This window comes from Arachis hypogaea, chromosome 11 (genome assembly GCF_003086295.3).
Source record: "Arachis hypogaea cultivar Tifrunner chromosome 11, arahy.Tifrunner.gnm2.J5K5, whole genome shotgun sequence".
Lineage (NCBI taxonomy): Eukaryota > Viridiplantae > Streptophyta > Magnoliopsida > Fabales > Fabaceae > Arachis > Arachis hypogaea.
The window spans coordinates 53,868,881-53,940,969 of NC_092046.1; the positions used below are offsets into that span (position 1 = coordinate 53,868,881).

A 72,089-nucleotide genomic window follows, 5' to 3' on the forward strand; every position below is an offset into this window, starting at 1 on the left:
GGACTGGCCAAGAACAACTTGAAGATCATGAAGAATGCAATGCATGAAATTTTCGAAAATAATTTTTAGAAAATTAAAAAGATGCAATTGACACCAAACTTAAAACTTGACTCTAGACTCAAACAAGAAACACAAAAAATATTTTTGATTTTATGATTTTGTAAATTTTTTTTTTGTATTTTTCGAAAATAAGAAATAAAAAGCTTAAAATTAAAATAAAATTACCTAATCTGAGCAACAAGATGAACCGTCAGTTGTCCAAACTCGAACAATCCCCGGCAACGGCGCCAAAAACTTGGTGTGCGAAATCGTGATCGTTCCTTCCTTGGTAACGGCGCTAAAAACTCAATACGCACGTTCATGTTCTTAATTCTGTTTCACAACTTCGTACAACTAACCAGCAAGTGCATTGGGTCGTCCAAGTAATAAACCTTACGTGAGTAAGGGTCGATCCCACGGAGATTGTCGGCTTGAAGCAAGCTATGGTTACCTTGTAAATCTCAGTCATGCGGATTAAACTGATTTTTTAAATTGATAAGTAAAAGATAAATAAAATATAAAATAGGATAGTGGTACTTATGTAATTCATTGGTGAAAAATTCAGATAAGCGTATAGAGATGCTTTCGTCCCTCTGAACCTCTGCTTTCTTGTTGTCTTCATCCAATCCTTCCTACTCCTTTCCATGGCAAGCTGTATGTTGGGCATCACCGTTGTCAATGGCTACTTCCCGTCCTCTCAGTGAAAATGGTCCAAGATGCTCTATCACGGCACGGCTATTCATCTGTCGGTTCTCGATCATACTGGAATAGGATCCATTGATCCTTTTGCGTCTGTCACTACGCCTAGCACTCGCGAGTTTTAAGCTCGTCACAGCCATCCCTTCCCAGATCCTACTCGGAATACCACAGACAAGGTTTAGACTTTCCGGATCTCAGGAATGGCCATCCATGGGTTCTAACTTATACCACAAAGACTCTAATATCTCGGACTCGGTCCCCTGTATTAGATATCCAAGAGATATCCATTCAATCTAAGGTAGAACGGAAGTGGTTGTCAGGCACGCGTTCATAAGTTGAGAATGATGATGACTGTCATGATCATCACATCCATCATATTGAAGTGCGAATGAATATCTTAGAAGTGGAATAAGTTGAATTGAATAGAAAAATAGTAGTACTTTGCATTAATCTTTGAAGAACAGCAGAGCTCCACACCTTAATCTATGGTGTGTAGAAACTCTACCGTTGAAAATACATAAGTGATGAAGGTCCAGGCATGGCCGAGAGGCCAGCCCCCAAACGTGATCTAAAGACCAAAAGGTAATCCAAAAAATGTAAATACAATAGTAAAAAGTCCTATTTATACTAAACTAGTTACTAGGGTTTACAAAAATAAGTAAATGATGCAGAAATCCACTTCCAGGGCCCACTTGGTGTGTGCTTGGGCTGAGCATTGAGATTTACACGTGTAGAGGTCTTTCTTGGAGTTGAACGCCAGTTTGTAACCTGTTTCTGGCGTTTAACTCCACTTTGCAACCTGTTTCTGGCGTTTGACTCCAGAATACAGCATGGAACTGGCGTTCAACGCTAGTTTACGTTGTCTATCCTTAACCAAAGTACGGACTATTATATATTGCTGAAAAGCCCTGAATGTCTACTTTCCAACGCAATTGAGAACGGGCCATTTGGAGTTTTGTAGCTCCAGAAAATCCACTTGAGTGCAGGGAGGTCAGAATCCAACAGCATCTGCAATCCTTCTTCAACCTCTGATCTGATTTTTGCTCAAGTCCCTCAATTTCAGCCAGAATTTACCTGAAATCACAGAAAAACACACAAACTCATAGTAAAGTCCAGAAATGTGAATTTTAATTAAAAACTAATAAAAATATACTAAAAACTAACTAATTCATGCTGAAAAGTATATAAAAACAATGCCAAAAAGCGTATAAATTATCCGCTCATCACACCACTGTCTGGAAGAAAAATCAAGGAAAAATTCGAACCCAAAAGGTTCCCCAGTTAAGTGCTTGTGGTGTTTATGTATCAAGTTAAACTTGAAAACAAAACACTTAGAGTCACGACTAGGATCAAAGGTGCAAAGTACCAAGAAAAAGAAAAATCTATGTTCAAGAATTAATTAGAGCTTAAACAAGAGAATCTATAATATCATCAAAATTCTAGTTCCAAGGGATGCCGATATTTCTAAGCTTCAGTGGATAATGAGATGCCAAAGCTATTCAAAAATAGAGTGTCATAAGCCCCATTCAGTAACTAGACCTGAGCTTCATTGACAACTCAAAGTCTTAAGCATTTTCTATTCTTTGGTCCTATATTGTTTTGGTTGCTTGAGGACAAGCAACGGTTTAAGTTTGGTGTTGTGATAAGTGAATATTTTATACCCTTTTTCATAGCATTTTCTAGTTGTTTTTAGTTAAAAATTATTAAGTTTTATTATATTTTAGTGCAAAAATATTCTTTTGATGCTACTTTGAGTTGTTTTGGTGTTTTTATAATTTCAGGTGAAATTCGGGCGAATTTGGCAGAATTTTGTGCAAAGACAAAGAACGGATAGTAGATGTTGTCAACTCCCTTGCATTCCAACGAGTATAACTTGAGCTATAGAGGTCGAATTGATGCGGTTCTAATGGCGTTAGAAATCCAACTTCCACAGCTTTCTAACGATATATAATAGTCTATACTTTTCTTCTGGAATCACTACCAAATCTGGCGCTAAATGCCGAGCCTGGTGTTTAGCACCCAAGAGGGACAAAACCAGCACCAGAAATTTTCCCCTGCCGGTGCTGAACGCCCACCCGGCGTTTCACGCCAGCAGGGGACCTCAGCATACATGAATTTTAATGCCCATTATTGGCGTTAAATGCCAGCAGCAGCCCGAATCACTCCTCTTTGGGCCTCTCAAGTGGATTTAGCACTTCTTAGCATATTTTATTTTCTTTTTACAACTTTTAATTACAAATAATATCTTTTATGTCTAGCATTTATTATTAGGTTATTATTTAAAGGAAAAAATCAATTAGGTTTAGGATCTTCTTCCTTTTGCACTTTTCAGAACCCTATTTTCTCTGTAAGTTATGAGCAACTAAACCTTCTGGTTAAGGTTAGGAGCTCTGTTTATTTCTATGATTTAGGATTATTATTCTTCTATTTTAATATATGTTTGATTCAATTCTAAGGTATTGTTTTCGTTCTTAATCTTATGAAACTGGGTGGAACGGGAGTATGACCCTTTTTCTATATGAGTTCTTGTGATTCTCGATAGAGTTATCTCGCTTAAACTACAGCTTGAGAATACGCCTCCTAGACGGCTAATCACACAACCTGATAGGATATGCAACATCTATTCAGCCGGGATTGGGGTGATTAGGTCCTTTGTGGTATAAATCAGTTTTCTGAACTTCACCCTCCGGTCCGAGTTAAATGACCACGGGGAGTGACGTTTGATGAAGATTAGAGGAGATTAAATCACTAAGGGATTAGGGTTTAATCACTTACAGTTTATCATAGAATGAATCATTCATTATTAAAATAGTTAGTAAGAAGTTTTAATCCAGAAAGATAAACATCTCTGATACCTTAATTGTTTTCTTATATTGTTTTTACATCAAACCTTTAATTACCTCCTTTATTTTCTTTATTTATGCGTTTACAACAACAACCACTTTTACTGTTTACCTGACTAAGTCCAACAGGATAACCATTGCTTGCTTAGTCCGACATTTCTCGTGGGATCGACCCTCACTCACTTGAGGTATTACTTGGACGACCCGGTGCACTTGCCAGTTAAGTTGTGCGAGTTCTAATTTCGCGCACCAGAAGACCTTAAAGACCGGTTCATAATATTGTCCACAAGTATATTATTTCTCTCTTCCACGGAATTCTCTCTACTTTGTTTGTCTCCAATTTCTAAAAATTTTCTCGTAGGATGTTGTGCTATTTTGGCTTGATTACTTCCTTTAACATGTTTGGATATAAAATTTCGGATTAGTTTCGCTGCAAAAGATACTTCCTTCATTTCAATTGCTTTAATTTCCCCGGAATGCCTTAACTTCCTATGCTTTTTGCGTTCCTCATCATCTTACCTCATGCTTGTAGTTGTTGTTGAGTACATGAATAGTCTTTGAAGCCTGGGAATTAAAAGAAAGTGTCACAACATCTTCGCAGGAACATTGTGAGATTTTTTTAAAGGTAGAACATCAGCTTCAACTATAGGATTCACAATCCAACGAGAGGCGCCACATTCATGACAAGATGTGTCCTTCTCGTGCTCTTTCCAATATAGCATTCAATCGTTTGGACATGCGTTAATCTTTTTATAGTCAAGACCTACTCATTATAGTCTTGGCTTTATTAAAAGAAGTAGGAATATTCAAGTCAGGAATAGCCTCTTTTAGCAAATCCAAGAGAGAAGTAAAAGAGGCATTACTCCATCCATGTTGACACTTTAACAAGTATAGTCGGATGGCGAAAGACAACATAGAAAATTTCTTGCAACTGAGATATAGTTCTTTGCTAGCCTCTTCAACCAAGTTATAGAATTTCTTTGCATCTTCATTCATACATTCTTTTATTCCTCACTACAACAAATATGGCCTTTAGCAACGCCAAATTTTGCAACGCCTTAAAACCGTTCTCTTAGATAGTTTTAGACAACGGTTTTTTGTAGTGTTACTATTAAATTCAATTTTTCATTATTTTATAGCAACAAATTAAAACCGTTCTCTTTGACTATTTTAAAGAACGGTTTTATAACCGTTACCATGATTTATTTTTAAGCAACGGTTTTTTATTGTTGTTTAAATAATTGTACAAAAAGAACGCATAAAAACCGTTGCTAAAATGCTACACTTTAAAACCGTTCTATTAGATGGTCTTAGACAATGGTTTTTACAGTGTTGCTGTTGAAGTTCAATTTTTCATTACGTTATAGCAACAAAATAAAACCGTTCTCTTTGACTATTTTAAAGAACGGTTTTATAACCATTACAACAATTGTTTATCAAACAACAATTTTTTAATATTATTTAAATAATTATACAAATTAAAAGATACATATAAAAATAATTATAAATAATCATACAAATTTAAATAATTTTTTCTATAAATACTAAATTTATAAAATACTCAAAAACTATTGTTATAAATATATAACAAATATTATTTTTAGAAAAAATAAAATTAAAATAAATTTATAATAAATATTATATATTTTTGAAAATCTAAAATATGAATAAATTGTGATTTTATCTTATTAAGTTTAAACTTTATAATTTAAAAAATTATTCTATTAGAAAATAATTAAAGAGATTAGGTGATAAATTCATTTTGAATAAATTAATATTCTTAAGTAATTTTATTATAATGGAATATTTTGTATAATTTTAGTAATTGAAAAATAAGAAAGAATTGTACAATTTAATTTAAGTAACTTTTATTTTGAAAAAGTGATGACTTATTATTAATTTGAACTCCTTATTTTATAAACTAATCTATTGAGAGTAATTAAATTAGTTTTATTAATATTTGGAGTTTATTTAATTAATATTCTTGTGTAATTTTTATAATTGGTTATTTCATATAATTTGAAATTAAAGTTCTGGTGACAGAAAATGATAAAAAATTATATCATTTAATTTAAATAATTAATATTTTTGAGTTTAAAAATGTATTTTATAAAATGTGATTAATATATTTATTTATAATTTAAATTATAAATAATTATTTTAGCTCATTGATAAATTAATGAATAAAATTTTATACATTTTAAAGTAATCTTTACAGTATTAAATTTAAATTCTATATTATTATTTTATCTCAAATATTTTCTAAAATTCTTATATTACTAGTATATATTTTATCCTAATTCTAGAATTATCAAATAAAGTCCCAATTTCACAAAATTCCTAACTTTGTTATCTTAAATCCCTAGACACACATACAGAAAAGGAAACAGAAGGAAAAGGGGAAAAGAAAGAAAGGGAAAAGAGAGGAGAAGGGGGAATCGGGGAAGAAGAAGGGAAGGAAAGGGAGAAGAGCGCGCCGTCACTGCACCCTGCCCGCCTGCCGCCGCCGTTCCATGGAGCCGCCGCCATTGTCGCGCGAACCGGAGGGTGTGGAGACGGAGAAGAGTGTGCACGAGAGAGGAGTAGCCACCATCGTCGAGGACTCCATCACCACCGCTGAAGGTCCTGACCGTCGAGCTCGTCGTCGCCGTCGCACCTCCCATCACTGCTGCCACTAAAGAGCTCGAAGAGAAAGAAAGGGTTCGCGCGGAGAAAGAAACACGATGTGGGAGGAGGAGGTTGCCTCTGTTGCTGCCAAGCCGTCGCTGGCGGGGTTGGGTTCGCCGTCGCTGTTGAGCTGTGCGCCGCCGTTGGTATTTGGATCGCCACTCTGTTTCAGCTGCAACTCGCCACTGTACTGGTGAGCTTTACCCTGTTTCTGATTTCTCTTTGCTCACCTAAGTTATCCCGTTGTTGCTGTGAGGGTTATTGTTAAAGTGTTTATGTTAACCGAAGCTGTTGCTGCAAGTTACTTTGCTGTCGCCTAATATTGATTTTAATGTTGATTTGGTATAATGTTGTTCTGATGTTGATTTGGTAACTGGTAATTTGGAAATGCTGTTGTGATTTTATTTTGATTTTAATATTGATTTAGTATGTAACTGGTTCTCTGGAAATGCTGCTTTGATTTTGTTTTGATTTTAATATTAATTTGTTATAATACTGTTATGATTTTGATTTGCTAACTAGATCTCTGAAAGAACTTATAAGTGGTATCGAATTAACCATGAAAATTTTGTAGCCATCAGACATGGATGTACGTATTGATCTCTGAATTAAAGCTTACTTGTGTATATAAGGTAAGATTGGGCTTTCTCAACCCAAGTGCTGCATATAGGATTGCATTAACTTTAATACTTTCTAGCATTTGTGTAGTTTTGATTAAATTATCAAAGTTTGGTATTTGCTTTACTCTGATTGCTTTCTTGTATTCTTGATTATTTTGTAAAGATTCTTGAAATGGACACCTATAGATACCACGGGCACTCTATGTCTGATCCTGGCAGCACATACCGTACATGTGACAAGATTTCCAATGAGAGACAAGTTTGTCACACTACTGAGCAAACCATATAATGTGCTGTTATTTTAATATCATGGAGTTCTTTCTCAAATTTTTCTCTTGGTTAATATGATTATAGGAGCGTGATCCAATTGAGAGAGTGAGGAAGCTATTATTGGCTCATGACATTGCTTCTGAGAAGGAGCTGAAGGTAATCAAAAGAAACTAGACTTCTTACTTTGTTCTTCCGATGTGAAGTATGATAATTTTAAGGCTTGGTTATGTATAATACTATGACTTCTATATTGATGAAATCTTTGCCAAATTTACCATGCCTTTTTTATTTTTATTTCTTTGAAGATAGTTCATGGATTAAACTTTTCTTTATTATGATGTAAGGTATCAGACTTGACTTAAAGAATTATGGGCTACGTTATATTTTTTGTGGCTTCCACTTTGGAGTTTGTAAATGGATTCGAGTCCTCTCATAGGGATTATAGATCTTATTATAGTAAGTACTGTTAAATTGAGTTATATTCTGCCTATAACTATTTCTGCTATGTGTAAAAGGTGCCTATTTTGTGAATTACTAGTAGTATTCATTGTTTTCTTTTAAGTTTCCAATTCAACTAGAGTTTAAGAAGATTTGTAGTTGGAATGTGCAAGTATATATTTTGATATTCTAGGGGTCAGATAAAACATTTTATTTTAAGCACTATGCTGAACATATTCAATTGATCTTCTCCTTTTAGGACATTGATGAAAGAGTATGAAAGGGCTGCGCTTCATCTTGATAAAGTTAAGCTGGTTTGTAGTTTATTCTTAAAAGCTTTTTACTGCTGTTTGGAACCAAATGCATGATTCTTTTTAAGGATATCATTTAGCTTTTCTAGTTATTTGATTTTAGCTTAACTAATTACAAAGGAATTACTTTGAGAATTTTTTGAATGTGCTATTGTTTCAAACTTCAAATTAGAGCAGGTATTGTTATGATACTTCTAAGTACATAGTAAAGGTTATAAATTAGAAACATTTACTTGATAATTTAATAGTCTATCATGTTAAATCTTTCATGTAGATATATGGCATTTTGATATGGATTTACGTGTACTGATAGGTCTTACGGAGATTAATTGATGTTCAAAAAGCAAAGGCTTATGCATCAAAAGATGACCCTTTGGAGTTATGCTCACCTGTGACAAAAGTTACTCTTGTGGCTGAGGTGATGCTTTCTCTGCTCTAGTCAAATGTTGATGGCTACATGAAAATAAGATACATGAATATAGCATGTTAACAAAAAAATCCAGTTATTTTATCCCCAAAAACAAAATGCAGTTAGTATTGATGGTTCACTTTATTTTATTTTGGATATTTTATACATTTCCTACCATTATGATTTGCAACTTGGTCTGTGCGATGGTTCGCTTTAGTTTGCCTATGTCTTTGGTATGAACTACAGTGGCTGTAGAATTCCTATGTTAATCTTGATGTGATATTAAAACCATTATGTACTCCCAAGTCTCCAACATTTCTTTCAATTCATGAAAAGAGGGTTGGGTTAGGTTAGGTATGTTAAATCCTGTCATTTGCAATTGAGAACAAAACAGGTAGACCTTGTTTTGTCATTAGTTACTTTGTTGATTGATTTTTACTCTTTAATGAGATTTTGTTCTAAGCAATGTTAGGAGAAAATAGTTCCGTGTCGTCATCGGTTACTGCTTTGTAATCCATTGTTGTTCCATGCTCTCCTCTCCGCTTGCGTCTGCTACGATGTCCCCCACTTGGTCTGCTGAGGTTCGGTTACGGTATTCGTTTGGATTAAGCTTATTTTCTATTATAAATCAAAGAGTCATTTAGATGAATATGTTCTCTGTGTAAAAAGTTAAGCATAGAACTTTTGTTTTAATTCAATTTAGTTTGAAATTAAAAGAGTCATTTAGTTGAACATGTTCTCTCTGTGTAAAAAGTTAAGTTAGAAGTTTTGTTTTAATTCAATTTAGTTTGAAATTAAGCTAAGTTGTTTTATTGAGCATATGTTAATGTTAATGGTTATTTCTTAATTGCTAGTTGGTTTATTTTGTTTCTTAATTGCTAGTTGGTTTAATTTCTAGTTGGTTGATTATCTCAATGGATGTCTTAGTGTTTCACAAAATGAGTATTTAAATCATGGTAAATATTTAGGGACAAAATTTGTTTGATGACTTAGCTGAGGACATTCTCGGTGGCAGCAGACTTGGAAACAAATTCTGCGACTCTTCTAAGAGCCAAGTCCTTAGGAGTTCCTCAATAGATAAAGAGAGAGCAAACGATGTTGCTGAATATCAAAGTTGTGGTATGCTTTGTGTTGCATGTTTCTCTTCTTTGCTTCTTATAGTTTGCATTTTGTTTGATGCTAATCAATGTTCTTTTAATTACTTTTGCAGTTACATGTTGATTGAGAATGCTACTTGCTGCAGCAGGTTCTTAGTCGGTAATGGCTTAGCTAGTGTCAACGTGTATAGATTTTAAACTTTTAAGTTTTTTGAGTGTGCAAATAATGAATTAATTGATTCTAATTTGGATTTGAATTTAGTTTGGTGCATTTTAAGTTGTAAAATGATGCAAAGCAATGAGTATTACTTTTTTTTATTATGTATATTTTTCTTTAATCAAACTTCAGTGACACAAAAATTTGTCTGTAAATCAAATTTAATGGTAAATGTTCAATTAGTTTTTTTAGTGATTTGATTCAAATAGTTAAACTTATTTATCGACACTAAATTAAAATAGTTGGAACTAATTTCAATGCAACATGACAAAACTATTGTAAATAAAGAATTATATAATTACAAAAAACCGTTGTGAAAAGTCACAAAAGACAATGGTGTTAAAACTGTTGTCAAAGACAACTACAAAATGGCATGCAATTAAAACTGTTGCAAAAAGAAACACCAAAGGCAACGCTTTTAAACCATTGTCTTTGTGAATAACAAAACTACAACAGCTTAAAACCGTTGCCTATTCAGTTATGGTTTTAAACCGTTACATCATAAAAGACAACGGTTTTAAACCGTTGCCTATTCAGTAACGGTTCTAAACCGTTCTTTAAAAATTGTTGTTAAAACCGTTGTCTATGCTAGTAACTATGGCAACAATTTTTTAGTTGCCGTTGCTTTAGATAAAAAACCGTTGCCTTTGAGCATTAGTAACGGCCGCATATACCACAGGTGAAAAACCTTTGCCAAAGCATTGCCTAAAGTTTTAGGAATGGTTTTCCGATCTATGGCAAAGGTTTTTGACCGTTGCGAAAGCCCTTATTTGTTGTAGTGCCTTCTGCTTGTGCCACATCCCTAAATCTATCGTTCAACAAGGCCTCCATGTTGTCATACTAGTTAGTCTCACTCTCACTATCACTATCACTATCACTATCGCTATCACTATCAACACCCATGCCAACTACGCTTTTCCCATGATAAATCCATCTTGTATAACCATTAACAAATCCAAAGGCAATGAAATAGATATGATTTTTTGCCTTTGATGCCACAAAAAATTATAACACTTTGCACAAGGGTATAAGATTTTCCCTCCTTGTAGATTTCCAATAGAGTAAGCAAAGTTTAAAAAATCATTGACACTGTCACTAAACTCAACTTTATTTCTCGCTAAACTCATCTAATATTTTTCTAAGTCTTGAAAAAACCTAATTATTCATATATTGTTACTACTATTTAACTAAGCATGTAAATAATAATATTCATGTATATTAAGTATATAAATTCATTAAGTGGCACACAATAATATTATTATTAAAATTAAGAAAGAATTATATTAGTTATCCAAAAGTAGAGTAAAAATCAAAAGACTTTCAATATGAAAAAAACTGCACAAAGGTACATAATATATGTATGAAAGCATTCAAGTATAAGCAAGATAAAAAAAACTTACGGGGTCATGGCTCAACAAATTGCAATCTTCAAGTCTTAGAATGTGCACCAATCACTACAAGAAAAACATTGAGTACCATCGGAATTACCGTCGGATTTAGCGTCAATTTGTATCGGCAGATTTACTGTCAGATTTTTTGACGAAAAGGAGGATAAATTCGTCACCATAAAAGTTTACCATCAGAAGAGATTTTTCGTCTCTAAAGCCGATGGTAATTATTGGTGCAAAAATATAACTCACCAGTGCCAATTTTACCGTCAGATTTTCTGTCGGTATATTCCACCGGTATAACAATTTAATGAAACGCATCATTTTGGTAATTTAACATTGAAAAAATCCGACAATAAATCTGACAGTAAAATTGGATTAAAATTCAAATGCAGAACCCTTCTCCCTTTCTTGTCCAAACTCTCTCTCTCTTTTCTCTCTTTCTCTCTCCTCGTCTTCTCTCTCCCTCGCCATCGAACTATGATCATTGCCACCGCTGAAAGTTTGTTGGGAGCTTGTCATCATCGTCGCCGTCGATTCTACTGCTGCTATTGTCCCTGCCACATCCTCTGACGTGGTTGCTATTTGTAACACCCTACCACACAGCACTTTACGCTTAAGTCATAAAACAGAGGTGATGCGGTATTACGACCTCTAAAATAAAAGAAAGTGATATATGAGGAGCCTTGAAGGAATAGTTAAAGCAAAACTGCAAAAGTAAAAGCGCAAAGCTCAGGAATAACGTTTACTTGCGTACGAAGAAAGAATAGGAACACAAACATAAATATATAAACGAGGAAAGTAGAGAGTCAAGGTTACAAAATACTCAAGCCCCAAACTCAGCCTGCAAAGCTAAGGCTAGCTGGAGAATATTTACATACATACATATAAAATCCATAACCCAAAATACACAAAAGAAACCCTAGTTCTCTATAAACCTCTAGGAGGTGCAAGAGCAAAATATATATATATATATATATATATATATATATATATATATATATATATATATATATATATATAGACATAAGGAGAGTTCTATACATATATACATGCCTAAATAGAATAAAACATAATATCCCAAAAGCCACTTCGCTGCAGAGAACTCTAGACGCCTAGCAAGGTGTCTCTCGACCTGCATCTGAAAACACAAATATCCATATGGAATGAGAACCAGGAGTTATCAGCATGGTAATGGTGCCGCATACATAAGATATAAGGTCCCGGGAAAGCCAGAGGCAATCTTAGAACTCTGACACTTTCAATAATCAACATTTTCAATTATACTAATACAATAATCAACATTCATATATCCACATCAAATGTAATCATATATCACCATCAACATCATCATTCATGAACTAATCTCACTAAACCAACTACATTCATATCATAATTTATTCAATTTATCATGCCTCATCAACGCAACACACATCATCAACTATACTACCAATCAAGTTCCAAATTCATAATTCAACTTATCCTAGGTCGTCTAGCCTAAGTTTTCACAAGACATTATATATTAAATACAAGAAACCAAAACCATACGTTGGCCGATTTCTCTCCTAAGTCAAGGACACCACAAGTTGGCACAAAACCCAGCCCCAAGGTTCTCAATCCTCAAGCTAACAGCACCCAAGGCTCTACGCCAAGCATCCAACATTCACAATTAAGCTCCATTTCACATATATACACTACCTAATTCACATTCCCACATTCAAATATACCAATCTTAATATTCAAGTACTATTAGTCAAGAAATTTACTAGGGTTCAAGAATCTTCACTTTACCCAAGCACCAATGGGACAATTAAACGGTTTTCTCAAGATAGCATGACCCTAAACACCAAAATCATCAAATTTCAATACTCCAATGGCTCAAATTTTAAAAATTAGGGGAAGAATAAACTGAAAGTGAGATTGAGAGTTCCTCACCTAATTAAGCATTGGGCTTTGTAGAGCTCAACGTCACGGATGCGTGGCCATAAACGGTGCGGCGATTGGACCTCGGAGCGAGAAGTTATGGAAGATTAAATGAAATCCAAGGGTTTGAGTTTCTTTCCCTTGTTCTTCCCCCCAGCAACGTGCTTCTCTTAATTTGGGGAGGAATGAGCTAAAGCTCATTGTGTTAGTGGAGTGTGGATTGGGCCTTGGGCCCAAATTCTTTAAAATTAGTGTTAAAATTTTTATTTTAATTATCTCTATCTCATTAAACTATAAAATTCATATTTCTAATTTTTTATTAAAAATTAATTTATTGACTAATTATTCGTTAATTTTATGGGGTTTACACCGTTCACGTCGCCGTCATTATTGCCTTTGTCACCACCACATTAAAGAGACCTTGCAGCCACTATCATTAGATCTATTGTTTGTATGCTTATTTTATTTTTATATATTAATTTCTGACTTTATCATTTTGTTAGGGTTTTGGTTAAATTTATTTAATGAAGTGTGTGATTAGGATTTGCCATGTTAATTTAATGGATATAAAAATTAAATAATGTTAGAGTAGGTTAAGTAAGGTGAGATTAAGAGTGCCTGAGTTATTGGAAGATTTTAGTTGAGTTTAGTGAATGAGTTTCTTTCAATTGCATTAAACTTATGTCGCTTATTTTTGTGATGCTTGTTGTTAGTTTGAAGAAATTAGAATTAAGTTTTAGTTAATTAGAATAATGAGTTTTACTTATTCTTTTGAATTAGTTTTTGAATCAGTTTTAACTTGTGAATTTAATATGTTGTCCTTTTTATTAGGACAGTGCTATTTTCCCTGATGTTAGTTGGAGTTTGCTTTTTCTGTTGTTTGTGCAGTAATATTCTAGGTTGGTTTTCTATCTCTGAATATAATGAATTATTTAAATTTTATGTTGGACTTACTTTTCCTAGGATAGAATTTTATGACGGAAGTGAGAGAAGGTCGCGTAGTGGTGCCTTCTCGAAATCCTTGATTGCTGGAAAATTGTGGAGTTATAAGGGATTGCGCACTAGAATGGTTAGGATTTAATATTTTATTTAATGTGTGTATGTTATGATTTATGCCTGTAGCTATTTTCTCTGTGAAAATTGTTTTATTTATTTAATGGATGTCTTTGGATTAAGGAGAAGTTCTGCCGAATTATCATTTTAATTGTCTAAAACATGTTTGGTTTGTCAGAAAATGATAATTATATTTGGCAGGAGATTCTAAATATAGGATACACTCTGTCGAATTTTCTAAAAAATTTAATAATTTGTGTTGTTCGTTGAATTCTAGGTTGTACAATACAATATGATTCCAAGTCATCGTCTATGAATGTATGAAAAGGATAACGGTGGTCGGGGGTTAAAAACCTGAATTCTTTTAGGGGGGAGTCAACGTGTTTGTTGTGTATGTCTTCATCATGGAACCATTTAGGTCTGAAGGGGTATCTAGGTGTCCGTGTCAAAAATGACAGCTGACTAAGTTAAGACCTGTAGATATAATGATTCACCTCTACTGTAACGAGTTCAAGGATGGATATTGGATGTGGACAAAAAATAGAGAAGTGGACGAGCAAGAAATTAACTGACCTGTCTCTAATTTGAATAGATCTGATTGTCGATCAACGAAGGTTCGGGTGGTGAGAGAACTAAACATGGAAGAAATGACTTGGGAGGGTAACTAAAAGAGATGCAACGAGATGGTGTTTGATGCAATAGGTGTTACGGAATTTGATGAGGTTGAACAAGAGTCTAACCCAGGGGCAAAGAGATTTTAACATCTACTAGAATCTGCTACAAAACCTTTGTTCGAGGGGTGCATTCATTCAAAGTTGTCTGTATGTGCTAGAATGATGAGTATTAAGTCTGAGTCAAATCATACCCAAGAGTCTTTTGAAAAGTGGGCCACCCTTTGTAACGAACTGGTACTTGTCAAGTCCACTGTTATCCCTTGAAACCACTACGAAGCAAAAAAGCTAGATTCAAAATTGGGTCTAAATTCAGTGAAAATTGATTGTTATTTGAATGGTTGTATTCTGTATTACAAAAGGGATGCAAACCTAACTGAATGCAGATTTTGTAGATCACCGAGGTTCCAAGTCAAGAGTGAACAGATTGCTAAATGCCAGTAAAAGAGAATTTCAATGAAATGGATGCACTACTTTTCCTTAATCCCTAGGCTGAAATGATTGTATGCATGAGTTCGGACCCTCACATGACCTGGAATAGTAACAACAAGAGAGATGATGGAATCATGATGCATCCGTCACTCGGAAAAGCTTGGAAGTATTTTGATCGGGTTCATCCTAGATTTGCGAGCGTGTTTAGAAATGTTAGACTAGCTTTGTACTCTTACGGGTTCGCATCGGATTCCAATTTTGGTAATGCGTACTCTTGTTGGCATGTAGTCATGACACCTTATAACCTGAGTCCCAAAATGTGCATGAAGGACCCATACGTGTTGTAACTCCCTAATTACCCTAAGCCTTACCACATGTTGTAAAGAAAAGGATAACAAAGTGACATGATAGTTCTAAGGCTTAGACAATAATATATAAATAGAAAGGAATAATAATATGAGGAGCCCGATGAAGAATTATAGCTCAAAATAGAAACAGAAAAGTGCGTAGTATTCACACGAGAACTAAAACCATAAAGGCATAAGATGCAACATAAGACATAATACAATAATAATCAATATATATATATATATATATATATATATATATATATATATATATATATATAATCAAGAGAACACTAGCCATATTCCACGGAGATAGGGCAACTAGTGATGTACATACATTGAGTTTTTGAAAAGTTAAACAGCAACATATGTCTCTCAAATTTAGCCTTTAAGACAACCAAAATACAAAATACAAAAGATAGAGAGAGTCTACAACAAAATATCCAAAATACACAAAAGAGATATCAAGAGATCCACTGCTTTGTCACCATCTTGCAACTCACTGAGGTAGGTTGCGACCTGCATCTGAAAAAACAACAGCATATGGTATGAGAACTGGAGGTTCTCAGTATGGTAACAGTGCCCAGTAATGTAAGATATAAGGTTTCGGGACACTAAAGGCAATCCTAGAACTTCATATCAATCATAGATTCAAACTTATAAGACAATTTAATGAAGTCCTTAAATGGGTTGTCTATCTTAGGGAATTTCTAAACTAATCTTAATGTCGCTGTCCCACAGCCTTCACCAGCCTAACCTTCTTGTGATCCCATCTTCACCGCCTACCGAACCTCCTAAATCCCAGTAGAAGACACAAGTAATGCATGCAAGTAATACACAAGTAATGTTCACATATGGCAAGTAAATCAAGAAGCAGTTAAATATGTTATACAATTAAGCATAGGGTGCAAGTAGACAAAGCAATCAAACAGATAGAAAATACACATGATGAATGCCTGTCCTATTGGCTGTGATATCACATTGTCGGTTCAATTGCCAACCCGACAAATTTCCACGGGAATGTCGCTTTCGGTCACAAATATAAATGGTACCCGCAAGGATATAGTGCCCGGCTCACTCTTGCGATAAGAAAGTATATGAGCGGGACACTCAGCCATAGACCTCACATTATCCAGGGATATAGTGCCCAGCTCACTTTTCCAAGGATTTAGTGTCCGACTCACTCTTAAAAATTACAGATTGCCTTTCAATCAAAACCAACATCAAGTCATCAGTCTCATTAACCATACTCATTCCTTTTCGAGTCCCAAACTTGTCATAACCATCATTAGTCCTTGATTCCATAAGTTAATCATCAACACTCAAGTTCTCAAAGTCATCACCCATATAGCGCTTCACCTGTTCACCCACAACTTCAAAAACCTAAGTCTCCATCTTCTAAACTCATACAGAAATTTACCAATTAAAGCACTAACCCATCTCTATCAGTCTTAGGGCCTAATTACTAGTTAGCAATCTTAAACAGTAGATAAAGAAGTTTGGAAGGTTAGAGAACCCTTGAAAAGTGAAGAAAATAATGTTTTTAGCAAAACAGGATTCTCGCGTAAGCGAACCTCGGTCCCGCGTATGCATGCCTTGAAATTTGGGTCATCTGCATATAAGGCACCTTGCTCGCGTATGCGAGTATCCAAAATAGATTGGAATGCTTGCATCGCGTGTGAAAAACTCGAGTACGCATGGGTAAAAAATTGAACTTCTGCATATGTATGCAGTGCCCGCATACGGAAGATTCCCAGACAGTAGGGAATGTCTGTGTAGCGTGCACTGTGTCGCATATGCAATCCTTACCAGACATAGAAAAAATTTAAAGTTGCAGAATTTCAAATTTTTGTACCAAATTTCAAACATGCATAACTTCATCGTTTTAAAACATTTCTCGTTTGTTCTTCAAACATATTAAAGCTCTCAGACCCAACTTTCATAGAAAGCTAGTTTCATAAAAAACAGGGATCCGGAGGCCACGTTATGACTCGCCAAAATTTGTTCATAAAAAATAAATTTTACACAAAATCATCAAAGTTCTCTAGTTTCCAAATTCCAAAACCAAACCAAATCAAAACCTCTTTAATGTCATCACAAAATACTGCCACATACAATAATTTACCATTCCATTTCATTTCAATCAATTCAACACTTATTTCACTCAATTTTTCCACTTCCTTCCACCATAATTCAACAAAATCCACAATTCCTAATTTAAGATTTCAACCACAATTCCGTCATGAACATCATTCTCCACCATTCAATATCAACATCAACTACAAGATTCAATACCCAATATCATCATCAACCTTTATCATCAAACATTAACAATTACCATCATAATTCACCAATTCATCGCAATTATCAATAATCATCATACATTATCAATAATCTAAACCTATCCTATGGTCCACTAGCCTAATATTCACAAAACATTACATATTACATAGAGAAAACAGAAACCATACCTTGGCCGATTTCTAATATGCACAAAACACCAAATTTGATTTCCAATAAGCTTGCAATCACCAACACCACTCCCAAACCGCCAAATATAAAGCTATACATACCAATATCACTAACATCAATACCTAGAATTCACAATATACTAAACAATAAGGGGTTTTGAGAAATCTTACTTTAATTATAGAAATTGGGGATGAAACCCAATGATTCCTCACTATTGGTTGGCACCTAAACAACCAAATCACAAAAATTCACTCAAAAACCAAATCTCAAATTTGAAATTCACTTAGGGGAGAGAATGGGGGTACAAAACTCAAAAACTTACCAGCAAAAGTTGGTTAGAACTGATGGGTTCGGCAAGAGCTTCGCGTTGCCGCAAACAGCACATGAATCGAAGCACCGTAGCTCGAGTTATAAGCGATTAAAGGAGATGATGAATAGTGTATTCTCTCTTCTTCTCACCAGATGCTACGGTTGTGTTATGTTAGTAAATGAGGCTGAATTGGCTTCATTTAAGTGTTGGGCTTAGGCCCAACTTGGGCCCGGTCTAATCCATTAGTGATTTTGGCCCAACTTTGAGCCAAACCTTTAGAATTAGCGCCCAATTTTTAACTTTAATTATTTTTCTAAGTTTTTCTACCATTTTTATTACTTTCATTCAATAATAGATAGACTTAAGCCGGTACTACCTACTAATTTATCAGTATGCGTTTTTACACAATTTTCCACAGAAAATTACATTTTTTAGCTCAAAAAATTCTACTAAATTCAAATCTCACATCCAAATTTTAAAATTAAGACTTAGAAAATTTCGACCTATTTTTGGACAATTAATTTATTATTATTTTACGTTAATTAATTGATTAATTATTTTTTATTCTTACACTTGTTCTTAACTTGCATCATACTTGGTCCTAGCAATCCAAAAGCCAAAATAGATGTCTTCTTGCACCCCATGGTGGATGAGTTAAAGGAGTTGTAGATTAATGGTGTAAAAACGTATGATATTTCGATGAAGACAAACTTTCAACTGCATGATGCATTGATGTAGACTATTAACAACTTTTTTGCATATGGGATGTTGTCAGGTTGGTCCTCAGGAAAAAATAGCATATTCCTTTTGTATGGAGGATACAAAGGCATTTTGGTTGATGAATGGAGATAAGAATGGTTTGATTGCCATCGAAGATTCCTCGACATAGATCATCCTTTTTGGCGTAACAAGGACTAATTCAAAAAGAATAAAACTGAACAACAAGAAGCACTCGTGAGGTTGGGTGGTAGGCAAGTTTGGCATCGTGTTAGTAGAATCCCAAGGATAATCGATAACGGTGTAGGTTTGAGACTTCCGGGATATGGTAGGGAGAATAATTGGACTAAACAGAGTATATTTTGGGAGTTACCTTATTGGAAAGACAACTTGATTTGACATTGTCTTGATGTGATGCACATTGAAATAAACATGTTTGATAATATCATGCACACAGTAATGGACGATGAAAGAGTAAAGGATAACGATAAGGCTAGGTTAGACTTGGTGGTCATTTGCAGGCTGCCAAATCTTAACACAAAGAGACTTGAGAATGGGTGGCAGACTAAACCAAAGGCGGTGTTTGCTTTAACAAAGGACCAGAGATAAAATATTTGTAAGTAAATTGAGGTTTCTTGATAGTTATGCCTCTAACTTGAGCAGGTGTACAAACGTATCATAGGGTAGGCTTCCTGGATTGAAGAGTCATGATTGTCACATCTTCATAGAGTCTTTAATTTCTGTCATGTTCAGAGAACTTCCAACCAACATTTGGAAACCCTTCACAGAAATAAGTGAGTTTTTTAGGGACTTATGTGCTACAAAACTTAGCATTAATGATCTCACAGTCATGGACAAGAACATTCCCATCATACTCTGTAAGCTAGAGAAGATATTCCCTTCATCCTTTTTTGATGTTATGAAACACTTAGAAATCCACCTACTGTATGAAGAAATACTATATAGGCCAGTCTAATTTTGGTGGATGTACCCATTTAAGAGGATGATTGGTTCATTCAAGTACACCGTGAAGAACAAAACTCAAATTGAGGGCACAGAGGGTCAGAAACCTTAGCAGATTGATGACACAACTCTTTCAAAAAAGGTGGTTGATACCGGAGAGTTGATCACCCTTAGGTCAGCTGTTATGGATGATGACATCATTAACCTTGAAAAGATGTCGACGCACTATCCCCAGAAGACCACGATCTTCAAGAAGAAGACGGGGTAGATGGTGACGAAGAAGAGGAAGACGAGTTCGATGATCAGAAACTACCTCGAAAGAAGAGAATGGTGAACCAAAGGAAGAAAATGAAGAATCTAAATAGGGTTCATGTAAATATAGTTCGATGATATGTACTTCTTTACCAAACTTTAAAAAGAATGTAATATAATTAGTATTGTTTCAGATATTTCAATTACCATCATTACGTATTATTAATTTATATGTTTGATATTTCACATCAGCTTTAAAGCATTGTTTCAATTATTAATTATCAGAGTACATTATAGATGGACGAAAAAATATTATTAGAAAAAATAAAAAAGACTACCGTCGGAATATACCGATGGTAACAGCTTAGTCAATTTTTTTAAATAATTTCTTTTAAAAAATTTCGTCCGCATTACCGTTAAATTAATCCTCCGGTAAAATAGCGCGGAGACATGTGATATGGGAACAATGTTACCATCGGATATTTTTCGGTGGTAACGTTCAAAAGATTCCATTTTCTTACTGTCTATTTTTCGTCACTAAATCCGATGAAAATTACTGTCAGACGCAAAAAATCTGCCAGTAATATGTTACTGGCAAGGTTTATTCCATCGAATAACTACCGACGCAAAATCCAACAATAAACATTTTAGCGTCAGATGTTATTCGTTTTTCTGACAGTAATTTCGACAGTACTCTATATTTTTTTGTAGTGAATGTTCCTCAAACTCCTCTGAAGCAATCTTTCTCTATAAAGGAGTAAAGAATAAAAATTACATTATTCTCTATAAACTATTTAACTTAATCAAAGTGGCCAATAGAACAAACAAACAAACAAAAAATAATCGATTATATCTAAACTAGTTACCTCATTGAATTACAAAAATTAATCATTTTGTAATTTACATTAAAAATGAAAAAATCAAAGGAGAAAAATACCAAAATCAATTTAGAGAACCAGAGATTGCTGAATCAATAACAACCAGTGCCAAGAATCGCACCTCGGTGGAAAAGCCGTGAAAAACCTAAAATTCAAGAAAAAATAATCAAGCCAGTTTAAATAAATTGAAATTCCAGACTCAAAAATCATAATAGCATGCTTAATTACCTATGAACTAAGATAAATGCTGATAAGAGAATCTTAATTTTAATCTAAATTAACCTAATCAGCAAAAACTAGTTTGACTAAAAAAAATTACTAAGTAAGAATTAAAATCTAACTAAATTATAATGAATTAAATCAGAGAATAGCAAAATAAGTTTTTCCAAAAACCTGAAAATTGGTGAACAGGGAAATAAGAAGGCAGTGATGAGGAGGTTACAACTGCACTGTAGTGTTACCAGAGTAATAGAACAGCAAAAGGGTGGTTGCCGAAATGTATTAGTGCTCGCTAGAGGAGTAGAGGTTGCTACAGTTCTACATCTCTGGTTCACGAAGAGGTTGAGGCGAGAAAAGAGAAAAGAGGAAGAAGGAAAAGAGAAGGGAGAGGGGTTTCTCAGTGGTGGTGGTTCGGCGCAGAATGAGGAGCGCACTGTGTAAGGCCCACATCGGTTGGAGAGGGAAACGAAGCATGCCTTATAAAGGTGTGGATACCTCTCCCTAACATGACGCGTTTTGACGAGTGAGTGTGGGGGGCTTTGGCTATCATCCCTATCGTCAAAGGCAAAACCGTGAGGCCTTGTGTGCCAAAGCGGACAATATCATGCTAGCGGGGTGGTCTGGGCTGTTACACATGGTATCAGAGCCAGAACCCGGATCGATGTGCCAGCGAGGGCGCTGGGCTCCCTTAGGGGGGTGGATTGTAAGGCCCACATCGGTTGGAGAGGGGAACGAAGCATGCCTTATAAGGGTGTGGATACCTCTCCCTAACATGACCCGTTTTGACGAGTGAGTGTGGGGGGCTTAGGCTATCATCCCTATCGTTAAAGACAAAACCGTGAGGCCTTGTGTGCCAAAGCGGACAATATCATGCTAGCGGGTGATCTGGGCTGTTACACACTGCGCCATGGCCGTGGATAAGCGTGCATGAAGAAGAGCACTGCGCTGTCGCTATGGAGGAAAGCACTGCGTGTCAAGCTGTTGTCACCGTTAGGTTCGCCAATTGGAGCTGGCAGTGGGGAAAGGGTGTGTGCGTGGGTTACGTTAGGGCTTAGGGTATATTGGTTATTCAAATAAATTGATGATGATTCAAATCTTTTTTTTTTGAAGTTATTTGGAGAAAAAAATAGGTGGGAATATAATTAAAAACTTCCCTCTAAAATTTTTAACTATGAATAATTTTAGGAAGCTTTTTGTAAATGTTATTTGTTCAGTTTTTTTGAAAACTTTTATAAAATATTGTATTTTTATTTAAACATGTTATCTTAAAGTTTTTATATTACAACATTTTGTAAATGTAGTTTTAGATATTAAAGAACTATTTTTATGGGTGGCCAAAAATTTGTTATCTTTGTCCTACTCAAAGACAACTCGTCAAATATATTGTTTTTGACTATCTAAGGTAACTTTTGTTAAATATTACTTCGAATAAGGGTTATTTTAGACAAAAAATATTGTAGTGTTGGTAAGCTCAGCTATCTAGTTCGTCATTCTTTGATTTTCGATTGCTATATGCTGATTAGCCTGTTACAACTCTATTACTATCCGAAAAAGTTTAGATGGTGTTGGAGAAGGTTGAAAAGCCATGAATGCACTTTGAAATTTTGGGGCACAAAGAAAATTTTAAATTTTCAGCCCTACGGTGGGCGCCAATTGTTCTAGAGTGAACAATCTTCAAAACCAAATAGTTATAGCTCATTTTTGCAACAATCTTCTTCGAAGACTTCCAGTGAGATGAGTTATACCTAGGTCATTGTGGAACAAAAAGGGTGGATATCTGTATTAGGTACTCCAATGCTCAAGTCAGTGTGTAAAAGTATAATATTAAAGATAAAAAGTAAAGAATGGATTCTTTTTCATACCTTTGCTCTTTAAGTATTTGTTATTTTATAAGTGAAACATGTCTCATTACTATTTGAGAGTTACCAATATGTTAATAATATGAATAAATGTATTTAATTGAATGATTTGGTAATGTAACAGTTACAATGATTGAGTTATAACGTATACTTTGTCGAACTATACACTAGTCCAAGTTAGAACGTTGCAAAGGATATATCAATTTGTATAAAAATATAGGAAAACTTTCAAGTATACCGATACAATGGTGTTTCAGTGATTTTTAATCGTTGATCTTAATCATAAAAAATATATATAATTAAGATCAACAGTTAAAATTCACTGAAACACCAGTATACTTGAAAGCTTTCCAAAAAACATAAACATATTCAACATTAGAAAATGCTTAGCATATACGTCGTCTAGCATCATATCATCTAACTCCTATCTTATTTATGTTGTAATCTTTTCTCTGTATGCTCTATGTCGGTGTTAATAACTCCACCGCAAACACCTTATGTTTTTTTTTCAAAGATAATAGTAGTATTTTATTTAATAGAGAAATAAATACAATGTTCAAAAGTCAGAACAAGAAAATGGAAAAAGGAGATTCCCAAATATTCTCGAACAGGTAAAATTGTAAGAAGAAAATAACATAGAAAAGTAGATAGGAAAGAAATTTTAGGGGACTATGCATAAGGCAAAATAGATAACTCCTGGTTCAACTTAAGCGATGTTGCTAGCACTTTTTCCGGAGGCTCTTGGACATGCTCGAAGACTCACCGACACCTCTCCTTCCAAATATTCCAAGCTATAATAAAAATCAGTCGAGCTCTTTGAGGGCTTGTTCCTTGAGGTCCAGTTTGTAACACTGAATCCCTCCACCAATCAAAGAACAAAGAACATCTATGGTCTGAAATAAGGTAAGCCAAAAGACTCTTCTTCCACATTAGATTGGCGTCTCCACAGAAAAATAGACAGCGCATGAGTGATTCTGGAGCTAACTTGCAGATTGGACAAGTTGGCGGAGTAGATGGGACCCGCTGGTAGATGAGAAGTAGAACAAAAAGCTTACCATGGAAGGTTTTTGATAAATCCATATTTCATAGTATTTATTTTCTTTAATTGGGTGGATTTTATTAACTTTTCCTACATTTATTTAATGAAATAGCATAGTTTTATGAATTCTTCCTGATTTGCACTTAAGATTGAAAATATGCTTTTCAGGCCCTTAATTTACCAAATTTAATTTACTTTAATTCCATTCGATGCCTTGATGTGTTTGTTAAGTGATTTCAGACTTAGAAGGCAATGATTGGATTGAAAAAATGAAGAAAAAGCATGTAAAAGTCGAGAATTCATGAGGAAATGAAGTTTTGGAATTCTGCCAAGTTGCGCGTATGCATGCCTTGCGCGTACGCATGACCTGAGATTTCGCCATGTCACGCGTACGCATGCCTTCCATGTACCCGTGTCACGAAACATGTGACTCACTTAAATAAAATGTGGCTGGCAATTTCTGGACCTCTTCAAGTCCAAATCCAACTCATTTCTAAAGTATTTGAGGCCAAATTCAAGAAGGAACAAGGGGAGAGCAATTAGGTTTTGTTTAGACACATGTTTTAGGTTATATTCTAGAGAGAGAAGCTCTCTCTTCTCTCTAGAACTAAGGTAGATTTAGTTAATTACTCTTAGATTTAGGTTTTGATACTTGTTTGGATTTAGTTTTCCTTGCAACTTCTTGTTATTACATCTTTGTTCTCTTAGTTTTACATGTTATTTCTTTTATTTGGTCATTTTTATGTTTATGAACTCTTATTGGTTTTGATTTCCATTTAATGTAATTTCATGTTATTTTGCATTTGTTATCTTTAGATTTTATTATTATTACAATTTTACCATGCTTTCATTTTATGCCTTCCAAGTGTTTGATAAAATGCTTGGTTTGGATTTGGAGTAGATTTTAAGCACTCCTGGTTTGGTATTGAGGACTTAGGTGCCTTGATATCATTGATGTCTAGTGTGATTGGTAATTTAGGGTTGTTAGTTGGTTTTAGGATCAATTATGTCCACTTGACTTAACCCTCCGATGTTAGAGGATGACTAAGTATAATTAACCATTTGTAATTACCATGTTGTGGTCAAAGATCTAGGATAGGAAACCTTGACTCTTAATCATTGCCATGAGTGTCTTTTAGCATTTATATTATCTTAGTTGTTAGCTTTACTTTCTTACAATTTACTTTTCTTGTTCATCATTCTAAAACCCCAAAATATCTCATAACCAATAGTATGCACACTTTTCTCCAATTCCTTTGAGAGACAACCCGAGGTTTAAACACTCTCGATTTTTATTAGTTTGACTTAAGTGACAAACAAATTAAACTTTGATTGAGAGTTGTCTGTTCGTTTGGATCTATACTTGCAACGTGATTATTTCGTGAAAATTTCGAACCAAAGATTTTCCTTCATCAGTTTTCCACGCAAAGAGCAAAATCTTTTGAGGAATTTTTAGCTTTTATAAATGGCTCCAAACTAGCCTCTGTTGCATGAAGTTCGGACGAAATTCAATGGAGGTATCGTAATATTAGTAAGCAATCATATACCCTGATGCAACATCATATGTTTTTGCTCTATTCATTATCCATTGAATTGTGTCTTCACCTTCTTCTAGGGTTATGGAAAGGATTCACTGAGCAATTTCTGGAGAGGAAAAGATTTGAGATTAATACTTAGTTCCACTGCTTATTTGACAAAAATAGGTCTTTCACCCATAACATATGGTAACTATCTGATGGTAGTGCCACAGATGGTGGAATAGTGAAGGGATAAGGAGGAGGGAGACATGGTTCACTGAAGATTAAAATTTTACCAGAACTTACTTTCCAACTAATGCTTTTCTCTACAACCTGCCTCCCTTCAAGAATACTTTGCCAACCCCAAGAAAGTAAGGTTCCTACTTTTTCTATAAGGATAGAATTAAATCTGAAGTATTTACCTTTAAGTATTCTAGAATGAAGAGAGTTAGATTGAGTCACGATTTTCCAGTACTGTTTATCCAAAAGAGCCAAGTTTTGAGCCATGAGATCTTTAAAACCAAGCCTGCTTTCTTTCTTAGGCTTAGTCATCTTATCCTAGCTAATCCACACCATTCGCCTTTCAGAACCTTGCTGCCCCCACTAGAACTGGATTATAATACTGTGAATTTCATTTAGCAAGTTGTCCGACAGTTTAAAACATGACAATGTGTATATCGGTATGGCTTCACCGACTGCTCGGAATAATACCTGTCTACCTGCATTAGATAACAAGTACCTTTTCCATCCTTGTGTCCTTTTGAGAACCTTATCTTTGATTGAGTTGAAGGTGTCTTTCTTAGAGTGGTTGACAAGGAAACATAGACCCAAATATTTATCCTGTGCACCTATATGAGAAATATTCAACTATGCTGCTAGAGAGGTTCTAAATAGCTCTGAAGTGTTATTACTGAAGAACATGGCCAATTTATTAAAATTAACTCTTTGCCCACTGAAGCTCTCATAAGATTTCAATAATTCTATAATAGAAGCACAACTTTTTTTCGAGGCTTTACCGAATAGAATGGAATTATCAGCGAATAGCAAGTGATTTATAGTTGGGCATCTTCTGCTTATCTGAATTTTCCAAATGAGACTGTTTTGCGCTGCTTTGTGTAGCAAGAAGGAAAATCCTTCTGCACATAATAAGAAAAGAAAGGGGATAGAGGGTCACCTTGACAGATGCCTCTATTTTGTTTAAAATACTATAGGGTTGACCTTCCACAACAATAGAGTAAGAAATAGTTGTCATCAATTCACAAATCAAGTCAATGAATATCGATTCAAAACCCAACTTCTCCATAATAAACAATAGAAAAGGCCACACCACTCTGTCACAGGCTTTATTCATATCTAGCTTGAGTGCTACTTCGTATTCCAAGCATCGCTTCTTTTTTTTTAAGGTAGTGCATACATTCATGTGCTATAAGAATATTATCGAAAATAAGTCTACCTTTCAATAATGCACTTTGAGCCCTAATTACCTTGTTCATACACCTTAGAGTTTGTGGACTAGTACCTTTGAAATAATTTTGTAGACAACAGAGGACAAACTACTGGGCCTTATCTAAGTCATATCACTCGCATCTAGGACCTTTGGCACTAGACAGATATTGGTGTGGTTAATACTTTTCAAAATTCTACCTCCAGCAAAGAAACTCCTCACAGTCCAAAACACGTCTTCTCCCACTATATTCCAATAGAATAGGAAAAATTTAGCTATTATACCATCCTCTCCTGGTGCACTCTGAGGGTGGATACTAAAAGTAACTCTTTTTACCTCCTCCATAGAAACAGGACTTCTAAGCCTACGGTTCATGTTTGCTGTAACCTTTAGGCTCGAAGTCTATGAAAAAAAGCCTAGGATCTGCCTGATTAGAAAATGTGAAAATACTCTTAAAGTCTTCCTCAACCACCTTAGCAATATCAGCATTGGTTGCTGCCATATCCCCATTATCCCTCCGCAGATGAGATATTTTATTTTTTCTGGTTTTAGATTTAAATTTTCGATGAAAGAAGTTTGTATTTTGGTCTCCTTTCTTCAGCCATTTAATTCTAGATTTGTCTTTTCAATAAATTTTCTAGTCCAAATATGCTTTTTCAAGCCGCTGTTCAAGCTCAAGTAATCCATTATCTCCCATGATGCCTGATCCCATTTTTGTTCTAGAAGAGTAATAACTTCTACAATCTCTTTTTGAGAATTAGTAGAGGTATTTTTTTGCCAGAGAACTAATCAGTATCTAACCAATTTAAGCTTGTAAAATAATCTAAACATTGCTGAACCTTTTATATCTGCATTCTAAACCTCGCTAATGAAGTTACGAATTTGTTCTTCACCACACCAGTGGGATTGAAACTTGAATCTCCACTTTGATCTCTCCAGTTGGTAGTTAGTGTCCCAAAAGAGAGGGGTGTGATCAGAACCTATCTCTGATAGTCTAAAGACCGTGGGATGAGAGGATAAATGGGACTAAGATTCATCAACAAGCACTCTGTCAAACCTTTCTTGAATTAGTTCACCTTTCCTGCATCTGTTACTCCAAGTAAATAGTTTACCCACCATTCCCAAATCAATCATCGAGTTATCTATAATAAAGTAATTAAAAGAAGGAATAGAAAAATGAGATTTAGAATTACCACCAAAGTTTCTCACCTTGATCAATAATGGAATTGAAATCACCAACAATAACCGATTTACCTTGGAGTTGGGAGAGAACCAAAGAGATTTCTTAGAATTGGGATAGCAGAATATTCTCATTAGAATTTAAATAAACGCCAACAAAGTTTCCTTCAATGTTAAGAGTGACATCTTTTATCAAGGCAGCAATATAGAACTCAGAACAACTGAAAATCTGAACAACAAAATCATCCTTCCATGCCAACACATGTCCACCCGCACTACCAGAGGATCAACAACTTGCCAATTAGAGTAGTCACAAGCCTTAAATTTTCTTTTCACCTGTCAAGATTCGTTTTTTGTTTCACAAATAAAAACCAACTCGGGAGAATAGGATTGAAGAATCCCTTTAAAGTTGTGAACTGTCAGGGTCTTCCTAAATCCTGACAATTTCACGATAACATTCTCATGGGTCTTGGGGTGTCATTGACTGACTGACACCATCTACCCTCTCATTAGCAATTAGCTCTTATTCAACACACATCTTCTTGGCCACAAGCTCTATACATGCCTCCAATCCCTTAGAGAAGTCTTTCTCTATTACAAATACTAATTTCTACTCTTCTTTCATACTCCTTAAGTTCGGATGTGGATTTACTCTGCCTTTAGATTCATGATACGAATGAAGATGTAATGATAGAATGAGAGAAAGATAAGAAGAATAAAAAGAGTAGAAGAATGAGAGAAAATTATAAGGAATGGATTCATATGAAAAAAGAATTTGGAAGAATAAGAAGAAAATTAAAGAATTAAAGCTAAAAAGAAAGAAAGAAAAAGAAAAACTCTAAAGACACAGCAAAAATTCTAGCAGAACAATTTAAAGTATATCAGTATGCTGATATTTCAGTAATTTTTTATCGTTGATCTTAAGCATAAAAAATATATATAATATATATAATTAAGATTAATGGTTAAAATTTACTAAAATACCGATGTATCAGTATATTTAAAAACTTTCTAAAAATACAAATATATTCAACATTTAAAAATGCTTAGCATATACGTCATCTAACGTCATATCATCTAACTCTTGTCTTATTTGTGTCATAATTTTTTCTCTGTATACTTTATGTGGGTGCTAATAACTCCACCTTAAACACCTGAAAGATTTTCAAATGTACCATCATATTGGTATATCAGTGATTTTTAACCGTTGATCTTAATTATATATATATTATATATATTTTTTATAATTAAGATCAACGGTTAAAAATCACTAAAACACCGATGGCACACTAAAAAATTTTCCTAAACACCTTACGTTAATTAGATTCAATTATATGAATAAAATAAGGATAAAATAGCACGTAAAAAATATCATTTCATGCTATCTATTTTCACATGTGGCGGATTCTACCCAATGCTTCTTTCAACATCCCACACTATCCTCAGCTTTCATTTTGCAAACCCGACGTATCAATTTTTAAATAAAAAATAAATATCTCTTTTAGAAAATATTAGTATTATATTTCTAGTTAAAAAGAAACAAAAACAAATTGACACATTCTTCGAAAGTATAAATTTTTACACATCTTTTACGTACATAAAAGATAATTTTTTATTTAAACAATTTATTACTTATTTAAAAAATTTTAAAAAAATATTTAAAAAAATGGGTATATAACATTCTTACTCTCCAAGTAAATATTATGCACAATTAACAATGAAACTAGTTTTGCACGTCACAGAGAAGAGAGAACACACGGTTTTACTTTCTAATTTACTCTAACTAACTTTTTATTCAAAGTTAAACTAATTATTAATTTAATTTATGTAATTTTCTTCCAACCCCGCTCTTACATCACATAGAACACAATAAATTTTTAATAGAGATAGTTAGAATATAATTAAGATTAATTAAATTTATTAGTATTATTTAACATATTTGAATATTTATTATAGGATATTACGTTTTTTATTATTTTAATACTCTTAACATCTATAAATATTCTTTTATATTGTATCATTTGAGACAACTTGAATACACAAAAAAATTTTCTCTATTGTTCTCTCTTACCCTTTCTAAGATGGTATCAGATCCGTAGTATCCTTCTTGAAGAGGATAGGTTAATTTTCTTCCGGTGAAATCACCATAATTTTCATACTTTTCTTCTGTGTCATTTTTTCCTTCTCTTTTGTCAATGTTTTGATATTTTACTTATCTCACTGATTAGCTCATTCACTACTCACGGCATGGAAAAACCATATGTTTTGTCACCTTCTAATAGTTTGCAATCTTTTCACACTTTGTCACTTTTCAACAGTTTTTCGGCAGTTCGTCATCTTTTCAGCAGTTTTTCGACAGTTGGCCATTCTTGTAGTAATTCCGTCTGCGTTTCCTTTGGAAAATTTCATCTGCGCTTCCTTCCAACAGTTTCGTCTGTGCTTTCCTTATGGCAGTTCCGTCTGTGTTTTCTTGTGGCAGTTCCGTCTGCATTTCCTTCCGACAGTTCTATCTGCGCTTTCTTCCACTACAAGAAAAAAGGCCTATGGCCACGCTTTTTTCTTGCCACGCTTCAAAAGCGTGGCCAAAAGTGGTCAATGGCCACGTTTTTATGAGGGTGGCGATAGATTAGAGATTTGGCCACTTTTTTTATTGCCACGCTTCAAAAGCGTGGCGAAAAGTATCAACGGCCACGCTTTTGTATGGGTGGCAATTGATTAGAGAAACGGTCACGCTTTTTTTTTGCCACGCTTCAAAAGCGTGGCGATAGAGAGAAACAAGGACGTTTTGAAAGCGTGGCGACAGGTTTCATTACGGCCACGCTTACAAAGCGTGGCCATATCCTAGTACTCTTTTGGCACGCTTTAAAAGCGTGGCCAAAAGGTTATTTTCTGCCACGCTTCAAAAGCGTGGCCGTAGGGCAAAACAGTGACGTTTTAAAAGCGTGGCGAGAGAGGCTCCAACCCATTGACCCTAACCCGGCCCCCAACCCGGCTTCCAACCCAAAGACACTAACCCTAATCACTCGAAACCCTAAGCCTGGAAGAGCGCCTCCCACCATTACCCTCGCACTTAGCTTCGCCCTTCACCCTTCACCCTTCGCCCTTCGCCCTTAGCCTTCATCACTCGAAACCACTTCTTCTTCATCTTGTTAATCTTCATCTTCGTCTTCATACTCTTCTTCTCTTTCTTGTTCTTCTTCCGCTCATCGAATCCGCTTATCGCACTGTCTCCTACCTCGGCGACCTTATGGCCTCCTTCAGTTCAAAGATGTCTGTACTCTCTCTCTCTTTCATAAACCCTTCCTCACTTCAATTCTCTCTTTGATCGCCGTTTCGTTTACTAGATTTTGATAATTAGGTTTTTCTTTACTTTCCTTCGTTTTCGATTGTTATTTGAAAGATGATTTGTGTGTGCTTGTTGATCTGAGGAAGCTGTAGTTCCTGTTTGAGAATGACTTCTGCTTCACTCTCATCGTGCTCAATTCGCTTATCTCTCACTTGATTCCTTTTAACTTATTTTGTCGTTTTCGTGAGACTCTGTAGATTACTGGATTTCAGTATCCTGCTAGGCTTCTTTAATTATAGCTAATTAAGTGGCGAACATAGTCTTTGTGAATAAAATTTTTTACTTCAGAATTCGTTAGCAACTGGAATGTAGGTATTGATCATAGTTTTTACATAAAGGTTGAACAATTTTTGTGTGTGTGTGTGTGTGTGATCAAGTTAAAAGGATTGTGCAGAATAGTTAGGGTAAAATTTGCTATCGTAGATAGCAGTAAATCAAGTAATCGTGTTTTTAAGTTTCTCTAAATTGAAGCATAATGTGTTCTTTTGAATCTTTTCTTTCAGCTCAATGCAGAGAAGAGCCCTTTTCAGTGGACTTATGCGACTCAGGTGTGTTTGTTTACTGCTTTCTTAAGTCAGTGCTTCTTGAAAATGCTTTGTTTGTAGTTACTGGCTTGTTCTTGGTTGATTAACTCTGTTACTGGCTTACTGCTTGATGATTAATTGATACCCTCATTCTTGCTTGTTCTTAGTTGATTAACTTTGTTTCTGGAAGTGAAATCATGGATAAGATTACAGGGTTTTGTGTTTTTGTTGAAATTATTGATAAAAATGGCTTTGCTATGCTGCTGCTGCTGTTTTTGAATTTCTGGCTCTGTTGTTTTTGAATTTTTGTTGATTTATTGATTTCATGGTTTTTGTTGATTATTTGTTGCTGTTTTTGAATTTTTGTTGATGATTTATTTGATTTCTGGTTCTGTTGCAATCACAGTTAAAGAACATAGCTTACTATGCTTGTGTTAGAATGAGAAATTTGTCATTTTTAATTTTAAGGGTTAATGATGCTTGCTGCAGAAAAGTTTCATTTTGATTATTTTGGGTGTTTCTTTACTTTGACTATTTCTTGTTGTTGGATCCAAATTTACAGACATATCACTTTTGTTTTGGCTGCAAACTTTATATATACAAGTGCATAAAATTCTAACATCCTTACCAAACAAAAGTTTATTAATTAAACCGGTTCACCATTTATTAAAGAGATGAATTTTTTTGTTAGTTATCCATTGAAAAAAAAAGGTCGAAAAGGAAACCCAGCCTTCGCCGTATCCTCTGCCCCTGATTTCTCTTCTCACTCTGCTGCTGTGATTCCCTCCCTTCCTCTGGCTGCAGCATTTCTTCGTTCTGTCGGCATCGTCCTCTCACTGGTATATTTGTTGTTCTTGCTGTTATCTTAAGAATGGTGTATGAATGGAATTAAGAATCAGGGTGAATATTTGGATGAGTGTGTAATAAGGGAGAAGAAGAATTATTATAATTTAGAAGAGGAATTAGAGAAGAACATAGTCAATGAGAAGGAAATTTCATTTCATCACTGTTGCATACAATTATTCCACTAGTTTTACTCTTATTTATACTATTTTCACTTAGACCTAGTACTATTCTTGTAATTGATGAGCTGGAAGGGCTTTTGCATAGTTCATAGTTCATACATATACCGTGATTATTCATTGATGTGTCAATTTTGCTTTTGTGTATTTTTCAAGTAATACTAGGGGCTTTTGCATCCTCTAAACTTCTAATGGTATTTGGTGGTTAATGTAGAAACAATAGTGGTATTGTTGGTGCTCAAACCCTAATTTGCATTTGCAAAGGGCATAATTGAATTGAATCGATGGATTAGTTTTCTTCAGGAGGAAACTGGACAATGATCCCAACCCACAACAGCAGCAACTTCTTCTGCAGCAGCAGCAACAGCAACAACAACAACAACGACAATAACAACAACAACAACAGCAGCTGCAATAGCAACAGCAACAGCAGCAGCAGCAGCAGCAGCAGAACCTTCACCAATCACTGGCCTCACACTACCACCTCTTACATGTAACCTTAACCCAGTTTCCCCTTAACTTCATTGTTATTGTTGCTTTGTTATGATTTATATTTAATTTTTTAGTTTTATTTTTGGGTATAGCTGGTTGAGAATTTGGCTGAGGTTATCGAGCATGGGACTCCAGATCAACAGTCAGATGCATTGGTATGATATATTTTAAATTTCATTCAATTTTTTTTTGCGTTGTTTTCATTGTTTTGTTCAATATCAATCACCTTTTTTTTTCCTTTTTCGTTTTGACAATTGAAATTTCCAATTGAGGGTTGTTTGAAAGTTTGAATAGTCATTTATGTCATATTTGGTTGGTTTTGTTGGTTATAGATCACTGAATTGAGCACCCATTTTGAGAAGTGCCAGCAACTGTTGAACTCAATCTCCGACTCCATTAGCACCAAGGCGATGGTATTTAGCAATTCTCCAATTTCTGTTTCTGTTGTAAAATATGTTTCTTATTTATGCTTTGCTTTTACATACATTGGTTGCTACATAGAGGATTGGCATATTTAATTAAACACTTGAACTTCTAAATATTTAGCTTCAAAAGTGTGCTGAAATTGAATAATTTTATTATGGTTTTGGTACTAGGTACACTCGTGTGCACTTGTGTATTTATGTGTGTCTTGAGCTGGGTTTGAGGTTTTAGCATTTATACTTATGTGTCCAACCTATGCATGATAATTTAAAAAACACCTGCATCGACCAACCGAGAAAAGAAGAATGATACATATTCTATTCTGCATCTTGATATGATTGTTCTTTAAACAGTAGAAAAGATGAGTCTTTAACTTGCTGTTTTATACCGGTACTATTCTTGGTCTAATATGAGTTTGTACTTTCTGGATAATGCTAAATGCAGACATTTGAGGGACAGAACAAGAAGCTAGAAGAAAGTGAGCAATTGCTAAATCAACGAAGGTTAGTGCTATGTTTATCTGATATCTATGTTTGATTGAGTTGCTTGATGCTAAACACGTATTCATTTTTCTCCTTGTTACAGAGACTTGATTGCTAATTACCGAAATTCTGTCGAGGAGCTTGTTAAGTCTGAGCCATAGGAGCCTGTCAATTTTCAGGTTGGCTAAAAACCACAAATATTGTATTGTTTATCGAGAGATTGTAGCTTCCTTGTTTTACTAGATGTGTATCTCCAGTTTCCAACTTAAAATTAACAAAATTGCTAAGATTTACACTTGATACGTTGTTCAATAGCATGTCTCAGAATTAGATTTATGTTCTACTATCTCAATGTAGTCAAGGATTAGGATTTGGATCCTCTAGAATATCAAACATTGGCTGAGGGAACATGAATGTTGTATCATGTTTTCATTGATGCTATAAATCAGATTTATTTATTGAACAATAAGTTGTTTGTTTGATATCAAATTTAAAGGAGATTTTGAGAATCCTTGTGCAGATTAGTGGATATATGTAGCAAAATTAAATATGATTGTTAGAATGCTTTTTATGTTACAAAAATTAAGTTTGATGTCAAATCTGATTGTTAGAAAAATTAGTGGGCTGAAGTTTACTGCATCATCCATTTTTCATTTGTAGTTGTTCATTTGTGTTTTTTATTTTACAGGGCACAGGTCAAAACAATTTACCTTGCAATGATACATGAAGTTTTTATATCTTGGCATGAAGTACAAGAAGACTTTGATTAGGAATTCTAATTCATGTATTAGGAATTTCATGAGAAGTTATGACTTTCACTTTTGGTATTTTGAAGAAGACTTTGATTAGGAATTCATGAGTAGTTATGATTTTCACACACTTATTTTGGTGACAATTTTATGAAAGTTGGATTACTTGATTATTGGTCATTAACTAAATTATAAAATTATCTATGAATTCATATAAGGTTTTATTTATGAAGATTAAAAAGGGAACTAGGTTACTGACCATCTTTTTTGCCACGCTTTAAAAACCTGGCCATATGGCCATATCTCTGTCTATTGCCACGCTTAGAAAGCGTGGCTGTATCTAAGCTTTTTTGCCACGCTTTTCAAGCGTGGCCATACCTCCTCTACTACCACGCTTTCGCCTTATTTCCTGTTTTTGCCACGCTTTAAAAGCGTGGCCATATCTCTGCCTATCGCCACGCTTTAAAAGCGTGGCCGTATTTCCCACCTATAGCCACGCTTTTACAAGTGGCAGTTTGTAAAAAAGTGTGGCAAACAAAAAGCGTGGCGATAAAGCAACCGCCACCCTTTGATAGGTCACCCTTTCAAAAGCGTGGCGGTAGCTCAAAAAGCGTGGCGAAAAGCTATCGCCACGTTTTTTTCAGCTTTTCGCCACGCTTTAAAGCGTGGAAAAAGACGTGTTTTCTTGTAGTGTTCCGACAGTTTTCTTTGCGCTTCCTTCAGGCAGTTCTGTCTGCACCCATTTTATCAGTTTATGTATTTTTTTTATTTTGTTGTTTTAAATAAATTTCAAACTCAAGTTGTCACTTGAGTTTGAGGGGGATGTTAGAGTATAATTAGAATCAATTAGATCAATTAGCATTATTTAGCAAATCTGAATATTTATTATAGAATATTACGTCTTTATTATTTCAATTCTCTTAGTACTTATAAATATTTTTCTATATTGTATCATTCCAACATAACTTGAATACACTCAATAATACGCTATATTTTCTCCAATTTAGTCTCTTGTTTTTAACAGAAATTATAAAATAAATTAATTAAACTTTCGATCATGCAAGCAGGTCTATTTTCCCGGCTCATGAACTATCGGGAGCCGGGGGGATTCTCTTGCAAATTTAGTTACATGGTTTGTCACAAAGTCCATACGAATATTGAGATTGCTCTGGTAACTTTATGTCCCTGAAATTAGGGATAAAAATGGGACGAGTTGAGCAGAATTTTAACTTTTGATAAGTCTGACCTATATTATAAATTGATGGTCCAAGCCTAGATCTATTATTTTTCATAAGCTTTTTTTTTTTCAGGCTTGAACTTGGCCTGTTTAAAACCCGACAAGCCGACAAACCTATTTAAAAAGCCTGTTTCAGGAATTAGAACTCAAAACAATACACTCAAAAGATCTAAATTGATATTAAATGTATTCTAAAATTTATAATTCATAATTTGTATAGCATAATTTATTTATATATTAATTATTAGTCACATATCATAACTATATTTATAATCTATAAACTTTTTATTTTAACAAAAAAGCTACAGTCTTAACTAGTTTTGATTATTGACTTTTTTTTGTGTTCAATATAAGTGAATAGTTAAAAGTCTAAATTAAAAATAATTTATTTTTACAAAAAAATATTTTGATGAGCCAGCCCAACAAAATTTTTGAACATTTTTTTATAGCCTATGACCTGACCTTTCTAACTAATAGATTTTTCAAAAAATTCAAACCTGTTTAATAAAAGGAACTGAGTCGAGCTACAAGTGTCCGTCGATAGTTCAACCCACTTCCATCTCTACCTAAAAAAATCCGATAATTTCGTCGGAGACAGATAATGCTCTTTGCCTCTTTCTACCAACAATTTGGCAGGGTGGCTGGAAAGGAACTTCTATGAGAATGGAGGCATCATGGAAATGCAATGCATCATGACACAGGTGCTATGGCTCCATCCTACTACCATCTTTATCTCATTGGATCAAGGATAATATAGGAGATAGGCTCAGCAAACAGGCCTGTGGTGGCTCATGAGTAAAGACTCAATTCGGTTCTTGTCCATTTTCATGAAGGATGAAGCGATTTTTGTCAAAAAAAAGGAACATTTTGACCCTCAACTTTTTTATTTTCGGACAATACGGTCCTTCCGTTAAAAAATTCATTAAATAATAATAAAAATTAGTTTTGCGGGGTTTTATTTGTATTTTGTGGGGGATTTTAAAGCTCCACACAAATCTTTTCAATAATATAACCAATTACTACTATTACTACCATTATCTTTTTCATCCTCATTATTATCACTCCTACCTCTATTATTTTTATTGTGTAACCATACTTTATCATCATCGTTATCTCCTCTACCGTCATCATCACCAATACCAATACTATCAACATTAAAGTTCTCTTCTTTCATTTCTTATTCAATGTTATTTTTTTCCTTTAAAAGGTATTGTACTATAATTACTTTTTTTTTGTGGCATCATTTTTATCAATGGTTTTTTTTTTTCACTTAACCACCATTGATGAAGGAATTGTTTAAAAACAAAGTTATTAATATTGGTATCGGTGATGATGACGGTAGAGGAGATAATGATGATGATAAAGTATGGTTACACAATAAAAACAATAGAGGTAGGAGTGATAATAATGAGGATGAAAAAGATAATGGTAGTAGTGGTAGTAATTGGTTATATTATTGAAAAAATTTTTGTGGAGGCTTAAAATCCCTTACAAAATACAAATAAAATCTCCCACAAAACTAATTTTTATTATTATTTAATAAATTTTTTAACAAAGAGATTGTATTATCCCAAAATAAAAAAAAATTGAGAATCGAAGTGTTCTTTTTTTATTTAGACAAAGATCACTTTATCCTTTATAAAAGTGGACAAAAACCAGATTGGATATTTACTCGGTGGCTTATTAAGGATGGTCTAGTTCAAACATACTTTCCTACAAGGTGACCAATGTCTTCGTGAGGTGTCTATGCCCATTACTTGGTTCTTCCTTTCATGTTGTTTTGTTTCCGACTACTTCTAGTTCCATTTTATCCAGGTTGTAATAGCCAAACTTGTTCGGAGTTAATATATTATGAACTTTAAGACCCATTATTTCTAAAAGAATAAATTAAACTGTAAGTTAGAACCCGAAACATTAAAATAATAAAATATAAATTAATTTTGATTGGTTGAGTAGTTGATTTATTCGTCCATTTAAAATAAATTAATTTTTAATTTATTAGACTGAAAAATACAATTAAAAAACATATACAATATAATTTGTATAAGTCAACTCAAATTTTTTTAGGTACTCTACACTATTTTAGTTTTGCTTAAAAAAGAGTTATGCTAGATATATACAAAAAATTAATTATGATATCATTTATTTATATAAAATATTTATTAAAATATAAAATACCTATTAAAAATAAATTAAACAATATATATATATATATATAGAAAATAGATAGTGATTTATGTAAAAATTAATTTTTAATGTGCACATAATATGTTTAAAAAAAAACTGGTTAATGTGAATTATTGTGTATATGGTTTGAAGAAAATCATTCGGATAGCACGTCCATTCAATATCCATAAGTAAAGAAAAGGAAAAATATAGGGTACCAAATTTTAAATTTGCCAACTGTTACCAATAATAATTAAAAATAATTAAAAATAATTTTTTATATCAATTAATAATTTAGTAAAAAATCAGAATTTGAATAATTCCATTCAAATTTTACTCTAATTCTATTTTGGTTCCACCCACTCATTACTCTCTCTGCGTTGTGCCTCCTTCTTCTCCTTCTCAACTTGGCGTCGACGTTGCCTCTTCGAGAACGCCACCTTACTTAGCTCCGACATTGTCTCTTTCTTCCTCGTCTCGCCGTTCTCCATCGCGCCGCACCCCTGCCCTCGCGTCATTCGCCGTTCTTCAGATTTATTCATCACGCCGCACCCCCACCCCCACTCAAACCACTCTCGCCGTCGTCCCTTGAGAGTGTCTTCTTCCCTCGCGTTTTGCACTGCCTCCAACCACTGCAGTGCCTCCCTCGCGATTCGCAATGTCCTCCACCATCGCAGAGCCCTTCTGGTCGCGATTCGAAGCACCGCCGACCACCACAGCACCATCCTCGTCGCGATTCGCAGCTCCGCCGACACATCATCGCCGTTCTTATCGGGATTCGCAGCGCGGCAGCCCTCCTCCCCTCGTGGTTCGTAGATCACCGCCGCAGTCGTCCTTCCCCACCACTGCCACAGCCCTCCTTTTCCTCCCCTCAAACGAAACAAGGAGAAAGTGTTGGTTTATTGTTAAAGTATTATTTTAATCATCTAGTGTTTATGGTATTTTGTTTCTCCAGGTTATCTCGTCTCAGTTGATTTCTATACGAATTTGCAGGTGCATGTTCTGAATCATTCCCTATTTGTTTGCTATTGTATAGTTTACTCATGTTAGGATTATTAGTTTCTAGCTACTGACATTATTTTTTGTGTGGATGGATCATTTTGTAGCTTGTTAACACTAAAGAATATATTGAGGGATAATTTACTGAAAATTTGAGAAAAATTTTAGTCAGCTATGTACTATTCAAAATTTGTATCTGTGATGTATTTACTTGTTTTGCTATAGCACATATATATTAATTTTATCTGAAATTATGAGTTATGACTTTGTATATTAATGCTTACATTAATATACAAATTGTGGGTCCTTGTGGAATTTGCAGTGTTTGTTGATTTTGGGGGTTTGTGTTCTTTTGTTGCTAATGAAGATTATTCTTGTTTTGTTAATTTAGTGATTTTCTGTATTTATTGTGATAATACTTGTAACATCCTATATTTTTTTATGATCTCAAGGTTTTAAAGTTGAAAATTAAAAATGATTTTGAGGATATTTAATCACAATAATGATTTTTTGCATTTACTATGATAATGTTTATAACATCTTTTGTTGCTGATGAAGATTATTCTTGTTCTATTGATTTGTGGAATTTTGTGGTCTGATTGTTGCTGATGGTTTTGATGATGTTGTGGATGAAGCTTTTTGATGATGTTGTGGATGAAGCTTTTGGAAATTGTGCTATTGATGAATTGTGCAAGAATAGAAGGTAGCAAACAAGAGTAGAAAGAGAGATAAGGACAACTGAACATGCTTCATTTTTTGTATAGTTGGTAATCAAAAGATGAAAGTGAATCAATTTAGTTTGATTCTTATGAATGAAAGGTAGTTGATTTAGGATATAACTCATTTATCATGGAGATAATAAATCTTTCATCTTATTATTATTTTTTTAATTCAATTTTATGCCAAACCTTGATGGATATGCTCTAAATTATTGCATAGATCCGCATGTGGTGAGTTATGAATTATGGACTAGTAATATTTTGTATGTTACGTCAGTAAAGTATGAGCCTTGTAACTGAAGAGCATATACAAAACTTTAAGCCAGTTCTTGTTACAATTTTGAATTATTATTATTATTATTATTATTATTATTATTATTATTATTATTTAGTAACCTGTATACGTTGCTTAGAAATAATTTAAGATTGTAGAAATGATTGGAAGGCAAAAGGTTTGTTAATTAGTTATGAAATTAATGACATATTTAATAAAGATACATCCAAGCAAGTTTTAAATATAAGACAAATTCATTAAAGACACATCTAATAAAAGACACATTTGAGTAAATTTTAAATAGAAGACACATTTAATAAAAACACATTCAAAGAAGTGTAAAACAAAAGATATATTCATTAAAGACATTTTCAACAAAAGACACTTCTAATAGAAGATATATTCATTAAAAATACTTCCAACAAAAGAAACATTCACTAAAGACACATTCAAACAAATTTTAATCAGAAAACACATACAATAGAAGACATATCTATTAAAAATAAAGTGAGGAATGTAGTTGTACATTGAAAATTTTGAGTAAGTTAAGTTTACAATAATAAATGTGAGACATTAAAATTAACCTTAGGTAATTAGAATGTGACTTTTTAAATGAAATGGGTTTTGGAATTCAACCCAATTAAAGTTGGAAAGAGTTGACAGAATTTCTATTGGTTACATAGCAGAATTGTAAAGAAAATCATACATATTTAAAATCAAACTTCAAAACATTTTTCGGCCTTAGGGGCTTCTTTGTAAAAAAAATAAAAAAAAAAACTTCAAAACATAGGAAATTAGAAAAGAAGGTAAATTAATGGGATCAGTCATGATTGAGGGCTTCGATTTTTCTTGAATCTGATACACCATTTGAGCATGAGTTCCTCAATGCTGGCATCCATGCGTGTACCAACACCTCCCCAAACCAGCATGTGTGGAATATCCCCAATTGATGAACCACTCACTTGGCACACCTCTCTAAATCCAAGTCTGCTGTAGAACCTAACCAACTATACATAAAGAATAAAAGAAAATATAAACTTAAAAGACAACGAATTTATCACACATGACACTATTATTGTCAGAATTAGTGATTTACTGCTAAACTTTTTCACTGTAATTACCAGTTTCGGTGGAATTTATCGTGGAAAAATTCAACGATTATCACTAAAATTTGTTTTGTGAAAAATATTACCATCGGATTGCAAATGCCAAAATAATCTGTTGCAAAATTATGGCGTAAAGCAAGTTTAAATGGCGCGAGATATTATCGTCTGGATTATTTTTTTTTGTTTGAAAAAATCTGGCTGTAAAAAATGATATTGAAACACACAATTTCACTAAATGGAATTGATTTTTCTTTAAACATTCAACTAATTTTGACGGTACAAAGCGTAATTGTTGTAATAAGAATAATATATGTATCATTTTTTTCTAAAAATACTAGAATACCATCAGAATTTATTATTTTTGGTCATTACTTGGCCATCAACTTAATTTCTTTTGTCTTGTTCTTTAGTCTAGTAATCTAACAATATACTTTATCTCATACTTTTAAATATTGATGACTAACTCGCTAAAAATAATAAATTCCTTTAGCATTTCTCATTTTTTATACATCTCTTTTGTACAAGTAACAAAAGATAATAAATTTGTTTTTTTATTATATATATATATTATAAAAAAATTGACATAAATATCATTTCCTTTATAATATTGTGGATCAACTGGTTGTGGATAAGGTTAACTAACCTTAGAATGGTAAAGGTCGGAATCATTGATTGCGAGTAACTGAGCGGTGGTGCAGCCAGAATCGTAGCCGTGGCGAATAGCGACGGCACCGATGAACAAACCGAGGCCAAAGATTGATTTCTCCATGCTGAGGGTTTCCCTGCGGAGCTTCATGGAATCCAAGTGAAGAATCTTTGTTCCTTGAAACGAGATTCGTATGAGGCCTTCAGCTCTTCCCAGCTCTGCGCGGGTTTGGAGGCTAGTGGCAGTGATCCTGAAGAAGGGTCCCAGGGTTTTGAGTTGAAGGTCCAGTTTCTGTGCTCTAGAAGCTTCTAGAATATCAGACATGCTTGGCAGTGAGCGCTTATCGCCTTCCTCACTAGTCTTCTTTGCTGTCACACATGGCCATCTGTAGTTCTTATTTTGAAGGGGCAAGATTGGGAGATGAAGATGATGAAGAGTTAATTCAAGTAATGTGAATGATGCAAACGAGTAGTTCAAATATGGTGGATTAGTGCACTAAGAATTAGAAATGTGTTGCAGGGTAAGTAAATTGCAAATATATAAGTGATCTAGTGTACTCACCAAACAACAACACCTATACTAAGAACCAAACATTCAATAGCACTTTAATTTGGTTAAGTTGCCTTCTTAGTATAAACTTAAGAAACAAGCATGAGTTATGTAAATTAGAAAGATAATGAACATGAAGAAGTGAAATAAATTACATATCGTGCATATTTCAAGTTAACCAAAGGTGACATTTTCAACTTGCTAAGAGGCAATTACTCAATCCACCATCAATTTCAATCATTATAATATGCCTAATACGAAGTATTAACCTAAACAACATAATACATAAGTAAGCATGAAATTTAGATTTCAAAATATCAAAGAGGCATATCAGAGAGCACTTGGCGTGCATTAACATAAATAATAACAAATAGCATAAACCAAGCAAACCAAATGCACCAATTCACAAAATTCAATATTAAAAGCACAAACAGTGGCAATCAGCAAGAATTAGTATCCAAATCCAGTAATAATAATCCAATAATTCAACACAAAGACACCATGTTCATAACACTTGTTAAACTAAGCTCAGTAAACTAACTAGACAAATTTTCAAAATGATTACAAAAAAACTGAAACTAAACCAAACCACACCACACAATTTGTTGAACAAGGGTATGTTTGAAGAAAGTTTTCTCCTCTTTTATTTTTTCATTTTAAGAGCCAAAAGTCTATATTCTAAATATGTAAATAAAGAAACTAATGCGATTAATGAGATATATGAAAGGAGAGAAAAAGGGAGTATGGAAACTAAAATTCTGTAATTGAGAATTCCTGAATAATAATGACGAATAGTCTCTTCTCATTCACTCCAGTAACGTCAATTCCCAAAGCCTTTACGAAATCCAGAAAACAGGAAAAGAGGAAGAAAAAATAGGTAATACCATCAGCGGACATAGCGAAAACTGACAAGTTTCTTGGAGTCTTGTGGTGCAAATGGTAGAGCTTTGATGAACTGACGTTTGTTCTGGAACTCTGAAAGAAGTGAGAGTGAGAAGACGAAGTAGCGGTAGCGTTAGAGGGTTTTGGTCGAGCACCCATGTACCAAACTGGACTCAACATGGCCTGTCTCCTCTGTGATCCATTCAGATTGCAGAGAGTCGAAGTTGCCACCCTCACTGACTGGGCTGCCATAATTGCACTTCTTTGTATCAGGGTTCTTCTTTGTGTTTAAGATAACACACAGAACAGCGTGAGGCACCTGCCCCCGGGCCTCAAGTTTACGGTATGGACACTACACCGACACGTTGATACACATATTTTTTTAATTTTATAAGACACAAAATAGAGGAGTGCTAGAGAACCAACAACTTTTGTGATGATTTTAATGGTGTGAGATTGGTATGAAATTTCATCAAATAGTTCATTTTTTTCTGGTTATATGTTGGCCAAAATTTAATAAAGTTGTTGGTCCCTAGATTTTTTCAAATAGGTATATATTTAAAATATAAAGTATTTTTAGATAAAATATAATAATATTTTATTATTTTATTAATATTTATAAAATAATTTTGAATAAATTATTATTTTTATTTATAAAAAATAAAAACAGGATGATATTCCTATTTATGAAAGACGAAAATTAAAATTATACTCATAAAAGATTGAATCTATACGATAAAATTATTCAAATCTAAAAAACTATCTGAAAATCTTAAATTACTCTTCTCTCTGTATTATTATCGTCATCTTCACACACATTTTTTCTAAATCTTCAACATCACCATAATATGTAGTGCCATCCCACTAACACCCTCTTCTACCATCATCACCGACTCTGAACTAAGAGAAAGAAGAGGAAAAAGGTGCGACGCGGCGCCAACGAAGTTGGGAGCCGTCGTCGCAACCGCAGCAAATAAGAGAGACAAAGAGACGAGGAGTGCACACTTCAAGTGGTTTCTCCCTCCTCTCCTCTCCTCCCTTCGATTTGGGGTTCATCGCCACGTGCTCATTCCACCACCTACTTTAAGATTTTCTTAATTTTAACACTATTTTTTTCTTTCTCAATACAATAATCTCCTACCTCTCTAGATCTGAGAAGTTATTTTTTTTAGAAAAAATGGGCGATTGAGAAATTTAATGTATTTGTGATTAATGTAAATGAGTCAATGTCAAAATCTAATTTTGATTGATGAAAGAAAAATTTTTAAATTTTTTTGAAATTTGTAGGTTTAGGTATTTAGTGGGAATGCAAATAATTTATATCATGGGAGTGTGGTTGATTGAAGGAAGACCAAGAATAACATTCTCAACACTATTCATGTTCACATGTCGTGGATTTTGGGTTATTCTACATAATTTTCATTACAATATGTGAGTAAGTCATGATAGAAATTGTGCGGTGGGAACAGATATTGGAGTGCTGGTGATAGTAGTGGTATTACAAGTGGAGATTAAGAGAGAGAAAGAGAGAATATGATAATAATAATGATGTTAATAGTGATGGGTGTGAAAGGGTAATTTGAAATTTTTGAGTAGTTTTTTAGAGTTTGGATAGTTTTGTCATATCAATTCGATCTTTTATGGGTAGAACTTTAATTTTTGTCTTTCGTGTGTAGAAATGTCAGTGTTTTCATCTTTTATTTGTAGAAATTGTAGTTTATTTATTAATTTTTAGTTATTTTTAATGTCTTATTTTAATTATATAAAATATTTAAAGTATTTTTTATTTTAATAAATAATAATATATACTTTTTTTTCAATAATACATATTAAGAATAAGGCTGGATATACTTACACGTGATAGTATTTAGGTGTATCCAAGGAGGTAGAATTTTTATTTTTTATTAACACATGATTGGACACAATAGATATAAAATTTAAAAAAATAATAAATAATTAATTAATAAATTAAATGAGAGAAAAGAAGGTTAACAATTTAAATTTTATATGTTGGGAAAGTGAAAATAATTAGAATACGAATTATAACGCAAATTTTAAAGGTTTTGACCCAAAATTGGGCCAACGGACTAAACGAGTGAACCAGGCTCAAATGGACCCAAACCCACATATATAATACTTAACAAAGTCACATTTCAGTCTCCATTCCCCATTTATGAGAGTGAGGGCAGATATGAGAGGAGAAGGAGTGGAAAATCCCTAACACTATTTATCACCATCTTCATTTGCCCATAACTTTTGATCCAGAGTTCCAATTGACGAGTTGTTTGCGACCACCCGTTACTCTCCTCGTTCTCTTCATTTTTATGTAGTATTGTAGTGCGTCAATCTGAAATCCTTGCCTAGTTTTCTATTCTCTCCACTATTTTGCGTTTTTGGGTAGTTAGTGTTGAAATCTTGTGATTTTGATTGTTTAGGGGTACTTTAGGATGGATTCCAAGTGGGTTCCATCTCTATTTCTTATGGATTAAGGTAAGAAAACTCTTACTCCTTGATTTTCTCTAATTATATATGAAACTCTAGTTTGAAATGTGAATAAATTGATTAATTAGATTGAATAAGAGTGATTGCTAGCTTGGATTGAGTCGGTGTTGCGGAATTAGAGCTTGGCTTGCTTTTGGAAATACTTGGCGGAGGTTTGGTGCCATTGGCTAAAATTGGAGTTCATTGGAGGAGGAAATTCAAGAGTTGGAAACCGCAGTCAACGAGGTAGGAGTTTTCTAAAAAACTATTTTTATACAAGGATTGTTATGAATTGATATCGATATGAAAAGTTTATTTTTGTGACTATGTAAGTCTCATGAATTGGTATGTATGATTGATGATGTGCTTTAATAATAATTTGGTGTAAATGTTGTGTTGGATGATGGCTGAAATTGTATGTTTGATTAGTAAATAAATATTATAATTTTGATTATCTACATTGAGTTGAATGATGTTGATGTAAGAGTTTGGGCCTAAGGCCGAGATAGAGTGAGTTATCACCTATATAGTAAGTCACAGTAAGTAATAAATTGCCATGATTAAATTTGAAATTATTGGTTTCTGTGGTTGTATTTTGGTATAAATTGTAAATGTGGTGAAGCTTATTGGGGATTATATATATATATATATATATATATATATATATATATATATATATATATATATATATATATGATTGATGATTGAAGTTGGAGTTTGTATGATAATTGAGAATCAATAGGTGTGATTTGATATGTTTATAAATGATTAAGAATGAGATTTGGTGGTGATTAATGTTGTGGTTGAAATTAGATTGTTGGCATGAATTAGGCATGTGAGTCTATATAAATTGAAGTTTGAAAGGGTATAAGAAATGAGGTATGAAGGAGTGTTGTGATTGAGATAAGAATTTATGTTGTTTACAAAGGAGGTATTTGGAAAAGGGCCAATTTCACTTGTTGCAGAAATTTTGGGTAAAGAGTGATTTTGGCAAACTTTGGTGCGTCATAACTTGGCGCTTAGAGTTTGGATTTAGATGAAATATATCTTAAATTAAAGAAGATGAAGAGAGCTTTAAAATCGTTTAAAAATGAAGAAAAATAGAGTTTTGTAGAAAAAAGTTATAAGAGGTAGAAATTCGGTACAAAAATCTGAAATCTGAAAAGTTACAGAAAACTTGAATTTTTGGTATGCGTGCCCAAGCACCATATGGTGCGCACGCACAAAACACAAGCAAGGGAAGCACCATGTGCATATGAACGAGTGTGTGTGATGAACGGATTTTCTATCGGTAAAGAGATTTTATAAAAATATAATCGCATTGTAAGTATAGCTTCTAAACCAACAGAGAATCCTTTTGTACAAAAGTTTGGTTGTCACAAGTAACAAAATCCAATAAAATTTATAATCGAAGTATTTAAACCTCGGGTCGTCTTCTCAAGAAATTGCAGGGAGGTATGATTTATTATTGGTTATGTAAAAAGATATGTTTTTGGGTTTTTGAAATAGGGAACAAGTAATTTAAATGACAAGAAAAATAAATTAATAATAATAAAATCTCTTAGCAAGGTATAAGAAATTGAGGTCCTATCCTAGTTATCCTTATCAGGTGTGATGAAAATTGGATTCTGCTCCCACTTTAATTAACCCTTGCTAAACAAAGGATAGTCAAGTGGACAAATTAATTTGATCCTCAAGTCTTAGTCAACTCCTATGGAAAGACTAGAGTTATTGGAGTACAAATTAACCAGCAGAGAATTCCAATTTTAATCAACAGCTGAGTTTAATAACTCAAGTGTTATTAATTACTTAACCAAAGGCAAAAGGGGAAAATATCTTAAATTAAATTAAAAGCATTCATAAATTAAATAAAGCAAAATTAAATCTAAAATACCTCAATTTATATTAATTAAGAAAATCCTAACATCAATGGTTCATAAGCCAAATTGAAAAGGTAAATGACAATTAAAGTAATAGAATTAATAAAGGTAGAAAATAAATTAAAGGAATATTGAACATGTGATGAAGAGAAGTAGCCTAAACATAATAGAAATCCTAAATCCTAATCCTAATCCTAAATCCTAAGAGAGAGGAGAGAACCTCTCTCTCTAAAACTACAGCTAAAACCTAAAATTGTGAATTATGAGTTAATAATTATGAATGAATAGATTTCCCACTTTATAGCCTCTAATACGTGTTTTCTGGGCCAAAAATTGGGTCAAAAACAGCCTAGAAATCGCTGGGGGCGAAATCTGCCACACTGATTTTCGTCACTGCGAAGTGTCTACGTGGAGCACGCGTTCGCGTCACCTAGCTGTACATCCACTATGATAAATTATATATCAAATCAAAGCTCCAGACGTTAGCTTTCCAACACAACTAAAACCGTGTCATTTGGACATCTGTAGCTCAAGTTATGACCGTTTGAGTGCGAAGAGGTCAGGCTGGATAGCTTAGTAATTTCTTCAACTTCTTATATTCCTTCCATTTTTGCATGCTTCCTTTCCATTCTCTAAGCCATTCCTGCTGTATAAACTCTGAAAACACATAACACACATATCAAGGTATTGAATGGTAATAAGAGAGGATTTAAACATAGGAAAATAAAAGCCAAAGAAGCATGTTTTCAATCATAGCGCAGAATCAGGAAGGAAAACGTAAAACCATGCAAATAGTATGAATAAGTGGGTAAATAGTTGATAAAAACCACTCAATTGAGCACAAGATAAACCATGAAATAGTGGTTTATCAACCTCCCCACACTTAAACATTAGCATGTCCTCATGCTAAGCTCAAGAGAAGCTATAAGAGTGAAGAGGAATGGTAGAATGTATGAAATGCAACCTATCTATATGAATGCAGCTATATGCAAAATGCTTTTACCTACTTAGTTAAAAGTAAACAAATATTTTAAGAACAAATATGAACTGGATTTCACTAATTCAAATCATAAAATAAAGTACAAGTAAACTTGTAAAAGAAAATAGCTTATGAAAGCCGGGAACAAAGAATCGAGCATCGAACCCTCACTGGAAGTGTATTCACTCTCATCACTCAAGTGTTTAAGGTTCGATTCTCTCAAATCTCTACTAATCTTGCTTTCTAAGGCTTTCTCTTCATCTAACAATCAACAAAAGTTTAATGCACAGATACACATATCAAGAAGTCTTTTAAGGGTTGTAATGGGGTTAGGGTCAATGTAGGATTGTATTTGGTCAAGTGGACTAAAATCTGAATCCTTAATTAACTTAAACTTTCCACCTAACTTTAGATAATCCATGTAATCATAATACCACATCTAACTATCCATTAACCATGTTTTCCACATATTCATGCATTCTAATTTCAAGTACAGTACATATGCATTGCTTTCACCACTTACTTTGGGGCATTTTGTCCCCTTTTACTTATTTGCTCTTTTTTTTTTAAATCATAATTTGTCTTTCTTTTGCTTTTCTCAAGGCATATGATTAAGGTATTGAATTCATGAACATGTCCTAAACATTTCTTTCACATTTTCAGAAAATTCCAACATACTCAATTCTCAAACCAAATGTTTCCAAACCCAATTTCCCCACACTTAAATCATAAGCACTCTCACTAGTCTAAGCTAACCAAGGATTCAAATTAAAGACATTATTGTTTTCTGCTTAGAGTTAATGATGTGCTAGAGTAAAGAATAAAAGGGGTAAAATAGGCTCAAAATTGGTTTGCAAGGGATAATGAAAGGTAAGGCCATATGGATATGTAAGCTCAGTGAAACAAAGGCCTCAATCATATAAGTGCATGCATACATCAAACCATGGAAATATAGAATTAAGTAAGACAAAGATCACAATTTTAGAGAGAAAAACACACACCAAAAATAAAATATTGGTTGATAAAAATGCAACCAATCAATTAGGCTCAAAATCTCACTGGTTTTGTGTGTTCGAGCTCTAAACCATGTTCCAATATAATATTTCTTCAAACAAGTTTATCAAAAATATTAATTCAAATTAGTGAAATACTCTAAAAAGTTTCTTGAAAAAGAAAATATTATTTTAACCAAGCAGTTAGTAGAATGTGCACAAAATCAAATAATCATGCAATCAAACATGCAAATGCAACAACTAACAAGGAAAATAAACCATTGGTGTTGAGATAGAAGAGTAACTAACCCATGGAGATCGGTATCGACCTCCCCACACTTAAAGATTGCACCGTCCTCGGTGCATGCTGGGATGTGCAAGTGGACGGGTTGCTTCAACTGATACTTTTCTCTAAAGATTGTGCAGATAGACTTGTTTGTTGCCCCATTAAGAAGCTTTTCCTCTCCCTTCCTGGTGGCCATCCTGAAAGAGGAGAAAAAGGAAGAAAAGTAACCTAGAAAGAAAGATAGAAAACAAATATGGCTGGGTTAATGCCAAGTAATGAGGATCTCAATTACATGGTAGCTACAACATGCAAGAGAGAAGACAGTAGAAGCAAACGGCATATCAATAGTGCAAAAATTGCAACAAAGGGGAAGAGAGTGTGGGTAATGCAAGATAGTATAAGTTCATATCAATACAAGAGGAGTACAAGTATCATAAAAGATTAGCATTTATTTAAATAATATTACCCAATCAGAATAAAACAAGTCATGAAGCACCAGGATAATTCAAGAGAAGATGCAACAGTTAAATAAGAAAATTTAACACCAATGGAAAAATAAATTTAGAAAAGAAAAAAATATGCACAAAATTAAAATGCAATGAATGAAAAGTATGCAAATAAATTAAATAAAATAGAATGGAAGTGAAGAGGGATGAGAGGTTAAAAAGATTTGCTTAAAAAGAAAGTAAGAAAGGAGGAAGAAAGAATAAGAAAAGATAGAAGAAAGAAGAAAGAATGATAATAGAAAGATAAGTAGGATTGAAGAAGAAAAGATAGGTATTTTGGCGCTGATCTGGATAAACTGTGCGTCACATGCGACGCAGACGCGTGGGTCACGCGATCGCGTGAGTTGCGATATTTTCAAGTGACGCGGACACATCGGTCACGCGGACGCGTGACTTGATTTGTGCTAGTGGCATGAGAGCAGCCTCGCGTTCGCGCAACTCTTTGTCTCAAACGCATATTGCCAAAATTCAGGGTGACGCGTGCGCGTGGGTGACACGCACGCGTGAATGGCCTTTCTTTTAAAAATGACGCGGACGTGTGGGGCACGCGTTCGCGTGGTAGGGCTTGTGCTTCTAGCATGGTTCCAGCCCAGCTCCATCATAACTCTCTGCCACACACCTTTTTACGTCGATTTTACAGGGCACGCGTTCGTGTGGGTGACACGGACGCGTGGGGAGGCTATTTCGCAAACGACGTGGACGCATCATTGATGCGGTCGCGTGGGCATGCTTGTGCCTAAGGCACGCCTCCAACCACGCTCTCGCGTGACTTTCTGTTCGATACTCTTTTCTTTCCAACGCACCTGTGACGCGGACGCGTCAGCGATGCTTACACGTCGCGTGCATTTTTTTAATGCAAAAAAATGCAGAATGCAGAATGCAGATGCTTATGCAAAATTTATGAATGACCACTAATAAAAATGAAAATAAAATAAAATAAAATTAAGAATAAAAATGAAAGATCATACCATGGTGGGTTGTCTCCCACCTATCACTTTTAGTTAAAGTCCATAAGTTGGATATTTGGGGAGTCCTTTGTTATGGTGGTTTATGCTTGAACTCATCCAGGAATCTCCACCAATGTTTGTAATTCCAATGGCCTCCAGGATCCCAAACTAGGCATAGAAAGCCTTCAAGCAAGTTAAAGCACGTGACAAGGTCCCAAGAGTGTTGATTGGTAGAATGAATTCCAGGGTCCCAAACCTTGCTTTTGCACCCGTTTTCTTGTTGATCATCACGATTCCATCCGGGTGGTAAGCAATCTGAATTCTCTACGGAGTACCAAACTTTTCTTTTAGATCTAACCAAATTATCACCAGTTGAGCCCTTACATCTAGCCCTTGAAATATCAACTTTGATGAGCCTTGATTTGTAATTCCAACCACTAAATAGTTTCCTCTTACGCTTTATGCCACAAAGCTTCCTGAGTTGGCCGTCCGTTTCAAGAATACTATACTCAAGTGGGATAGGAAGATGAACAGAGATAAGTTTTACCCACTCAAGTGAAGGAGTAGACGATAACCTAGGTGGAGAAGTCTCCAACGTTCTTGACAAAGCGTACTCAACTCCCGTCCGCCATTTTCTAAGGATTTTCGCTTCCACATTATTCTCAGACTCAATCAGAGAAGAGTCTTCATATTCAAGGAGTTTAATTGCGGATGTAGATTTATCACTAGGAGGACTTGATGCATGATTCTCATCACCAAGGGAGCTTACTTCTTGATCTATCCCATCCAAGTCTTCATAAGGAATATGCCATGGGGGTTGTGCACTGGCCTTCTAGACATCAATTTTAATCTTATTGGAGGGGTACTCTACAATTCTAGATTCCCATGGAGGTTCAGCATCTCCTAAATCCTCAACCACTTCTTCCTCTGCAACTGTTATGGCTTCCTCCACTTTTTCCAATACAAAGTCATGTTCCTCATTGTCCACCGGAGTTTCCAGTGTTTCCTTCATGCTACGCTCTTCTTTTGATTCTCCACATGTAGCCATGGGAGTACTTTGAGTGCTCAGATGTTGGGAAGCTAATCGATTAATTACCTCGGTAAAGGCAGTTGTGAATTCTAGTACTCCCCGTTTCATCTCTCTTTGCCCTTGAAGAAGAACACCAATAGTATCATGCATTGATGGTTGAGGTGGATGTGAGGGCTCGTTGTTTAGGAGGAAAGGTTCATGATAAAAGGGTGGTTCATCACTCTCCCTCTTTTCCACTTGTTGCACAGCACACTTTAATTCCTTGTTCTCAAGTTGAGATTCTTTAGCCATGAAAGCTTCGGGTGCCATTCGGTTTACCGCTCGGTCCAACTGATGCAGGGTTGCTTGAAATTAATCTATCGTTTTCTTGAGACGATCCCTTGACTCTTGTTCTGCTCGGATATCATAAGTAGAATCATAAGGCTCTTGGATTGATGGATATGGATGTAGTGTATATGGAGGTGGTGGTCCTTGGGAGTAACTGGGTTGGAATTGGGGTGGATATGTGTATGGCTCATATGGCTCATAGGGTGGTTGATATGGTGGATAAGGGTTAGAATCATGTGATGGTGTTTGGTAGTAGGGGGCTTGTGAGTATGGTGGTCCAGAGTTGTGTTGAGGAGGTAGTTCATAAGCATATGGTGGGCCTTGTTGGTAACTACAAGGGGGTCCACCATATTCATCATCTTGGTACGCTCCCTGGAATGGCTCTTAACCATAGTAATTTGGTGGAGGTTGGTTATAACGCATTGGAGGGGGTTGTTGCCAAGAGGGTTGATCAAATCCTTGTGGCTCCTCCCATCTTTGATTCTTCTAACCTTGATGCCTATTTTCATTATAGTTTCCATTCCTTACAACAACATTGGAACCAAACTCAAAGCGACGGGGGTGAGAACTCATAATAGCTAATAAAAATTAAAAACGAAAATAAAAGCAAATAAACAAGCAAAAAAATATTGACAAAAACCAATAATAAGGCACACGTTTGCAATTCTCCAGCAACGGCGCCATTTTGAGGAACGGATTTTCTATCGGTAAAGAGATTTTATAAAAATATAATCGCGTTGTAAGTATAGCTTCTAAACCAACAGAGAATCCTTTCATACAAAAGTTTGGTTGTCACAAGTAACAAAACCCAATAAAATTTATAATCGAAGTATTTAAACCTCGGGACGTCTTCTTAAGGAATTGCAGGGAGGTATGATTTATTATTGGTTATGTAAAAAGATATGTTTTTGGGTTTTTGAAATAGGGAACAAGTAATTTAAATGACAAGAAAAATAAATTAATAATAATAAAATCTCTTGGCAAGGTATAAGAAATTGATGTCCTATCCTAGTTATCCTTATCAGGTGTGATGAGAATTGGATTCTGCTCCCATTTTAATTAACCCTTGCTAAACAAAGGAGAGTCAAGTGGACAAATTAATTTGATCCTCAAGTCCTAGTCAACTCCTATGGAAAGACTAGAGTTATTGGAGTACAAATTAACCAGCAGAGAATTTCAATTTCAATCAACAGTTGAGTTTAATAACTCAAGTGTTATTAATTACTTAACCAAAGCCAAAAAGAGAAAATATCTTAAATTAAATTAAAAGTATTCATAAATTAAATAAAGCAAAATTAAATCTGAAATACCTCAATTTATATTAATTAAGAAAATCCTAACATGAATGGTTCATAAGCCAAATTGAAAAGGTAAATGACAATTAAAGTAATAGAATCAATAATGGTAGAAAATAAATTAAAGGAATATTGAACTTGTGATGAAGAGAAGTAGCCTAAACATAATAGAAATCCTAAATCATAATCCTAATCATAAATCCTAAGAGAGATGAGAGAACCTCTCTCTCTCTAAAACTACATCTAAAACCTAAAATTGTGAATTATGATTTAATGATTATGAATGAATGGATTTTCTCACTTTATAGCCTCTAATCTGTGTTTTCTGGGCCGAAAACTGGGTCAAAAACAGCCCAAAAATCGCTGGGAGCGAAATCTGCCATGCTGATTTTCGTCACTGAGATGCGTCCGCGTGGAGCACGCGTTCGCATCGCCTATCTGTACGGCCACTATGACAAATTATATATCAAATCGAAGTCCCAGACGTTAGCTTTCCAATTCAGCTAGAACTGCATCATTTGGACCTTTGTAGCTCAAGTTATGACCATTTGAGTGCAAAGAGGTCAGGATGGACAGCTTAGCAATTTCTTCAACTTCTTGTATTCCTTCCATTTTTGCATGCTTCCTTTCCATTCTCTAAGCCATTCCTACCCTATAAACTCTAAAAATACTTAACACACGTATCAAGATATCAAATGGTAATAAGAGAGGATTTAAACATAGAAAAATAAAAGCCAAAGAAGCATGTTTTCAATCATAGTACAGAATCAGGAAGGAAAACGTAAAACCATGCAAATAGTATGAATAAGTGGGTAAAGAGTTGATAAAAACCACTCAATTAAGCACAAGATAAACCATAAAATAGTGGTTTATCAGTGTGCGTACGCACAAGGGAGTTTTACAAGTCGTGCATACGCACGATAGTGTGCACACACACAAGCTGGGAATTGCTTCAGGTGCTTGAATACGTACAAGGGTGATATGTACGTACAAGTCCTATTTTCAAAATTAAACTCTATTTTTAACTGTTTGACTTTTTTGGGAAGCTTTTAAACGTTTTTGTAACCCCTAATTAAGGTTTGATACCTAGTTTTTGGGATCCGAAATGAGTAGGAGTATATGGAATTGATTAAAGTTAAGTATTCCTAGATAAATGCTTGGTTAAACCGGATGACTCGGTTGCGAAGATGGTGGTTTGTTCCACCCACGGTGAGGACAGTAGTATTATCCCGCTCACGAGTTAATGGAGTTGAAAATTGATGAAAGATAGAGATTAATGAACCTAAACTTGATAAATTGATAATGAATTGAGGAGGTTAAGGATTCCCACCAGATTATACAATTATATATATGTGAATGGGGATTATGACGAGATTATGATTGAAAAGTGTGACGGACACTATATCCTAAGAGTGTGGCGGACACTATATCCCAAAATAAATAGGCGAGTTGAGGTTGAAGATTCACTCTCTCGTGTTGTGATTATAAGTGAGAAGGCATTATGCTATTTGATCTAATTGCTCTATCCGTTCTCTCTATTTGCGTATTCTTTATATTGTTTTGTATGTGTTTGAATAACTGAGAGATTTCTTATGCTGGACTTGGTGGTACTGAGGTTTGTTCCTGATGTAATGATTGCAGGTTTGTGGAAAATCTAGTTTTGATTAATTTGGTCCAGAGGCCGTGACTGGTTGGGCCGGAGGCCATGACTTGGTAAGTTGGTAAAGGTTAATACGTGCTTTAACTTGTGGTGGTTTATGTGTTTATTATTTTTTTTTGGGTCGAAAGCCGTGATTGGTTAGGTGATGGGCCAGAGGCCGTGAGTGAATTATGTTTAAGGTAGGAAAAAGTAAGAAAAACTTATTTATGAGCTAAAAATGTAGTTTAATCATACTGAGAAAATTAACCTAATGTCAAACTAAAGTAACATAAAATTAATACAAAATATATGTAGCTACTATATTAATATATAATAATATCCAAAAATATATGGTAACTATAAAGCATACATGAAGATTCCCTTTTTAAAGACCAAAATATGTACCAATGCTATGAACAACTCAACTAATCGTGTACTGAAAAATAGGCAATTAAGTGATGGAAACAGCTAATAATCCAATTAAAATAGTTCAACTCACACAAATAATTTCACTGTCAACTCCGCTAGGTAACCAACAACGATCTAGCCAACTCCTGCTAACTCCTGTTGGGTTGGATCCCAAAATAATTAAAAAAAAAAAAAAACCCTTTTTCCCTTTCTGACCCTAATTCAAAGTTAGCTTTAACCTTTTCACCTACCCCTTTTCACCACCACCCATGTTCTTCTTCTCACCTCCATCAACAGCAGTAGCTTTAATGCTCAGCCTCTTTCACCCGCCATCTCTGTCACCGTTGATGGGTCTCCTCGGCGCCACCTTCGCTTGCCAACTATGCAGCTCGAGTTGCTCCCCCACCCGCTAGGATGCCATTGTCTTCAACAACACAACCCCACTGCTGCTACTTCTCACGGAGGTCGACGCCGTTGAAGCGCTGCTGATGCTGGTTCTCACAGAGATTGACGTCACCGCGGGAGTCCTTTTCGTCTGAACGGATCGATGACGCACCGCCTCCTCCAGGCCGCAACAACAACCGCTTCTGTGTCCACGTTGCCCCATTGCATCTCACCGCCAACTATCGCAATCATCATGGTGTCTCTAATTGGTTAGTATATTAGGGTTTTAAGTAACAGTAGATGTTTTGACTTTATTTCAGGGTTCAGATTCTTGGTATTCGTGGTTCTTATGTGATGCTCTTATGATTTTTGTTAGATTAATGAATTTTTTGTTTTAATTATTGGATGTTTCTTTTGGGGTAGTTTGATATAATTTCCTTGTAAGCTTTTTCTGAATTGCAGTTCATTGAGCTCCTTTAGTTCATGCTTGTCTTAATAGGAATATAATGGTGTATATATTGATTTTAAGGCTGAATTTTGATTTTGGATTTTCATGCCATGTAATTTCATTTAATTTCTATTTGCCACTATGTGTTTGTACTTGGTTATATGTATGTTTGGTGTAACTTTTCTATTTTTAGCTATATGCTATAATGAGTTTATTGGCTTTTTATTGGTTATATGCTACAATGAAAACACCATAGAATTGAATTTACCAAAAATCAATCATTGCTAAACACCAATTCACTATGATGAAATATTGAATTAGTCATGAATGGCTAGTCTTTGTTTATAACTATGGTAAATTTCTTTTATTGTTGATTTAGGAGCAAAGTAGGAACTTGTAAATGGTTGATCACATGGGGTTGACATGAATTCCTAAGAGAAGGCTTGTTCTAATTTTCCAGGAGATGCACAGATGGAGAAGAATAAAAGATTGTGCAGTATATAGAGAAAGACTTAATAGGACCCTTGCTTCACCTGATCTTACAAATGATGAGATGCTCAAAAAACTTTTCGAAAGCCAACTTGTATATTCTTCGGAACAAGAAATAGAATGTCATAACGTTCCCTTGTGTCCTTTGAATTCATTTAGGCAGAAACGGTACTAGCTTGGTGGAGCCATTATTTTTAGTTAAATTATTCTTTTATAGTTTCTTAAAATGCTTTGTTTGATTAATTATCATACAAGGAGAAGTTGTTAGAAATGAAGGTGGTAGAGGTATCTAATTTTCTTGATATGTTAAGGAGTGCTTCTTCAGATGATATCTTTTTGCTTTTGTTAAACACTTGTTTTGTTTTAACCGGTTAATATTTGAATGTTCTTTAATAGATGTGTCTTCTATTTAAAACTTGTTTGGATGTGTCTTTAATGAATGTGTTTTCTATTGGAAGTATCTTTAATGGATGTGTCTTCTGTTTAACACTTACTTGAATGTGTTTTTAATGTATGTGTCCTTTGTTTAGAACTTCAATGTTGCTTTTTGAAACTTGTGGACTTTCTTTTGGTTAAGACCCAATTTTTTCTTCTTTGTTGGACTTATTAGTGTGTATCTCTATTGAGACTCTTGTGAAATTTTTTCAGTGTGGATGTGTCTTCTCTATTAAGACATTGATGTGTTATTTTGCATTTGTTAAACACTTGTTTTGTTTTAACTAAATAATGCTTGGATGTGTCTTTAATGCTTAGAAGTGTCTTTAATTATAAGAGAGAAAAATTGCGACTGCTCACACTAAGTATGAGAAGTTGGAAGAGGAGATAAAGAAAGTTACGACAAACTTGGTCTCTCAAGCAGGTCAGATAGAGGAACTGAAACTCCAGGGAGCGTGATCAAGAAGTTGTTAGCAAGAAATCACAAGCAAATTCATATATTTCCATACAATCATTGATGAAGGAAAACTAAAATGTCGCACACCCATACCCTAAACAAGTAAACTAATCCACCAAAATAAAAGTAACACAAATTAAAAAATAGAACAACTAGAATAACTCTCTAGGAAGTTGGTTTATCTTGGTGCCTATGTCACAATGTAAAAGCTTAATATAATTCTTATGCCCTGCATATGTCCTCAACCAGTGAAAAGCTATGGTGCTCTCAATAGATGAACCATAACAAAAATAAGAATCCAAAAAATAAAATTATTGGTAATGAGTATATGAACCATAAAAAAAAATAAGAAGCCACATAAGCTTTCCTTTCTTTTTTTTTAAGGAAAAGAACAAGGCCAATGAAAAGCTATGGTGCTTTCAATAGATAAACTATAACAAAAATAAGAATAAAAAAATAAAATTGTTGGTAATGAGTATATGAACCATAACAAAAATAAGAAGCCACATAAGCTTTCCTTTCTTTTCTTTTTTTTTTTTTAAGGAATAGAAAAAGATCATAGTATGTAAAAAAATAAAACATAGAGCAGTAGCTTAGAAATCTTAGGCAGCTGGACTATTAATGAATCTTGTGTAAAATTCGGTCAAACTGTAATTAATTAAGAAATAAATTAAATGTAAGCGAAAATAGTTATAAAATTTAATAATTATAACTATACAATTTAAATATGATATTTGGACTCAGTAGATTTTTCTGAGTTGAAAAACATAGTTTTTTACAAAAAAAAATGCGCACTAAAAATTTGACCGGTAGTACCAGTTGAGATCTATCCGATACTGTAGTTGATAAAATTAATTATGGGAGAGAAAAGTTAATAAACTATAAGTTATGATTTGAGAAGGTAAACATATTTAAAACGTGAGTGAAAATGCTAATCTTAAAGGTTTTGGCCCAAGATTGGGTCAACAGGCTAAACCGAGTGAACTGGGCCCAAGTGGCCCAAGTCCACACTATATAAACTCTATTTCAGCACATAACAAACCCTTCTTCCCCATCTTGAGAGTGAGACACGGATTGAGAGACAAGAGAGGTGAGAAACTCTTTTCACTATTCATCATCTCTTTAAAACCACCATAACTTCCTCTCCGGTGCTCCAATTGACGAGCCGTTTGCAGTCACGTGTCACTCTTTTCACCCTCTTCGATTCTATCTAGGTATTATATTGAGTATTTCGTTGTTCTCTGTCCAGTTTCATTTTTTATCTGATTTTGTGTTTTGGTTTGGGTTTTGAGAAAATCTTGTGATTTTTGTTGTTTAGGGATGCTCTAGTATATTATGGATGAGTTTCATCAACTATTTCCATGGGTAAAGGTAAAATATCCTCAAACCCTTGTGATTTATGAGATTTTATAAACCCTAGATTAATGAATATGTGAAATTGGTTTTGTTAGTGTTGTTGGCTGAATTTGGCACACTTTGAGGACTTGAATGTGCTTGTTGAACTTTTGGGGTGAGCCTTGGAGTGGAGAATTCAAGAGTTGGGTGTGAACCGTCGTCATTAAAGGTATGGTTTAAGTTTTATTTAAATACCATACGGTGTGATGAGAATTTTTAGGTTAGATGCCCTTAGGATTAGGTTTGGATTGTGTATTTGGATGTATTTAATATGTGTAGATGATATATTGTGGTAATTAATGATTGGAATGTGGATTGTGTGATTTGGTACAATTGGTGTGTTGTGAAAAGTGATGATTTGGATGATGATTATGTATTTATGAATTATATATTGAATTGGTGAATTTGGGCCGGAGGCCAGAAAAAGGTAAGAAAGGTAAGTGATGGTTGAATTGAGTGATAATGCTTGAGATTGAATGGAATTTGATAATGATTGTGTGGAAAGTTGGAATGAACACTAGATATTAGCGAATTGAGGTTTGAGATGTTAAATGGATGAAAATTGAGTTGAATTAAGTAAATGAAGTAGGTTTGAATTTGGTTAAGTGTAAGTATGTGATTCGAGTTGGTTTAAGGACCTTTTGATGTGTTAAAACTAATTTGGCTTGTGAATTCTTGGAAAATTCGTAAATTCTACTTTTTTTGTAAAAACTAATTTTTGGCCAACTTCGGCGAGCTATAATTCGGTCCTCAGAATTGAAAATTTTACAAAGATTTTTATGAAAATTCATGTATCGATCTTTCCAACGGTCCAAGAATGGTTGAAAAATGAATTTTATGGAATAAGTTATGAGATTTCAAAGTTTGTGTTAAAAATTAAGTTTTCTGCACTAAACAGCTTTTCTAAAAACTGATAAACTCGTATACGCGGAGGTGCCACGTGACTCGGGTATTGGGCTCTGCCCAGTACTCTCGCATATGAGCACCGTCAGAGTTTCAAACTCACGTACATAGAGGTGTCACGCGCGCGAGGCAACATTCCTGTTTTTCACTCTCCCATACACGGAAAGGGGCCCGCGTACGCAACATTGCCAATATGACACTCATGCGTACACAGACAAAGCATGTGTACGCATGAACCCCAATTTTGTTGAAATTGTGTTTTTAAAGCTTTTAACCATTCTTCTTGCCTTTCAAACCTTTGCGAGCTCTGTTATGAGTTTAGAAACAGTGAATTAGAGAGTAGAAAATTTAGAAATGAGGATCTAGCATTGATGAAGAGGGGTTGAATTTATGATGAGGATGAATATGATGATGAGTGATGACTGAATTTAATTGAGAGGTGATGAGGGTGAATATGATGTTAAGAGGTGACGAACAATTGATTTGATTGAGGTATGAAGAGAATGGTTTTGAAAATTATTTACTTGCAGCGGAGTGATTCCACTTGCCGCAGTGGAGTGATTCCACTTGCCTTTACTTGTAGTGGAGTGATTCTGCTTGCCGCAGTAGAGTGATTCTACTTGCCTATGATTGTCATGGAGTGATTCCATGTGCCGCAGTAGTGTGATTCCGCTTGCCAGATAAACCTGTCTGGGTAGATGCAGTAGAATGATTCCGCTTGCTCTGGACATGTCAGGTTGGCTGTATAACCGACAGATGATATCATTAGCCATAGAATAGGCATTCATCATTTGCATTGTTTAGATTGTTTGGGTTTGTCCTTCTTGTCTTGACTTGCCTATTTGTGCATAATTAAATGTATATGTGCTAAATGCTTTACCTGAATTTACTTGTGTATTATTTTTTGTTTGTCTTGCTTGTGTTTGCACAACTGAGAGGTCCCTCATGCTGGTGTCGGTCGACACTGGGGGCTATCCTTATTGCGATGAAATGACAAAATGATTAAAATAATAACGGTGAACGTATGAAATGAAATTATATGAGTTACATGGGTTGATATGGTGGAGTGATTCCACTTGTTACTGGTGAAGGTTTGAGGTTCTGTTATAGAATCAATTAGTCGAGTTAGCTGAGAATGGAGCCATTTGATAATTGGAAGGTTGCAAAGAATTGTGGAATAGTTAATGAGATAAGAGAGTTAGATTAGAATCCCTTAAAGTAGTTGCCTGAATACGGGTTAATGAGAATTTAGGAATGGGATATGACATGTTGAGGTATGAAGCTCAGGGATGGTTAGTGAATTCCTATTACAATGCATTGTATTTATTTGGAGCTTTTACCTATTGGGAACCCATTGGTTGGGGGTTCTCATTTCCTATATATTCTCTATTTTTTATATGCAGGTCCAGGTGCTCAATAGTGGACTGTGGTTCATCTAAGAGATGGGGAAGATTATTGGACTCTGTGTTTCTTTTGCTTAGAATCTCTCCTTACTTGTTTTGAAAAACTTATATGTATTTAACTATTTCTTTTGAAACAAGCCTATAAAGGCCTTAATGTATATACTTTGGAAGAGATAGGAAAAACACTGTTGTCAAACTTATTTTAATTATGTACCCTAGCTGGCCTAAACTTCGCAAGTCGCGACTAGTGGCTATTACTTTTATATATATATATATATATATATATATATATATATATCATTATCTTGTTCTTCCTTAATGTTTTATTTCTTATTGCATTCTAAACGTACTTTACCTTTCGTTTTCATCGATACATGAGTGTCCTTGATTCGCGATTTTTATTTTATTCATTTTCAGACTTCTCGTTTAATAACTCCCTTCAACTATATATATGTATGTATTATAATTCACCTTGAGTCATACCACCTTATTATCATTGACTGATGACTCAAGCATAAGGATTTGAATATTAGGGTATTAATGATGCCAAGGCATCTTAGGCTAGTTTCACTAGCATTTTTTTTTTATAGTTTTAGATGTTTTATGCATTTTCTTGAGCTTAAAGTAACCAAGAATGGTTAAAAGAAGAACAAAGCAATGAACCATCCAAACAGTATGATTTTGATGCAAATTCCATGAGTTTTTAGTTATATTACTTGAATGCTATGAATGGAAGATTTCTCATGAAATTTTGCAAGACTTTGATGCAATTGTTTGGATGATTTCAGGGAAGAAGAGGCTAGGCAAAGAAGCAACAAAGTCAATAAAGGAAGCTTGAATATCACATGTGGAGTTTAAGTTCCAGTTTAAGCCTAAACTGGAGCTTAAACGCCAGAATCATGAAGGCTAAGAAATGCTGAAACTGAAGTTTAACCTCCAGTTTAACCTTAAACTGGAGGTTAAACGCCAGAATGAGAATGCCAATCAGGAAGCATTTCCACATTTAACCTCCAGTTTAACCTTAAACTGGAGGTTAAACGCCAGAAATGGGAAGTGCACCAGGGAGCCATTTCCACGTTTAAGCTCCAGTTTGGCCTTAAACTGGAGCTTAAACGTGTTCGACCAAGTTTTCTCCTCCAGGGTTGCTTTCTCCATTTCCACGTTTAAGCTCCAGTTTAACCTTAAACTGGAGCTTAAACGTGTTCGACACCTCCAGGGCTACCTTTCTCAGCTTCCACGTTTAAGCTCCAGTTTAACCTTAAACTGGAGCTTAAACGTGTTCGACCTCCAGGATGCCTTCTTCCATTTGCACGTTTAAGCTCCAGTTTAACCTTAAACTGGAGCTTAAACGTGTTCGACCTCCAGGGCTGCCTTTCCTATCTCCACGTTTAAGCTTCAGTTTAACCTTAAACTGAAGCTTAAACGTGTTCGACTAAGTTACCCTCCAGGGCTGCCTTCTTCCATTTCCACGTTTAAGCTTCAGTTTAACCTTAAACTGAAGCTTAAACGTGCTTCCACAAAAGGCATCACTGGAAGTGTCTGGCGTTTAAGCTACAGTTTAAGCTTAAACTGCAACTTAAACGCCACTCTTGGAAAAGGTTTCTGGGCCAACAATATTGCGGTTTAAGTTAGTATTTGAGCACAAACATTAACTTAAACTTACTCTGGTATGAAACCCAATTGAATATCATGGTTTATGGGATTGGGCCTGAAGGATTGATGAGTCTGAAATTTCAATTTATTGAGTCATGCGTCATTATTTGATTATCACTAAGTTGGCTCAATGAATGTTACAGATTTTGGATCAACAGCCTCATCAAGATTATGGATCATAAACCCAAGGCAAAAGGAAAGCAGGGAGAGGCCTCAAAGCCCAAGAAACACAACAGAAGCTCAATATAGAAAGTGTATAAATAGGATAGAATTTAAGTTAGGGGGACTTTTACTTTTTCATTTGGCTAGTTTTCATATCTTTGTAATTGAATTCAGAGCTATGACTCACTAAACCCCTTTCATTGGGTTAGGGAGCTCTATTGTAATTCAATGAATCAATAATAAGTTTATCTTCTTCTTCAATCTTTTCTCTTGAATTTTGTTAGAAAGCTTCTCGATCTAATTCCATTGGGTAGTTGTCTTGGGAAAGAAACTACCCATAATTGGAATCCTTCGGAACCTTGGGAAAGGAATGGAGGATTCATGCTAGAGAAGCTTTCTCACAGTGAATTGGATTGGGGTTTGGATGGATATTGTGACATGTAATCCTACCAAATTGTGGTTCATGAAACTGTGTGGTATAATCAGTGATCGAGCATCATCTCTTCTTATGAACATTTAAACCAAGGGATTGGGAATTTGTTTGTTTTTAGAGAGAATTGGTGAGCCAATGGAATGGGATCCAATCATATAAGATTGCCAAGCAAAATTCAATGAACGCATTGCTTGAGGAAGAGATAAACATGTTTTGATTCGGAGATCTCAATATCTCCTATAACCCAATGAATTCCCCATTTCTGATTTCCACTTTCTCTTTACATTCTGCAATTACATTCATGCAATCACCCCCATTCCCTTTTAATTTCAGCAATTTAGCTTCTGCTCTTTACTTCATGCAATTTAAGATTCCGCCATTTAAATTTCTTGTCATTTACGTTTCCCGCCAATTTTACATTCCGCAATTCTCATCTAAATCTTGATTCCGCTCAACTAGAACAAACTTCTAATCCGAATTGCTCACTCAACCAATCCTTGTGGGATTCGACCTCACTCTATTGTGAGTTTTTACTTGACGATAACCGGTGCACTTGCCGGAAGGAATTTTGCCGATCGTGCAATTTCCTAAATCGTAGCATAACAAGTTTATGCGCATCAAGATTATGGCGCCGTTGCCGGGGATTGGTTTTCGATTGACAATTCTCAAATTGGAAGTTAACTAGATTGAGCATTTTTTTTGTTTTGATTAATTCAGTACAAGTTACTTGTTGAATTTTAAGTTCTGCACTCTGTTACATGCTTTCTTTCTTTATGCCTTTAAATTCAAGCAACTAACTCACTGACTCACTAACTGTTTGAATTAATTCCTCAACTGCTCTAACCATACTCTTCCATTAACCAAGAGTATTTCACTTGTTTGTTGCCTGTGCTGTGTTCTTGTATGACAGGTAGGAGAGGAGAGACATCAACTCCTCCATATACCGAACCAGAGAGGACCCTTCATAGACTGAGAAGGGAAGCAAGAGGGAAGAGAGTACTGGGAGAAGAGGAATCTGAAGGAGAATCTGAGGACAATTTTGAGGAAGCTTTAGATCTCAACATGGATAGAGAAGTTCACAACCATGAGAGAGCTGATGGACACAATACCATTCCTGAGAGGAGGGTTCTTAGTTCATACATAAACCCAACCTCTGGGAATTGGGGTAGCAGCATCCAGAAACCACCCATTCAGGCCAACAATTTTGAGCTCAAACCACAGCTAATATCACTTGTGGAGAATCATTGTTCATTTGGTGGAAGTGCTAATGAAGACCCAAACCAACATCTCACAAAATTCCTGAGAATTTGTGACACTGTGAAGTCCAATGGAGTCCAGGAAGATGCATATAAACTGCTTTTGTTCCCATTTTCACTTAGGGACAAGGCAGCTAAGTGGCTGGAATCATTCCCAAGGGGGAGCCTAACAACCTGGGATGAGGTGGAAAGCAAGTTTCTGGCACGTTTCTACCCCCCACAAAAGGTCAATAGGCTTCGATCTGAGGTTCAGACGTTTAGACAACAAGATGGTGAAACTCTCTACGAGGCATGGGAGAGATTCAAGGATTTGACAAGGAAATGCCCACCAGACATGTTCCATGACTGGGTGCAATTGCATATTTTCTATGATGGACTGTCTTATGAATCAAGAAAGGCTGTAGACCATTCATCAGGAGGTTCATTGAACAGGAAAAAGACTGTGGAAGAAGCCATTGAAGTGATTGAGACAGTGGCTGAGAACGAGTACTACTATGCATTAGAGAGACACAACACTAAGGGAGTCATGGAGCTGAACCATGTTGATACAATTCTAGCCCAAAACAAGGTGTTTGCCAAGCAACTAGCAGAGCTCACCAGGAAATTAGAAACAAAACAAGTGGCTGCAATACACACACAAGAGCAAGAGGAAGAAAGCACTGAATGAGGTGATTGGGAAGAGGCCAATTATGTAGGAAATCAACAAAGGCAACCATATGATCCACATTCCAACACTTACAACCCAGGCTGGAAAAACCACCCAAACTTTGGGTGGGGAAACCAGCAAAACCAACATAACAAGTCCACATACCAAAAATCCAACCAAAGATCATACCAAGCCACACAAAACACTTACTCTCAACCACCATATCATGGCCAAAATAATCAACCTACCCAACCTAACCCGAACCAACAATTTCAAGATCAATTAAACAGGATAGAAGGAGTGCTGGCACACATGGGTCAGGACATAATTGAATTGAAAAGCTTCAGGGATGATGTGAGAACTACCTTAAGAAACCATGGTGAAAAACTCAAGAGGATGGAGTCTCAAGTAGGAGAGCTATCTCAACAAGCCCCCAAATCAACTGCAGTGTTCCCTAGTGACACAGAAAAAAATCCTAAAGGGGAACAAAAGGGAGTGAGATGGGAAGAATGTAAAGCCATCACCATATTGAAAGAAGTCTCAGAAGAAGAAGGAATCAGATCCTCAGAACAGGAGCCAGAAATCTTGAAGGAAGGTGTGGAGGAAGCTAAGCAGGAAAGTGAAACTGAGCAAGCCAAGGAACTGCAAAAAGGCACGATGGAAACATACCAACCAAAAGCACCATTTCCTCAGAGGTTAGGAGAAGGTGAAAAAGGGAAAACCTATTCAAGGTTTTTAGAGACATTTAAGTCTCTCCATATCAATATTCCCTTTCTTGAGATTCTCCATCAAATGCCTACACACATCAAGTATTTAAAGGAATTGTTGAGCAAGAAAAGAGTTTTGAAGGGAGGACAAACGGTAACAATGAACAAAAAATGCAGTGCCCTCATCAAGAAGGACACAGTCTCTAAGAAAACAGACCCAGGAAGTTTTCATATTCCTTGCATCATAGGAGAAACAAAAATTGACAGAGGATTCTGTGATCTATGAGCTAGCATAAATGTGATGCCTCTAACTCTTATGAAGAGGCTACAACTGAATGAGGTGAGATCCACTGATGTAATCATACAACTGGCTGACAAAACTCAGAAGCAAGCTGAAGGGGTGGTTGAGAATGTGCTGGTGAAAGTGGGAGATTATTACTTCCCCACAGACTTTGTCATTTTGGACATGGAGGAAAGCTACCTACACCCTATCATTCTGGGAAGACCTTTTCTAGCCACTACTAGAGCGCTCATAGATGTAGAACAAGGAGAGCTAATTCTGAGAATACATGATGAACAACTCATTTTCAAAGTTTTCAAACCTGCATCTGAGCCTGAACCAGAACCTGAAAAGCCTAAGGATGATAGTAGTCATCTGTGTTTGGAGGAAAGTAATCCAGCAGCTGAAACTCTAAAACAGTCTTTGGAAGGCAAACAGGAGTTGCAAGAGTTAAAGCCACAAGAATCAATGGAAACAGATCAGAAGGATCCTCCTAGCATAAGGGTCAATGAAGAAATCCTCAAGAGAAAGGGAAGAATGATAGGGAAATTGCCAAGAGGGTGGAGAAACAAGAAAATTCCCACTGAAGGTTTTTCTCCGGGAGATAAAGTGATATCAAGTCATTATCTGCCAATCCCACCTGGCCTCAAAACCATTCCTTCCCAGCTCCCTCAAGTGTTCACAATTAGGAAAGTTCTTTCTATGGAACATTTAGAGGTCATGAAGGAATCAAGTGGAGACGTTTGCATAGTGAGAGGAGAAGACGTCAAGCACTACAATCCACCCTAACAAGGGACAACCGTCAAGCTAGTGACGTTAAAGAAGCGCTTCATGGGAGGCAACCCATGTTTTTAATATCCTTACTCTTTTTTGTGTTGTTTTGCATCTAATAAAGCAGGGTTTCTTATGCATGAACTTGAATCCTCAGGACAACTGCTGAAAGAGTGCACTAAACATTGCATATAAAATACAATTTGTCTCTAAGTTTGGTGTGCCTGAGGGCACCCCAAACTTTATTCAAAATGCATTCAATTTTTCATGCAAAAAGCACAACCAAACATTAAGTTTGGTGTTCCTCTTTGAACACGGTTCATGAAAAGCAAGAAGTTCCTCTGGATTTCGAAATTCATGACAAGTAGACCATTCGCATGTTTTAATACTTTGGTTTCAATTACTTAGGGTAGTAACTTTGTTTAGAATCAAAGAGCCAAAGTGACTATGATTTATTAGAATTATGCACATTCATTAAGGACAACCAATATGGATTTCATGTCATCAGGAGACTTTACCAAACACTAAGTTTGGTGTCCAATAATAAGTGTGCATACATACAAAAGTCACGGCTATAAGCTCATGGAGTCAATCATTGATTTACATGTGCAAGTACTATTCATCATTCACATGGACCGAAAAATAATAGCAAACTTGTTTGTTTGTGCAGGTACAAAAGAAAAGACAAAAATGGAGGAAAAAGACAAAGGGAGGTACGGTGCTTGGTCAAAAAGAAAGTTCACAAGTCTTTGAAGCTAACACATGGGAAAAGGAAGTTCTGCAAGAAAAGATTGCTACATGTACAACCTAATGCACCCAGAATACTTCCAAGAAAATGAAAAGCAATTCGTCCTTCTCCCTAATTCATATATTTACCATCAAGCCACCCTTCACAAACCACCCTAGCGGTCCATTTTTCACTTAAGGGCCCTATAAAGAACCACTTGGGGAACGAGTTCAACACCACCAAATCTCTTTCATGCACATTTTCTTCATCATAGCATAAACTATCTCTTGCCGAAAACAACCTCCCCACATTTCCAACAACACTTCTTGCTTCACCTTGTCAACTTTAGCTTGTCACTTACCCCAAAACTAAAGAACCAATGGCAGCTTCATCTAGCCACAAAAGAAGAAAAGACAAGCAACCAATGGAGGAGAACAGGGAATTCGATGCAAGGAGATACAAATCAGTTTTCCATGAGATTCAAGCCGAATGGATGAGACCTAAAAGGGTACTAGCTGAGGTTCCCTTTGACCTTGAAAAGGATGAGTTCCCAGGTGTTTGGGAGAAGATCAAAAAGAGGAAGTGGGAGCTCCTGACTAAGCCAATCACTAAAATCAACATCAACTTGGTGAAGGAGTTCTATGCAAATGCAGTGAGGGAAGACTCAACCAAGAAACCCACATACAAAAGCTATGTGAGAGGGGTGGAAGTTAACTTCAGCCCCAAGGCAATCATGAAAACTCTTGGCCTGAAAAACATACATTTCAGCCAAGCAAGTTATGAGGAAAGGATGATAGGAGAACCTGACTACACGACTATTGCTGAAGATCTTTGTGCCATCAGAGCTGAATGGGTGAGAAAAACAAGAGGGGCTCCAAGAGTCTTGAGAAGGGGAGACCTATCACCTGAAGCTAAAGGGTGGTATGCAATAGTTAGGAGATCCATCCTACCCACTGCAAACTCTTCAAAAATAGTCCCTAAAAGAGCCATCTTGCTTCATTGCATTATGGTGGGAGGAGAGATCAAAGTTCATAAACTCATTGCTGAACAGATACAAGAGTTTAGTGAGAAAAGTGACCCTGAATCCTGGCTTCACTTCCCTAGCACCATCATTAGACTATGCATCGATGCCCAAGTACCACTTGAAGATGAAAGACCTAATTGGCTATATCCTGGATTGGCCATAACTGCGTACAGAATGACCCTTGGCCCAACTGCTCCAAGACATACAAGAAGAAGAAATGAAGAAGGGCAACAAGCGGAAGCAGAGCAAGAAGCAGAACAAGAAGGACAGGAAGGAGAAGACAGAGAAGAAGAGCAAGAAGAGCAAGCAATCCCAGAAAGAAGACAACGAATTCCCAGAGACCCCATGGATATGAGTAGAATGCAAGAAATCATGGAAGGAATGTCTCAACAATACATGAGGTCTCAGGAGAGACAAGAGGACTTTCACCTAAAAATGATGGATATGCAAAGGAACTTTGAATCAAGATTCTTAGATCTGCAAAGGGAACAGAATTTACACTTACAGGAATCCTTCAACCACATATGCCAACACCAAGATGCCAATGTCTTGGCAATCAAGGAAGCCACCACTTTACAGAATGCAAGATACTCAGTCCAAGCTGATTACAACATCAGTTCGCAAATCAAGCTTAACTACATAGGGGAACATCTACACAAGATGGACCCAGCATTCCCAGCTTTTGATGAGTATTTCAAAGGGAGGAAAGAAGGAGAAATAAACAAGGCAATGATCCTTGAAAAAGGAGTGGAAGAAACAATGAAAAAGGCTGGATTCTGGAAAAAGCTCATAAGAAAAGACAAAGGAAGCACAAGTGGTCAAAAAGAGGCAGGAAGCAAGAAGAAGCAGGATCCCAAGAATTAAGAAGAACCAAGCAATAAATAAGAGGTGGTCTCGTTCCTTAATAATCAAATGATAATTGGTGAATTGTCTTTATGAGCTTTCTTTCATCATAAGTCATTTAAGTTTTATGTGGAGTTTTTAGTATGAGTGTCTGTTATTGCTTTGAATAAAGTGAATGCCTAGATGTTTGGATATAACTTCACCTTCTTAAACAAGTGCTTGCCATGCTTGTTCTGTTTCCAAAAATAAAAGAAAAGTTTGAACAAAAGTAACTTGGCTAAATTAGTGACAAATCAAGTAGAATTAAGTGGTGGTATGCATGCTTGATTGTTCAGTCAGATCACTGGAAATAGAGTGTAGAATTATCATTTTTTATGTAGAAATTGAAAACTGTCTATGGATCTTGATGAATAAATGTCTTTGGCCATGAAAAAGAAAGAAAAAGAAGAAGAAAAAGCCACTGAAAAAGGGCAACCAAAAAGAAAAAATTTGAGAAAATAAGCTAGGCACCAATGGTTTGAACTTCTGAGACAAATGCCTGTGGTGTTCATGTATTAAGGATATGCTTGGATGAATAGGTTTTGAGGAGTGTTTCAACACTTGGTAACTTGGGTTAACTAACCCGGGATTATCAACCAAAAGTCCATTATCAAGAGCAACCTAAATACAAAACATTTAGTCACACAAAGAGGTGCTGGGCACCAATGTCTCAAGAAGAAATGTGAACTAAAATGCCTGAAGTGGATATGTGTAGTGCACTGATAAGAAAAAGAAAATGCCAAAGGCTTGTGCAACACATGACACCAAGCAAACAAGAAGCAAAGGAGCTCTAAGAAAAAGAAAAGAAAAACAAAGAAGAGAAAAGTGCCAAGAACATAAGAATAACAAGAGGCCATAGCAGTGTTTGATGGATGCAATGAAAAAGTGATGATCTTACTTGATAAGTATGGAAAAGTGATGCTGCAACTTTCTGCATAAAACCCTTCTGATGAACTTCAAATGCTTGCTAATATA

The 72,089-nt window shown here is 35.1% G+C and overlaps 2 protein-coding genes, 1 non-coding gene and 1 pseudogene across 17 annotated transcripts; 2 read left to right on the forward strand and 2 right to left on the reverse strand.

The window, feature by feature from the left end:
* The first annotated feature begins 5,929 nt into the window (after window positions 1–5,929).
* On the forward strand, window positions 5,930–9,718 carry LOC112721165 (uncharacterized). 15 transcript variants are annotated; one of them, XM_072206846.1, is made up of 9 exons: window positions 5,961–6,441; window positions 6,823–6,880; window positions 7,032–7,127; window positions 7,223–7,294; window positions 7,483–7,594; window positions 7,836–7,890; window positions 8,201–8,877; window positions 9,265–9,415; window positions 9,507–9,718. In XM_072206846.1, exons 1-5 carry the CDS (start codon window positions 6,305–6,307, stop codon window positions 7,498–7,500), a joined length of 381 nt encoding a protein of 126 aa, XP_072062947.1. In that variant the 5' UTR covers window positions 5,961–6,304; the 3' UTR covers window positions 7,501–7,594; window positions 7,836–7,890; window positions 8,201–8,877; window positions 9,265–9,415; window positions 9,507–9,718. The 15 variants fall into 15 exon arrangements, with proteins under 15 accessions (XP_025628021.1, XP_025628018.1, XP_025628024.1 ...); XM_072206847.1 differs by having other exon boundaries at window positions 8,201–8,305; XM_072206850.1 differs by having other exon boundaries at window positions 5,966–6,441; window positions 7,490–7,594; window positions 8,201–8,305.
* Window positions 9,719–33,449: 23,731 nt separating this feature from the next.
* On the forward strand, window positions 33,450–34,862 carry LOC112723893 (mediator of RNA polymerase II transcription subunit 9-like; annotated as a pseudogene).
* Window positions 34,863–41,272: 6,410 nt separating this feature from the next.
* LOC112721172 (uncharacterized) lies at window positions 41,273–43,578 on the reverse strand. Its single transcript, XM_025772250.3, has 2 exons — window positions 42,456–43,578; window positions 41,273–41,713 (listed from the first exon to the last, which is right to left on the reverse strand). The coding sequence occupies exons 1-2, from the start codon at window positions 42,780–42,782 to the stop codon at window positions 41,531–41,533; spliced, it is 510 nt and encodes a 169-aa protein (XP_025628035.2). The 5' UTR covers window positions 42,783–43,578; the 3' UTR covers window positions 41,273–41,530.
* Window positions 43,579–66,309: 22,731 nt separating this feature from the next.
* Window positions 66,310–66,413, reverse strand: LOC112725834 (small nucleolar RNA R71). The gene has a single exon (XR_003164916.1). It is a non-coding gene; the product is annotated as a small nucleolar RNA R71 (small nucleolar RNA).
* Window positions 66,414–72,089: the final 5,676 nt, after the last annotated feature.

Excerpts from the sequence above, each read along its gene's own strand:
- LOC112721165 (XM_025772233.3), top strand. The coding sequence starts at position 6,305 with ATGTGGGAGGAGGAGGTTGCCTCTGTTGCTGCCAAGCCGTCGCTGGCG. Across the intron at positions 7,128-7,222 it reads AGATTTCCAATGAGAGACAA|GAGCGTGATCCAATTGAGAG; the intron begins GTTTGTCACACT and ends ATATGATTATAG. Across the intron at positions 7,295-7,835 it reads CTTCTGAGAAGGAGCTGAAG|GACATTGATGAAAGAGTATG; the intron begins GTAATCAAAAGA and ends TTCTCCTTTTAG.
- LOC112721172 (XM_025772250.3), bottom strand. The coding sequence starts at position 42,782 with ATGTCTGATATTCTAGAAGCTTCTAGAGCACAGAAACTGGACCTTCAA. Across the intron at positions 41,714-42,455 it reads CCGACCTTTACCATTCTAAG|TTGGTTAGGTTCTACAGCAG; the intron begins GTTAGTTAACCT and ends CTTTATGTATAG.